Source organism: Notothenia rossii (assembly GCF_949606895.1).
Source record: "Notothenia rossii genome assembly, chromosome: 2".
NCBI classification, from domain to species: domain Eukaryota; kingdom Metazoa; phylum Chordata; class Actinopteri; order Perciformes; family Nototheniidae; genus Notothenia; species Notothenia rossii.
In genome coordinates this window covers 46,677,397-46,749,485 of record NC_136904.1, presented here as the reverse complement: position 1 = coordinate 46,749,485, position 72,089 = coordinate 46,677,397, and the positions used below count along the sequence as shown (strand labels likewise).

The 72,089-nt window shown below is 42.9% G+C and overlaps 2 protein-coding genes across 6 annotated transcripts; one reads left to right on the top strand and one right to left on the bottom strand.

The window, feature by feature from the left end:
• The first annotated feature begins 3,453 nt into the window (after window positions 1-3,453).
• Window positions 3,454-13,506, top strand: uqcrfs1 (ubiquinol-cytochrome c reductase, Rieske iron-sulfur polypeptide 1). The gene is made up of 2 exons (XM_079663517.1): window positions 3,454-3,723; window positions 12,461-13,506. Exons 1-2 carry the CDS (start codon window positions 3,513-3,515, stop codon window positions 13,069-13,071), a joined length of 822 nt encoding a protein of 273 aa, XP_079519643.1. The 5' UTR covers window positions 3,454-3,512; the 3' UTR covers window positions 13,072-13,506.
• Window positions 13,507-17,840: 4,334 nt separating this feature from the next.
• LOC307029305 (uncharacterized protein) lies at window positions 17,841-51,293 on the bottom strand. 5 transcript variants are annotated; one of them, XM_079665148.1, is made up of 3 exons: window positions 49,531-51,293; window positions 48,591-48,632; window positions 17,841-27,131 (listed from the first exon to the last, which is right to left on the bottom strand). In XM_079665148.1, the coding sequence occupies exon 3, from the start codon at window positions 26,770-26,772 to the stop codon at window positions 24,943-24,945; it is 1,830 nt and encodes a 609-aa protein (XP_079521274.1). In that variant the 5' UTR covers window positions 26,773-27,131; window positions 48,591-48,632; window positions 49,531-51,293; the 3' UTR covers window positions 17,841-24,942. The 5 variants fall into 5 exon arrangements, with proteins under 5 accessions (XP_079521274.1, XP_079521276.1, XP_079521273.1 ...); XM_079665150.1 differs by lacking the exon at window positions 48,591-48,632; XM_079665147.1 differs by lacking the exons at window positions 48,591-48,632; window positions 49,531-51,293 and adding an exon at window positions 27,753-41,965.
• Window positions 51,294-72,089: the final 20,796 nt, after the last annotated feature.

Below are 72,089 nucleotides of genomic sequence, written 5' to 3'. Positions count from 1 at the left end.
AAAAAAATGGCATTTAAAATCAGTCATTAAAAAGAAAAGCTAATAAAATAAACATTAAAAGAAAAAATACATGGATAAAAGTTACAGTGCAGTCTAAGATATGAATAGTTCAATTAAAAGCAGCGACAAAAAGAAAAGTCTTCAGCCTGGATTTAAAAGTAGTAAGAGTTGCAGCGGACCTGCAGGTTTCTGTGAGTTTGTTCCAGATATTTGGAGCATAATAACTGAACGCTGCTTTACCATGTTTAGTTCTGACTCTGGGGACAGAAAGCTGACCAGTCCCTGAAGACCTGAGAGATCTGGATGGTTCATAATTTAGCAGGAGGTCGGAAATGCATTTTGGTCCTAAACCATTCAGTGCTTTATAAACAGCAGCAGTATTTTTGAAATCTATTCTTTGACACACAGGAAGCCAGTGTAAAGACTTCAGAACTGGAGCGATGTGATCCACTTTCTTAGTGTTGGTAAGGACTCGAGCAGCGGTGTTCTGAATCAGCTGAAGCTTTCTGATAGATTTTTTAGTGAGACCTGTGAAGACACCATTGCAGTAGTCCAGTCTACTGAAGATAAAAGCATGGACATGTTTTTCCAAATCCTGCTGTGACATTAGTCTTTTAATCCTAGATATGTTCTTTAGGTGATAGCAAGCTGATTTAGTAACTGTTTTAATGTGACTGTTGAAATCAATAACTAATTTAACCCGCTGACAAGAGAGCCCACCTCCGAAGATCGTGACTGGCTGAGGGACAGACTCGGGGGCAGGTTTTCAGGAATTTCTTGGCTTCTCTCCCCCGAGCCAGAAGAGGAACACTACAGCTTGGAAACACTTACTGTTCCTGAAATTATCCAATCTGTTGGGCATCAGGGACCTGAGGCAATTGTGGCAAGCATGGCATTGTCTGAAGAGCAACAGAGGGCAATTCAGGTGGCTACCACTGGTCAGCGAACCAACCCAAACTGGCATTTGTTCAGGAAAGGAAGGTTGACTGCCAGCAACTTTGGAGCTGTCCTGAGGTCAAAGCGTGTGACTGCTTCCTTTATTGCCAGGGTGCTCGGGCCGCAACAGGCCCTTGATGGTGTTTTGTCTGTACAGTGGGGGACTATGAATGAATGTGAGGGTGTCAGGGCATTCACCACTACAAACCAGATGCAGGTCCATGAGTCAGATCAGGATTGTTGGGGGATTGTTGGGGGATCAGGATCGTTGGTGGCATCTCCAGATGGTCCGGTAGGGTCTTCCGCTGTGCTGGAGGTAAAGTGTCCCTACGGAGCCAGGGAAATGACAATTAGTGAAGCATTGCAAATCAAGGGCTTCTGTGTCAGTAAGGAAGGAGAAACATTCAGCCTGCGTGAGGAACATCCTTACTGGCACCAAGTGCAAGGTCAGCTTCACCTCACTGCAAGGAAGAAGAAATAAAACAATTGTGAATTGTTTTTAATTTACATTTACTCGCCTTTGCAATGTTGTGGTTGTTAGAGTGTTAGGTTTCCTGTCAGCTCGTCTGTTGGGAAGATATAAAATATTATATTCATGGAAGTCACACCGTCACATATACTGTAAGAACATTAAGACATACAGTACATAGGCTAAAAGAAAGCATCTAAAGATATAACCTTGCACTTTGATAAGTCTCGTGAACATTTTCACTATTTTCACATTTTTATAGATCAAAATTGAACTAAAGAAATAAATGGTAGATTAATCCATATTGAAAATAGGTGTCAGCTGCTACACTAATTATAATAGTTATATTTCTTAATCAATTAAGATAAGATATTACTGTATTGATCCCAATTTGGGAAATGTTTGTGTTGCAGCAGCATAACAAGAAAAACAAAATATAAGTTATTATATATACAAAAGTATGTGAGGGATGGAATATTAAATTGAATATAAATGTAAAATGTACATGTGAATTTACGTCCAAGAGAAGCTATGGAGCAGAGAGTTCAATGCCAGCCAGAGGTGATTTGTTATTAGTTCAATATGTCAAACTGATTTCCCTGACTACAATCTTTAGTTACATGGTGAAACGTTATGCTGCTTGCACTAATTAGACTTATCATATAAGCCACACAGGTTTTAATAGGATGTATTCATTATCTTTACTTATGTTGCGGTCTTTTCAGCAGTGCCATCTCTAAAACGGCGATACAGTCACTACCCATCATTTACATTTCACCGTGACATGGACAAAAATGTAACGTCAGCTTACCTCATGGCACGTCTCCTTTGGAAAACATTGGCCGGGAAACGATAGAACAAGCACGTTTCATGCGAAGACCTGTGGCTGCAACCCGGAGCAAAGGAACAAACCATTGCGTAGCTAACTAGTAGCGCTAGCTTTAGCTAACGTTAGCTAACGAAACGAACTGCCGAGTAAAATTGGAAAACACTGGTAATTAATTATTCTATCATTTGTAAAACTACGGTGTTAAAAACGACAATTTCAAAAATACAGATTATAATGGTCAGATATAAATATACAGATACTAAAGATAGGCAGGTACTTGCTTTCAAGCAGAACACAGGGGAAAACAAACTTAGCGGGAGTGTTTACGTGTTCGGCGTAATGACGTACAATGGCCTCGACAATTTCTGTAGTCCTATTCAGCCACTCGGTAACAACCATCGTTTTTCAGACACGTAAACTCTTCAAAAATCACCAGTGGGGTCACTGCTGATGTATTTGATGTCGTAGAACAAAACGTGATTTATCTCTTACATTTGTGTCAACCACAGACCTTATTTCGAGCTATTTTCCAAAACCCTATGGAAAAAATGCATTGCTTTTTGACGAAGGAACCGGAAGTGCTAAAAATGCTAACTTACTTCCGGGTTTTATGACGCGTCACTGCGGTTCTCTATTGGGACGTCCTTCAAAATGGCGTGTCTTGATCGATTTCCGGGTCAAGTCCCGGAGGAGGGGAAGAGAGGAGTCGAGGAGGGGTATTGGGATGAGGCTGTTGTCTGTGGATGATCTTCCCTTAATGAATCCTACCTGGTCTGAGTGTATTAAGTGTGGCAGAATGCTTTCCAGCGTCATAGCAAGAACCTTCGTCAGAATTTTGCAATCCAAATTAATCAAACTAATAGGCCCATAGCTTCCTGGTTCAGTGGGGTCTTTATCCTTTTTAATAATTATAAAAATCAGAGATTCATTTAATGTTTCTGGAATTTTCCCCAGGGATAAAGATTCTTCATTTACAGTCGTTAATATTGGAGCCAGTTTGTCCACATACTTCTTATAATAGAGATAACTTTATTGAAAAATTAAATGGATTGAAAACAATTAGATCTATGAATAATAATAACAAAATATTTTTTCCATTTCACCTATACACTTTGTATTAATTTAATTAATTAGTATTTTGTTAGAAAAAGGGCATTTAGAAAAACAATTATGGTCCCGATTACGTATCATTACGTACGACGTCACTGCTCTTGGTCAGGTGACGTCTTTGGATTCACAGTCAACCCGTCACAAGGTCAGCAGCAGTTTGGCGCAGACATGATGTCTCTTGCTGCCCGGTCAGGGGCATTTTCTCCTTACATGCAGGCAACAGCTGTTGCTGTTGCTGGTCCTCTAAAAGCTCTGGTACCCGGGGTCGTGGTAAAGGGAGAAAATATTTTGTTAGACCCGAAAAAACAGTTCCTGTGCCGCGAATCGCTCAGCGGCCAAAGCCCTAAGACGGGCCCTGCTGTGACTGTTAGCATCAATGGTAAGTCATTGACTGCTAGCGTTGGCTGACTATGTCAACCTTCCGTTGTTTTACCGTGTGAATGGGAAGCTAATGACAAGAGCCATGTGCTGCAAAGGGAGGTTATGTCCTATTTAACACCGTTAACAGGGCCAGCCAGTTAGCCGGCCATAACTACTGGCTAAGCTACTATTCGCCGCAGGCTAGCATCCTGTTAGCCTAGGTGGCTAACGAGCAGCGTAGGTCAACTTTGAGTGGCTTTTCCTTTACTCCTGTTTAAGACTGACCGCCGATTTGTGGACCAAAACATAAAGTGTGTGGTTTGGACAATCTGCCCGTATCAACCTGATATAGTAACGGTAACGTTAGTCGCTTCAAAGACGTTAGCTGTTGTTCCGTTAACTACTTCCGGTGTCCCCGGATCACCACAGTGACTTGTTTTGTAAAATATAACAATAATGTTGTAGTCCGAGTAAGATGGTCAAAGCTGAATAATGATTTTAACATTGATATATTTCTTTGTTACTTTCACTATTGTCATGTCTATATCCAGAGAATATTTTACTGTGGTCTGTGCCCTTTCTTATGTCCTTCGTGTAGTTATATGTTCCTCTGTTGACTCTTCAAGATATGCTCTATTCTTAGTCTGTGTTATGTGGCTCACACGCTGTTCAGCTGCTTAGACCAAGGCTTCCTAAACCTTTTCAGCATGAGACCCAAAACAGAAATGTTGTGGTCCTAAGGGACCCAAGCTCAAAAAATGTCATGATTTTCCATAATATCTACTGTTATAAACAAAGAATGTAACACACCATGAATTTAAAATGTAAATGAAAATATGTATTTAATTATAAAAGTGCATCGCAGCAATTAGGTTTCTCACCATAACAACCTTCCCTTTGAGCTTGCTCAGAAAAAATAAGGATCAAAGCAGAAAGACGAAACATGGGACGTGCAGTCAAGTATACTGTCAAAATCAAATTTAAATTATACAATTATCAAAAGTGCAATATTAAGTTTGTAGCTAGTTCAAAAAATATGTACACACCATTTTAAACTATTTTAAATGAACAAAGAACAAACATGTTGTAAACAGAAAGGGACAAAACGCTAACTGAAGTGCAGTCAAGTGTATACAGTACATCACAGGTGAAACCAAATTTAAATTATCAGAAGTGCAACATTAACTTTGTCACTAGATCAAAAACTATGTACACACATTTTTTAAACACTTTTAAATGAACAGAGCTGTTTTAAAACACTCTGAGAGACAAAGAAACTCCAACACTTGGCAAATGATTAACTTTTTTTTTGTGGAGGCTGACTTGATAGGATGCCCTCAGTGCCCCTCTGTTCCCTTTGAATGCCTGAAAATAACAGAAGATATTATCATTAACATTTCTGGGTTATTGGGTGATTTTTAACACCAGCCGGCGTACGCTATATACCCAATGTGGACCTGGCAACCGCATTTATAGCGCATTACATTACATGTTACTTGTTAGACGCTTTTATCCAAAGCGACTTACATACTCAATACTGTGGGGAATCCCCACGGAGGGGTTTTGACAGGGTTGTCGCACAAAAGATCCAAGCGCGCACAGAAGAAATCTCAAGAGCAGACATTTCACGAGCGCACAGAAACAGCCTGAGTGCGAGGAGAAGGTTTTAAGCTGGAACACAGGAAATCTGTGAGCAGAAATATATCTGAGTGCAAGCGTACAGTTTGAGCAGAAGCAGAGCAAATCTAAGCGCAAGCAGGCACTATTTGAGTGTGAGGACAGGGTTTGAGGGAAAGAAATACATATTCTGAACGTGAAATCAATAAAGTATGCTCTCAGATTTAAAGACCACGCTCTTGAATAAAGATAGGGAATAACCCCCATATGTATTCCTAATTGCATCACACTGCAGCAGTCACGTCCGTGCGGCTGATACTTTCTCTCGCTTTCCTTCTCATACTGCCTGTCACTTTCCCTCTAATCTTCCTGTGGTTATTGTTTCTCTGTTTTTCTCCCGGTCCGTTATAAAAACATTTCAGGCTAGTAAAAGTTGAAACACCGCTCTGTGCCGGTGCAGAATGTAGTGGACTCGCGGGAGCGCGCAGCTGGCGGTCCGCTCCGGGGCTCAGTCTGCATTTCATCCAACTTTGCATTAACGAAACAATTTCACAACAGACCCTGACAAACTCACAAACACACAAATCGAATGATTAAAATGAGTGACTTACTTTTCCGCCGTCAAAACACTGCTTCTTGAAAGACTCTTCTTTGCAGATGAAAAAATCCTTCGATTTGTCCCGATGCAGAGGATGTTTTGTTTAGGGATGCACCGAATATTCGTCCGCTGAAAATTATCGGTCGAAAATGGTTAAAAAGGCCCTTTCGGCCACCGAAATGTCAGGGAACAGGGTTACGTTGGTAAGGTAACGTGTTGTTGTGATGACGTAATCAAAACGCGGCGACAAGCACGGCACGCGACCATGCTCGCGGCTGGCTTACAGCCAACATGTCTGGCGCTTGGAGATATTTAAAAATATCAGAGACAGAGGCGCGGATTGCGATTTGTAAAACGTGTTCAGCTGACATTTCTCGAGGGGGTGTAACTGCAAAGACTTTCACCACTTCGGGATTACTCCACCACTTGAAATCAAAACACCCGGACAAATATGCGGAGTAAGATCAAATCACAAGCACTGACAGCGAGAGACTGTTCAGCGCTGCCTCTCATGTGCTTGATGAGAAGAGGAACAGACTTATGGCTGATAAATCAGAGAAGCTACTGTTCTTATCATAAGCTTATCTAGTTCTACATGTCTACTCTATACCCACTTTCCTGAACAATTTTCATTGTGAGTTATAATTCACCATCTCAGGTTATCATTAGGGGGAAATGACAGCAGCACAGTGTTCAATATATTGTACTTTCGGTATCGAAATGATACAATGTTGTTTACATTGCTCATGAGGACAGACCACCTTATTTGCAGATTCTTGAAATTGTAATTTAATTTGTAATTGATTGTGGATTTTGTATCCAGTTTTCACTTTATGTATCTTTATACAATGTTTACTACTTTGCTTATGAGGACAGACAGCCTTATTTACAGATTCTTGAAATTCAATTGTAATTTCATTTGTAAATAGTTACATTCATGTGGATTTATCCAGTCTGCACATTTGTATGCATGCACTTATAGGTGCATTTGTTGTTGTTGAAGGCCTGGCTGTTACAGTCTTTATTTACACTATTTTCTTGTAGGCCTACTGGCCTAGATGTTTATGCAGTTTTAAAGCAACTTGGCTTTGTTCTGAATGCACTTTGTTGTAGTTATCCTACAGAGAAAAGAAAATGCACTTGACTTGGAATTAATGTACTGTATGCATTCAAAAGTGCTGAATAAATGTTTTATGGACCGATAATAGTGATTACTATTTAAGTTAAGTTTTGCCATAATCATGTATTTTTCCATAATCAGGTAGCTGAACAACATTGGTAAAAAATGTATACATTTTATATATATATATATATATATATATATTTATATTAATCATTTTCGGCCAAGAATTTCCCATTCGGTGCACCCCTAGTTTTGTTTGGAGATGCCGGTCCAATTTATTCATTTTCAAGCTTTCGTTACTGAGCACCTCTCCACATAAAACACACTGAGGCCGCTCCTCTCCATTTCTAACAGCTTTTGTGAAGCCAACGTTTAAAAACTCCTCTTTGTATCGTCTTTTTGCCATCATGTACGATCGGGATTAATCAACAGACAATAAACAGATGCGTCAGAGCTGATACAAATACAATATTTTATTTTTAGTTTATTTGTATTTAGAAAATTAAATCATTCAATATACAATGCTATATTGCATAATTTCCTTTTCAAAATACAAAATAAAATACAACAATTATAAAAAAATTGTATTTGCAACGCAGCCATCAGCTCTGACGCTGTGTATGTAGCAATGCATTTAACTGGCGACCCAATCAAAACGGGTCCGGTCGCGACCCTGAGTTTTGGAAAGGCTGGCTTAGACAATTCAAGCTTTCCACAAGGCATTTACCCCCAGGCTTCTATTGTAAAGCAGCCAGATTTAAATGCGTATTTATAAATAATAATTTCTTAATGTTGCAGTGCCACATGTCTGTGTGCTGATAAGATAACATTTGCGGTTTATACTAACATCAAAGTGTGTGTGTGTGTGTGTGTGTGTGTGTGTGTGTGTGTGTGTGTGTGTGTGTGTGTGTGTGTGTGTGTGTGTGTGTGTGTGTGTGTGTGTGTGTGTGTGTGTGTGTGTGTGTGTGTGTGTGTGTGTGTGTGTGTGTGTGTGTGTGTGTGTGTGTGTGTGTGTGTGTGTGTGTGTGTGTGTGTGTGTGTGTGTGTGTGTGTGTGTGTGTGTGTGTGTGTGTGTGTGTGTGTGTGTGTGTGTGTGTGTGTGTGTGTGTGTTTTAATCTGACAATTTTCTTGATTCGTTTGGTCTAAAATATAGTTTGGATGAATATTTGATGTGAATGGTAAATTCGATTAAATACTTTTTTTTATAATCGGAATAAACTTTTATTTATTACAGAGTTTTCACATCATGTGGCTTAGTCACATCTTAAGTGAACACTAGAAATATTTAAGATGCTGACTATACATTGATTGTATAGTCAATATTTATTCAAGGTTTTCCATTTTAGATGCTTACAAATGTTTTAGGCTGTCAAATCTTGTGTTGCCTTTCACTTTCTGTCATCACTATCTTGCACCATTAATGTTTTCTGACCTAAGCATTCTAATGGCGCATTTCCACTGCATGTCCTCGTACGTTATAGTTAGGCCTTGGTAGGCCAGGCTCACTTTATGCTGCGTTTCCATTACAGTTTAGGAACTGGGGTAGTAACTATAGTAACGCAGTGTAGGCGGAGCCGTGACGTCATCTTCAATGCGAAACACAAGAACAACATCAGCCAATGTCTGTTGGCTGAGCTGTTAGCCCTCAGAGCTCACAGCTCCTCATATCTGTTCAGAAACTAGACAAAAATTAAAGAGCAACTTGCAGTTTTTTTTTCTTCTAGATTTATGCTTAATAGGGAAGTAACGATATACCGAATATCGCGGTATCGCGTTAAATAAACTTCCCAATACCGTCGTGAGACTGACAAAATCTACCGTGATTTAAAAAAAAAAAGATTTTACATTTTTTAAACACTTTTTTTTTTTTTAAACCTTTATTTAACCAGGTGGTCCCATTGAGATCATCGATCTCTTTTTCAAGAGAGACCTGTCCAATATGGCAACAAGTAGGTTACAACATGAAAATAAAACAACAGATAACACAAAAGGACATCGTATTTACAGGGCTACATTTACACACCTAGAGACATTGACAAGTACCAACCATATATTTATATCTCGCCCTGTCAATAAGCCTGGCGTTAGACTTTTTCGCTGTCCGTCATTTTGACAGACAGGATCGTAAAATATCCGTCATAATCCCTTATTACCCGTCGGGTCTGAACAGTTCACGATAGAGCATGCTCGTGAACTGTCAACGGGGCGGGGGGGCGGTGTTATGCCGTGTGTGCATGCACCTCGCGGGACGCGCACAGCGTAAAGCAAAACCTCCCAGACATGTATTGATCTGTATGGCAAAGTACGGTTTGGAAACTATATCATTTCTTTTTGGAAGGCATGCATAACACGGCATAACACCAGAGCCTGGCTGCGGGGAAACGTTGGCGCTGTTCCGAGTTTGTTCTAATCTGCTTTCAGATTTTTCCGTCATTGTTAAATAAAATATTCGGTTAACGCGACCACTGGTGTCCCAGCAACATCAGTACCAAGCGAGAGAGTTTTTTCCAGAGCAGGGGATTTTGTAAATGCCCTAACATCCCAGCTTATAAATACCTGGAAATGTGGACATTCTCATATTCCTAAAAACCTGTCTGATGATGCTGAGTGAGCGACTAGTGAGTTTGAGTTGAGTTACTTGAAAAACTAAAGTGAAACTTGATTTATTTTATTGCAGGGTCTGATTATTAAATGTCCTTGTAAAAAAATGTTTTATTGAAAAAAAAAATTATGAATTTTTTTCTCTCCCCTTTATTATTCAATATCACGATAAATACCGTACCGTGGACTTGTTATCGCGATATTATCGTACCGTGAGTTTTTGGTATCGTTACATCCCTAATGCTTAACCTTGCCTGAAAAAAAAAAAAAAAGTTAATGCAGGATTTGATATGTTTTACAAGACATAAGGGCAGGAATTCAGAGGGAAAGGAGCCATTTTGAGCTCTGCTACTAAAAACTGCTTTTTTTTTTTACGTCAAACGCGTCATATTACGTCACATGGGGGAACAACTTTCTCGGACTCGTTCTCTGCCCAATCCGCGGTAGTAGTTTGTAGTTGGTTTGAGCGGTTGTGATTTAGTGAGCTGGTATTGTTTTGGTAATTTTGCATTGCATTTCAACATTTTTAATCATGGTGAGCTTGTGTTTGTGCAGGTTTCACAAACTCCAGCCTGTCAGGACATCGAGTCCACAGTTTCCCTAACAGGAAAAGGACCGGAGCTAGCGTTCGTTCCTGGGTGCGTTGTGCAAGGTGCATCCACCTCCCTGCAGCACATACTCTCCACAGCTGAAGCCTATCAAACAAAACGTTTATCAGCCCCCCCTTCGCTCTTCTCTCTCTCTCCCCTCCGGTACACAGCACCGTAAGAAATAGTGTGGAGTTGCATTAGGTAACGCAAGATACGGCTGATACTTGCGCATTAGTTTCTGTTATGGATCAGTATCAACAGTCCTGCCAGTAACATTACTGTATGATCAATACTACTTTAGTTATAGCCTGATATATGATTGCTAACTTTACAATGTTGTGATGTGACTGACGTTAGCTAACATTAACTGTAGCTAACGCTGGTCACTCACCAAGACAGCTGCCCTGTTCTACACTTGTTCTTCTCACACCACAGCTCCATTTCTCGCCAATGGCCGTTATTTCTTCTAATCATTGGCTGCTCCTGGTCTCTTGGATGCCTAGCAGGCTCATAATTATAATCATATGCATTCGAATATATATTTTCAACCTCTTCTGTGTCAAAACTAGCATTGTGATCCATGTTTATTCACACGTTAGACCGGCCGCTCTCCCCCATGTGACGTCACACGCGGGAGGTCACGTGGGGAGGCTTTTTTTTATGCGGAAGTAAAAATGTCTTACAAAAACGATGCCAGATGTCACTGTAGTGTGTATTTTTTTGAAAATCTAGTGTATACATCATTTTCCTACACATGTATTCACTGGTGTGTCTAACCTGCAAGTTGCTCTTTAAACAAGTACAAGCCACAGACTGTCTGTGTCATGGTGAATACAGTCGCTGGTTTATTTATGTCTGTAGGCTGTTGTTGTGAGTGTGGACGGTCGGAGTATATACGTTAGCTTAACCAATCTCCATTCAGAAAAAACGCATTTTAAAAGGTTGTTCACCTGCTGTCTTGTCTGCAGACTTGTCAAAGCATTAATTCATGGTTTTTACTAACCGGTATCAGTATGTTGTTACTTCGGCATCATTTTGAAACGTGTATTACAATTAAATCACGGTAAAATATGTTCATGTTGTAGTTGTAGCCCCCTTGCCAGCGATTCTCTTACTAACTAGACCCTCCAGAAAAACGCGATTCTGCGATCGCAGAATTTCCCGCATAATCAGCAAAATGCCGCAGATTTTTTAAATTCCGCATATTTATCAAAAGGCCGCATAATCCCCGCATTTTTCCACACAAAGTTGAGAAAAAAAATAAAAAAGTTAACTCGTCTTGACGAGTAGTGATGATGACGCAACTTCATCAGCCCGCGCATCACAGAAGGCAAACACCTTCGTGTGAAGGTGTGGAATTCACACACCAAGATGAACAAATCAAATCCATCACATTTACCCACGAACATTTCAGCTAAAGACCGGGCAAAGCAGTACCCCAATGTCTTGCACGAAAGTGGGGGGAAACTGTTCTGTACCCCGTGCAACTGTGTGTTGGAGCATAAAAGGAAATCGACTGTGAATACCCACTTCGATTCGCTCAAACATTCAAAAATGGTTTCTGCTGCGGACAAAAAAGCCAAGCAACTCACGCTCACAGAGGCTTCAACCTCCAAAACCCGAGGGTTGCAAGAAACGAGGTGAGTAGCCTACAATATTGAAGCTGGTCAGATAACGAACGAGTAAATGGTGTGTGTGTGTGTGTGTGTGTGTGTGTGTGTGTGTGTGTGTGTGTGTGTGTGTGTGTGTGTGTGTGTGTGTGTGTGTGTGTGTGTGTGTGTGTGTGTGTGTGTGTGTGTGTGTGTGTGTGTGTGTGTGTCTTTTTTCCGTTTCCCACATATTTCACAACTGTTCGCATATTTCGCAACTTTCCGCATATTACGCAATTTTCCCGCATAAAATCACATAAAAAACCCCGCATTTTTATCGCATAATCAAGGATTTTAGCCCGCATAATCAAGGATTTTAGCCCGCATAATTAAGGATTTTGGCCCGCGTTTTTCTGGAGGGTCTAACTAGCTAGCATATTCAGCCCGGTTGTTGGCCCGGAAAGAACCTGGATTTTGGAGAGCCAGAAAAACTGTGAAAAAGTACCCGTTAGCCAGAACTACCCCTAGTGGAAACGCAACAAAAAACGGGCTGGGTTTGGCACGGCACGCTTAAACCGTGCTACGCGCTGCAGTGGAAATGCGCCATAACTGATGAGCTGTTTGTTTTTGTCTACAGGCTGTGCAGGAGTCCGATTTGCCCACACAGATGTCAGGGTACCGGACTTCACTGACTATAGGCGTCCAGAGGTGCAGGACCCAGGCAAGTCCTCCCAGGAGAGCGGTGAGTCCAGGAGAACCTTCTCGTACCTTGTCACCGGCGCCTCAACCGTAGTGGGGGTCTACGCTGCCAAGACAGTGGTCAGTCAGTTTGTGTCTTCAATGAGCGCCTCTGCTGACGTCCTGGCCCTGTCCAAGATTGAAGTGAAGCTGAGCGACATCCCCGAGGGCAAGAACATGACCTTCAAGTGGAGAGGCAAGCCACTCTTCGTCCGTCACCGCACAGAAAAGGAGATCGCCGCCGAAGCCGAGGTGAACGTGGCAGACCTGCGAGACCCTCAGCACGACAAGGACAGGGTACTCAACCCCAAATGGGTCATCGTCCTCGGGGTGTGCACACATCTGGGCTGTGTGCCCATCGCAAATGCTGGCGACTACGGAGGTTACTACTGCCCGTGCCACGGCTCTCACTACGATGCCTCAGGTCGCATCAGGAAAGGCCCCGCCCCCCTGAACCTGGAGGTTCCATACTATGAGTTTGCAGACGACGACAATGTGGTCGTTGGATAAATAACATTCCTCCCTTAAATATGGTGTTTGAGTCACAGGTGAACACTGAGAAGATGCTATCCTTCCTGCTGTGCTCGCCAGTGAATGTCATGAGGACATGAAATAAGAAACGCCTGCCTCTTAAGTTATAGTCCATCTAATTAGAAAAGAACAGATGTTGTGTTCAGGTCTGTTTAATAAAGATTTCTATTTTATTTGACACCATGTGTTCAGTGTTTAACATTGTCTTGCTTGAAATGATAACCTTGCTTAAAATAGTCACAAGTTATATCTACTGATTGCCATCGCATACTAGCGCAGGAGTCTGGTGGTTCATGGTGTAGAGACAGGAACTGTTTCATTTAAAGTCCTGTTATGTAGAAATTGTGTGAGTCTTGTTATTGCATCAACCAACTTGGGTTAAAATAAAGGGTACTTGTACTGTACAGAGATTGATTCATTGTTGGTGCTCAATTATTGGTTCTTTTGTGGCAATATATTCAAATATTCAATTGGGGGTATGGCTGCTTTGAGTTACAGGTGGGTGGTGTCTCAGGATGTTTTAAGACTGTCACTGACTATCATCAGCATATCCGCCTAAAGACACTGGGACAGGCCTAACTCACATCCAGGACATGGTTATATCCTATGTACATTTCTTATAAATTGAAAGTCCCAATTGTTTTTATACATAATTGCAAACACTACTTGAAAGCATTTGGTTATCATTTCCACATTGGGCCCACATGCTGACACTGTAAGGCCCGCTGACATTATACAATATTATTAATTTGTCTCCACCTCCCAAACAAGAACATCTATATTACACTGTGTGACATTTATTTTTCAGCAGTTTTGTCGACGTCACTTAAGATCGCTTTCATGCAGTAAGTCTAAATGAGTACTAATGTGAGGCTTTTCGCAGACTATTTATAGTATTGAAATACTTTGTGTCAGAACTTCCTGTGTTTCACCCTTCCAAAAGATTTTAATGTGAATCCTACACAAAGTTTTATAAATGAGTACCCTGGTACCCCTCCATTTAGACCGAACTGTTTGCTATCCTGGCTCCAAAATGGTGGACGTGCACCTGCACCGTGGTCATTTAATGAAAAGTAACACTTTAGAAAGGTTTATTTGCATGATTATTTCTGTTCTGAGTTCGTATCGTCATGGTTGATTGCACTTATTGTGAGTTGCTTTGGATAAAAGCGCCATGTAAAAGCAGCTGTACGGAAAACGAACATAAGGGGATTCCAGAGAGAGAAGTGTTTGAGTTCCACTGCCGCATCATGTCAACATCTGTGTGTGTGCGTGAGCTGTACATGTTTGTAATGTGAAAGCGCTCGATTAGATGCAGCTAATGGAGGGCGTCCCTTTCAGGTAACAGCTGCAGTTCTGAGCCCGGGCCTCCCACAGCGCTGCACATTGAGATGAAAAGGAGAGCTCAGTTGGAGGAGCCTGCATGGCTTTGAGGTGGGAATAGATATTTCACAACAGCACAATGAAGCCTAATAGAAGTTTATCTTCTCTCTGCCTTTCTCTGCAGTGGGACCCTTTTCATGCTCAACACAAGCAGCTGCTGATTGGTGAAGTAGTCCTACTAATGCTGCCAGTCAGGATCAGCACCATCCCCAGAGTGAAGCACACATGATAGAGGCATCGTGGCTCTGCAAACGCAATCATGTCCTTCATCATTTATATCTACAGGTGTACCTTTGCTGATTCACTACACATGACACACACACACACACACACACACAAACACACAAGAGGGTTCCCTTAGCAGGCTCTGAACACAGTGTTGGACTGTGACACAATAACACTAATTTCTAGCAACTTTTTCACCTTCAGTTCACAGCTGCCCCCCAAAGTAAGTTATCTCCAACACAGGGTTGGGAGTGTTACTTTAAAAATGTAATCCATTACAATAACTAGTTACATGTCAAAAAAATGTAATCAGAAACCTAATCTGAATATCACATGTAACCTGATTAGTTTGTTACTTTTGGATTACCTCAATATCAAATCCAATGAAAATAAAAACAAGTAGAAAATAAATAAATAAATAAAATGCTTTTACTTAAAGGTCACATGTCATGGCCATTTCTACTAATCATATTTCCATTGTTGAGGTCTACTAGAATAGATTGTGCAATTTTCCAAAATCACATTGGTTTCTCATACAGCATCTCTGTATAGTATGTGTATTCACCAGGTATTCACTCTCTGTCCTAAACGGCTTGTGAGCCCAGTGTGCTCTGATTGGTCGGGACGTTGCGAGGCTCGCTGCTGCGAGGAGCGGACAGGTTTCCGGGTCGGCGATACAGTGAGACACAGCGAAACTCACACCTGAGCACACACAAACACTCACAGCCGAAGTAAAAACAATAAGTGTGGCTTGACATTGAGTAAGTAAAAGGTTTATAACGCTGTGAGAATGGGTCTGCGGAGAGCATTTCTCCGCGATACCAACTCGTCTATTACCATCGTTCAGGGAGGAGCTCTATGTCAATGGGGACTCCCTGTTTGCCAAGGGATCCTGGTGTGTGAGGTGCTCCGCGGATTGGTCCATTTGGGCCAATCCGGTCATTTGTTGTTGATTTGGGTGTTCACACGTCACAGAACCCAGGAAGTAAACAATGGAAAATGAGAAATCTCCAACGAGGCGTTCTGGGGCAGCATAGACAGGTCTTTGCAGGGCCGTTTCTAGCTTTTTGGGGGCCCTATGCAAGATGCTGTTTAGGGGCCCAAGTTTTTACAGTTTTTTAACTACAATGGGGGGGATTCCGAAGCCTTCAAGATGATCTGTGGAGATGCATCAATGTGTTACACTTTAATGGGAAAACAGGCTAATTTCACGAAAACCAAGCAATTGAAACTTACAAAAAGTATATTAAAAAGGTAAACAGTAAGGCTCCTCTATGTCAATAAATGCAAGAGATGCAGCATTTTATCAACAATGTTTAATTGACATTTTTATCTTCCTCAGACGTCACTCATTGGCTGACAGCCCAACGATGATTTGGACTTTATTACCCCAAAAACACAAGCCACAGCTTTGCTATCATTGCAGTTTAGTCGTGTTTATATCCTACATTGGATTTTTAAGCATATAATGCTTCACCGAACACAGGAGGGGGGCTTGGCTGTCTACAAATAAAGACGGCTCATTTTAATTCTCCCCAAATATAGTGAGGCTGAAACTGAGCTTTGAATTCTCTGCTCCCATCATAATCTTGTAAAATTGTGAATGCAGAATAAGTAATACTATGTAACTGGTTTGCAGTTAATACATTATCCCCTTAATGTGGCCAAAACAAATTGCAAGTTATTCAATACAAAGTCAGACAGTAGAAATTACTGCATTATATGGATTTGCAATACAGAGGTAGAAGATTTTTAGGACTGCTTGTTGGTGAAAAACTAAATTGGAAGCACCATATAAATTATTTACAAACTAAACTGTCAAAAACAACAGGTATTTTGTTTCATACTAAGAACATTCTTGAAGAAAAAATACTCTTTATAACAGTCTATTTCTCCTTTACCTTTACTACTGCTCCGAAATATGGGGAAACACGTACTCAATAAATCTACAAAAAATAATAACATCCCAAAATTACGAATAGTCTGTGGTGTTGGTAAATATGAACACACAACTCCTATATTTAAAAAAACTCAATCTATTCAAATGTGTTGACATAGTACAGCTTAAAACAGTACTGATTATGCACAACATTTTCAAAACAAAATGTCTAATAACATTCAAAAGCAGTTCCAAACCACAGCGTGAACATATTAATGTAAAAAAAAGTCACTTGGCAATAAGTGTTCACAATGTTTATAAGCAATTATGCATATATTATTATGATTAATTTGCCAAGTACATGTGTACATGTGTGTGTGTGTGTGTGTGTGTGTGTGCGTGCGTGCGTGCGTGCGTGCGTGCGTGCGTGCGTGCGTGCGTGCGTGCGTGCGTGCGTGCGTGCGTGCGTGCGTGCGTGCGTGTGTGTGTGAATGGGAGCTGCCTGGACGCTGCAATTGCAATCATGTTGCGCGCACTATCCGTGCTGAGTGTGCTGACTTTACTTTACGTACAATGTCCCCCTTTCTGGCTACCTGCATAAAGTCAAGTGCTTGGCGCAGTTGTCGGCGAAATGTCGCTCCTCTGTTTTCATTGAAACAGCTCCTTATATCCGTTAGCGCAGCTAGCTAGCACCAGATGCTAACAACAACAATACACGTAAGGTCTCTCTCTCGCTCGCGCCACACATACACACACCCTCCCGGTCCTCCCGATGCCCAGTCGGTGCCTGCCGGTGAGCGTGGAAGTGTGGTCTGCCACAAGCGGGCGGCAGGAGCGGGGCTGTCAGCATCAGCTTGTAGATGGTATTTTAAACTCGATGCGCTCTGAAACTACGGGGCGGCCGAGGACCAAAAATACACATGCGTTAATCGCGTTAAAATAATTAGTGGCGTTACTTTTTTTTGCGTTAACGCCTTATTAACTTGACAGCCCTAATATATATAGATATATATATATATATATATCTATATATATATTGTTTTCCTGCCCTAACTTTTATTAAATTTTTTCTCCTGTTTTCTTTATTTCTTTGTACTCCTTCATTTCTATACGTTTTTGACGCAATAATGCCGATGTTGTGTTAGGATGATGCACGGGATGGCTACTTTACATAAGCTATGCTTCAGCCCCCCCACTTCTACTAATTTTGTTCATCTTTGTGTGTATGAATTCGACTTTTTTTGTTTTTTGGATGAAAAGAAAAAAAAAAATTACTTTCCGCTTGGGGGCCCCCTAGTGGCCGCGGGGGCCCTATGCATCTGCATAGTCCGCCTATAGGAAGAAACGGCCCTGGGTCCTTGTGTTAGAGTTTTACTCGCTACAGGGTGTACTTTGAGGGGTTTTGACTCTGCAGACCGTTTACATGCAGAAAAACCTTCATAACACACAAGGGGACGGGTAATAACTGGAAAAGCATGACATGGGCCCTTTAACCTATTAAGCCTTGAGCCTGTTTTTCAGGTTTCAGGCTCGAAAATGACATGCCCAGAACAAATGAATATTTTCACTTCTAAAAGGGGTAAATTAATAATCTTTTTTCTCAAAGCAATGCCTGTGAGTTGGATGTAGAGAAGTCAGAATTAATATAGATGTTTTTATTTTAAAGTAAATTCAGATTGAACATATAGTAACAAAATGTAAAGTATAGTTTCTGTCCAAAAATACCCCCATTACTTATAGTCAAAAACCACCCTTGAATGATGAGATAGTAGACAAAAAGCTTATTTCTGGAACCCATCGTCGATTTTGATGATTGACACCTCTTTTTAACTGATAGAGCCAATAGAATCGAGGGGAAGTTCCAGATACACACACACACTACCAAATAAGGAGTAAGAGTGACGCGTAGCCAAAACAGGAAGCTGTCATACACAAGCTATCATTAGCAGCTAATATGAAAACTCCGTTTTTGACATAACAATTGAATGATGGATTATCAAGAATATTTTCAAAGGCAAGGCAAGTTTATTTATATAGTACCTTTCAACACAAGGCAATTCAAGGTGCTTTACAAAAATGAAAGACATTCAGACAAAGGCATTTAAAAACAGTAAAAGATAATAAAAGAAACATTAAAATAAAAAATACATGAATAAAAAGTACATGAATAAAAAAGTACATGAATAAAAAGTTACAGTGCAGTTTAAGATATGAATAGTTCACACAGAAGTTCCACTTTACTGATGAACAGAACGGTTCAGTTTCAATTAAAAGCAGCGACAAAAGGATAAGTCTTTAGCCTGGATTTAAAAGTAGTAAGAGTTGCAGCGGACCTGCAGGTTTCTGGGAGTTTGTTCCAGATATTTGGAGCATAATAACTAAACGCTGCTTTACCTTGTTTAGTTCTGACTCTGGGGACAGAAAGCTGACCAGTCCCTGAAGACCTGAGATTGTTCGTAATTTAGCAGGAGGTCAGAAATGTATTTTGGGACTGGAGAATAGTCTCCTGGTGAAATGGTTATGTAAATGTGTGTGTCATCCGCATAGCTATGCTAACTTATTTTGTTGTTCTTCATTATCTGAGCCAGTGGTAGCATGTAGATATTAAAGAGAAGAGGCCCCAGGATGGAGCCTTGAGGAACCCCACATCTCATATTTGTCAACTCAGATTTGTATTTACCCATAGAAACAAAGTTGTTTCTGTCCTTCAAGTAGGATTCAAACCAATTTAGAACTGTTTCCGAAAGTCCCACCCAGTTTTCTAGTCGGTCTAGTAATATGTTGTGGTCAACAGTGTCAAACGCAGCACTGAGATCTAAAAATAGTAACACTGAAGTTCTGCCACTGTCTGTGTTTAAGTGGATGTCATTGAAGACCTTTACAAGAGCAGTCTCAGTGCTGTGGTTTGGACGAAATCCTGACTGGAACACATCCAACCAGTTATTTAAATGCAAGAAGTTACTCAACTGTTGAAAGACTACTTTTTCAATGATTTTACCTAGAAATGGGAGGTTTGATATGGGCCTGTAATTGTTCATTACTGAAGCGTCTAGATTATGCTTTTTTAAGAGCGGTTTAATGACTGCAGTTTTCGGGGCCTGTGGAAAAACACCTGAGTGAAGAGACTTGTTTACTATATGAAGTAGATCTGAGGTCATGCAAGGAAAAACATCTTTGAAAAATCCTGTTGGAATAATATCAAGGCAGCAGGAGGAGGATTTAAGAAGTTGTATAACGTCCTCTAGGTTTTTCATTAATCTGTGTCATGGTGTTTGAATTGATTTTAAGTGGACACAGAGACAAAACATTTGCTGTACCTGATGCAGAGGCACTGACTGTTTGTCTGATTTTCTGAATTTTGTCAGTGAAGAAGGAGGCAAATTCATTGCACGCCCTGGTGGATAGAAATTCAGAGGCTACTGACACTGGGGGGTTAGTTAGTCTGTCGACGGTAGCGAACAAGGCAAGTGCGTTGTTTTTGTTTTTGGCAATGATATCAGAAAAGAAAGACTGTCGGGCAAATTTCAATTCCAAATTATAAAGGCCAAGTCTCTCTTTATAGATTTCAAAGTGAACCTGGAGATTTGATTTTCGCCACCTGCGTTCAGTTTTTCGACACTCTTTTTTCTCTTTTCTAACGGTCATGGCCTTTCTCCATGGAGATATTTTCTTGCCAGTCACTTCCTTTATCTTAGTTGGAGCAATGGCATCTATAACATTTTACATTTTTGAATTAAAATGATCTACTAGCTCATTTACTGAGATGTTAGCAGGGGCAAGTGTGGAAGAAACATTCTGAGTAAACATTTCCCTAGTGTTTTCAGTTAAATATCACTTTGTGGTTACCTCTTTTTGAACATTTTTGTGAACAGAAATAGAGCTCTCAAAGAAAACACAGGAATGATCAGAGAGTGCAACTTCAGTCACCACAACCTCAGAGATATTCAGACCCTTTGAGATAATTAAGTCCAGAGTGTGCCCCTTATTGTGGGCTCCGTCACATGCTGAGTCAGTCCATAGCTATCAAGAACACAAAACAGTTCTTTAGCCCCTCTGTCCTGGGGGTTGTCAACATGGATGTTAAAATCACCAACAATGACTAGACGGTCAAAGTCAATACACACTATAGACAGCAGTTCAGTAAAGTCATCAAAAAAGATTGCACAGTATTTGGGTGGTCTATAGATATTTAGGAACAGAGCTCGAGAGGAGCATTTCAGCTGAAGGGCCACATATTCAAAAGAAGCAAAGTTCCCATAAGATGTCTTCCTGCATTGAAGGGAATCATTGAACAGAATAGCAACTCCACCCCCTTTCTTATGCATTCTTTCCTGACTCATAAAACTGAAGTTGGGAGGGGTTGATTCGATAAGAACAGCTGCACTGTTATTTATTTCAATCCATGTTTCCGTTAAAAACATAAAATCGAGATTATGCTCAGTGATAAAATCATTGATTAAAAATGTTTTTCCTGCCAAAGACCTGACATTTAATAAAGCTAGTTTAAGTTTGTTAAACACACTATCAGTCAGCTTTTTTGTAACAAGACATGGAATCACTTCTAAATGTGATAAACTCACACAAACGGTTGAGCAAATCCTGTTTCTAAGCTGATTCACCGCTCTTAATCTATTACCTATCAACACAGATATTGGCAAAGCTACTGGCAGGCAGGGCCCCGGCATGTCCTGGAAAGAGCTGAGAGTGCCATACACCCTTGAGCCTGGACCCAGCATATATCAGTCAGTGTTTACGTTTTTTACACACACATTCTTATCAGGCTTCGGAGACAGAAGTCTTGAAGGGGGGGAGGATGTATCGGTCCGGATGATTGTGGTAGGCATGGTGACGGGGGTTTTGGTGTGCGTCCAGGGGGAGGAGGTGGTTTACGTAGACACGGTGACGGAGACAGGGGAGGTGGTGCGCGTCTCTGCTTCGGTGATTTTGATGAGCGTCGTTGAGGAGTGGGGGTAAAGGACATGCTGCCAGCCCTGCGTATCGCCTTAGTTTGGTTATTGAACTCCAGGAAGGAATCGGTGCCAACCCTCTGTATCTCCTTCATGTGTTCAGCGATCTCCAGGAGGGTGGGCGAGGCTGAAAGGGTGAACGGAGAGTAGAGAGAGCTGTGGGGTGAGGGAAGAGTATGTTCAGAGGTGATAGGGGGGGTGAAGGGCGGTGGAGACTCCATTTGTCTCCCATAATCAAGACATTCCTCAGGCGGGTGCAGTGATAGATTTTCAAGGTTTTCTGAGCGATGTGTTGTGTCTTTCTCTTGTTTTGATTCCTTTTGTTGCTTGTCCTTGGCAGAGGGAACAGATTGATGACGTAGGCAGTTGAATACGTTAGAGATAAACAATTTCACTACTGACCTTTTCAGGCAAACTCCATTTGCCTTAAAAAGATGTCTGCGGTCCCAGAAAAAGTTCAAGTTATCAATAAAATTGACAGAATGGTCAATACAGACAGTTGAAAGCCAGTTGTTCAGTGCAAACAGTCTGCTGAATCTCTCCACTCTGACTGGCGGTAGAGGGCTGACAGTTTCCAACAGACATTTCAATTCTTTTTTCAGCATTTCTGACTGTTGTTTCACAACATAATTTTTTCCAATATGCAGTACCACATTTTTCACAGTCGGATGTTCAGCCCCAATATGCAGGATCTTCTCAGTCAACTCAGAGACCATATCCTTGGGAAAAAAGAGTACTTTGGTGTTGTTCTTACTACACAGACTTTTTACATCTCTTACAGCAGAGTCACCCACAATCAGAGTTTCAGGCCCAGTCGTTAGCTTTCCCTCTAGCCTTTTACTTTTGGAGTAGCTATTGGTCCTTACCCTGCTGTGTGAAGAGGGCAGGTTATCCAGGTCATCAGAAAGAGATCTCCGGTTCTGTGTCAGTGGAGCGTATCTGTTCTGGATTGGCACACTCGGTGGTTTAGGAGGATTGTTTGTAGTTCTCCCTTTAGCAGCTGTCCACGGCTGTTTCCTAGTATGAATAGGGGTTGAAGAGGTGCTCTTCCTGGGTGATAACAATGCAGGCCAGCCGGTCGCATCACAGATTTCAGAGCGCTGGGCTCTGCCTGTTGCTCGTCCTCCCACATCCCATGGAAATGATTTACTCTTCGGCCTTGCACCCAGAGAGTTTGAGGGAGGACTACCACTTGTAGATTTATCACCCGGTACACAGCCCTCTTGTTCCTTGGACTCCTTGTAGCTGCTAACTAGCTTTGAGTTAGCATGCCTTTGTCCATTCTTTTGCAACACTGGTAAAGTGGTGTCATTCCAGCCTAGTCTATTCACTTCCACGTTAACTTCCAACCGTTGCATTTTCATTTCCAACACGGCCATCTTCTGTAGAAGTTTGTGGAAGTCATCTGTAGAGAACGGAGGCATTTTGCTGCTAACTAGCTTAAGCTAAATAGCATGCTGTACCAGGCTTTAGCTGTTGCTAGGCCACGCCACTGTAAGACTGAGGTCGTCGTAAAAATATTGAAATATGGCTGAAACCCTCCGTCTATTTACGAGGAATAACTGTCCCAGTGATAATTTAATGTCCAGGAGCCGCTGCTCAAAGTTTTCAGAAAAAGAAAAATAGAAAAACAGCATAAAAACGTAAGCAGAGGCAAGAGCAAGCAGAAACGCGTCTGCACTGTAAGAATTGCATTCACAGGATTCAAAGTGACAGACACATTGGATTAACCTATGGACCTTCAGCCGCATTTTTCTCGTTTTAATGCCATTGAACACAACTTTTGATCAGAATAACAGCAAAAGGTGAGCATATCTCCATGTTTTGCTACCTAAAGCTACGTCGTGTTTTGTCTGTATTTGCTTCCCCTGTCGCGAGTTCTGATCGCTCAGTGATGATGATACTTATATTTCTAGAATCTGTGGAGTCACAGCTTGTTTGTGCAGATCCGATAAGTATTTTGTCCGATTTATACCTAGAGTTCTGTGCTAAGTGCGTTAGCGTGTTTTCGCTCAGGGCTCATTTAGACCTTTCTTCTGAAACTTGTGTTTTCTTTCGGTAAAAATAGTTTGTATCATCAGTTAACTGAGTTTCTTCCCGTTAGGATGGTATGACACATTCATAGTTTTTTTAATATTAAGAAGCGTAGATGTGGAAATAGCTGCATTCGATCAACTGACTGTGTTTTCACAATAAAAGTACTTTGTTAGTGAATGTCCTGTACTGGTTTTAAAATCTCATAACATCAGCTTTTAATGTTCCTCTTGGATGCTCTTCTTCACCCTCAGAGAAGGAGAAAATGTTGAGTCATGTCTTTCAGGCATGTCCTTTCCTAACAAAAATGACAGGAAACATAAAACATATTATTGCAGAACAAGTGTGTTATTTATGAAAGCGATGTGTTTAGGGGCAGTAGATATAATTAATTTGTAATTGTAATGTTTTTATTTTTTTTATTTCAACAGTGAGCTACAAGAGACAATCAGATTATGAATGAACAGTATGAAGTTCATCAACATTGAAATATATATTATTATCAAAATAATATTTAACTGTGATCAAAACGTAGTGCAACTGTAGAAGCTTGCTCTGTTGTCTCACTGAAAGAATAATAGTCCAGCGGCATAGTAAAAAATACAAAACCAATTGTTCAAATTGTTCTAAAAGCACCAAAATTGGCACACATGTAGATTAATATATTCTGAACATTTTTGGATATGGAGGCATTCCAGATTAGCCCTGTGGAAGATATGGCGGCCATTTTGAAAAATGGCCGCCATTTACCATTAGCGTCATTACATAGACTTCATTATGTGTCGTTAGTATGGTGCTAGATGGGCCAAAATTCATTTTTTTTACATCAGAATTAACATCAATAAGTGTTTAACAGATATTTAGATGAATCTTCTCAAAAATGGCCCCCAAACTGGCCGCCATTTTGTGGAAAAAGTGGAAATTTGATGAAGATTTCAATATTCGATGACATAATACCTCTAATAACCAGTACCTGATTTCAGGAACACACTTTAATTGCTCAAGTTGCTTTTTTAGTTCAAATTGCTGGCAAAATTGCAATGGAATGGTAGTCAAAATAATACACAGAGTACGGGGAGTTTACAGTATGGTCAGATTGTAGTTATATAGTCGACCAAAAGCCCAGTCTCTAGGCACAGTACTTACAGTTATACATTTATGGATAGATCTAATATAAATGAACAAATCTAAGTGGATTCAAGAAGAGGACACAATAAACAGTTGCCAATACAATAACTTTCAGTATTGTGTAATCCTGCAGTACATACATGTAATACAATAACGTAGCTTTTGCCACACTATAACTAGTAGCGTCCATCCTGTTAATTATGAATCTGAGCTTTTCAAATCTGGTCACCAGGATTATGAATTTCTACAGATCATAATGTTAGCTAGCAAGTTATCTGTCCTAATCTTTTTTTTTTTTGCTAGAGTGAATAGTGGCTGGTCGCAAGTCAGAACTGGAGTTTGGCCTGGGTTGAGATGTTGAACTGCATTCCTGACAACATCAATAGAGTGTCTGATCATTGCCACAGTGTGAGCACTCTCCTGGAACAAGGGAAGCAGGGACGTTGGCGTGATGACTGGTTGCTTTGGATCTTGGTGCGTTGCATGGTATGCAGCCCATGATGTGTTTTCACAGGCCTCAACATCATCTTTGAGAACACTTCTCGTGTTCTCCAGCCACATATACTCATCTTCTATGTGCTGCTCAAAGTTGTGGCGTCTAAGAGAGGTCACAGAAGTAGCTGGGACCGTTGACCCTTTGACAGAGGAAGCAACAGGTCGTACATCCGTGTAGTATTCTGGTAGAGGCTCAACCGTCTTTGATCCAGTATCACGCCCAGTGAGAGCAATGCTACGATCCACTCCCTCATCTGCACACGTTGGGTGTTGCAAAAGCGAGATTCCTGTTCCATGGAATGAATTCTTGGCTGTGGTGGCACTTGGGTTGTGGTCAATGTTGTCCACAGCCGCAGTTGTGAACACATTGCTACGCAGGGTAGGCGGGCAGACCACTTGCTCTATGTGGTACAGCTGACACACGCTGTTTCCCATCTGGGCAGAAAGACGCAGGACTCTGTCATATGAGATGCTTAGGCCCAGAGAGAAGAGCTTGTCCACAAGTCCTCTCTTGCGTGTTTCAGCATGCAGCATCAGCCCAACATAGGTTGGAAGAGGAGTTTCTTGAGACGTACTGTGTCTGACAGCTGGAGGCTCCTGTGTCTTGGTTGCTCCCTGCTTCCGCCTTTGCTTGACACTGTTGAACTTGAGAAGCTGCGCAATGGAAAGAGCTGCTTGTGTCGAAGAAGAATGGCTTTGGTTCTTGATGCTGGGGCCATCCAGCACCATATTTATCATTGCAACTAGTACGTTTGGCACAGAGTCCTCCTGACAACCGCCTTGGAATGATCCACTGAATCGGTCAGTGTCTTCAAACATATATTGACGAACTATCTGTGCAGCACGCGCAAGGTGAACTGCCTCAGTGTCACAGTCTTGCTCGCAGGTTTTGCCTAGCGCTTCACCAATGTCTTCATCAAACGCTAGTAGAACATCTCGGCCTTTACTCTGGGCTCTCAGGCCTGGTAACTGGGCTAGCGGGCGCTCTTTCACCCTTGTGCTATTAACTTTCTTGCACAAAGCAACCCCGAGCTGTTCCATTCTTGTCGTGTATAGCTTTGCAAGATCTGCGAGTCTGAAGACTGGGGCGATGCCCTCTTCAAGGTGGGTTTCCTCGATATAAAGGACCAGTTCAGCCAGTACGATTCTTGACATCACACCTTCATGGTCAGTTTTCTGGTCGGCTTCTACAGTGGTCTTTGCACGATAGTAAAGAGCCAACAAACACTTGGAATGGTACTTGGCCTCCAGAGCCACCATATCACCCATGCTGAGCCTGGCCAGGAGTTCATTGTCCCCAACTTGCGCTGCACACTTCCGTACGCGTGTGTCCACCTGGAAGGTTGCTACTTCATGTAGGGTCTCTGTGCCAGACTCTCCACAGAAAAAGCAGGAGGCGTCGCTGGTAGTGGCTTCTGAAGAAAGTGATCTGGTGCGCTTGCCTGGGACATCGTCACTCCTACCAACTGCTGAGCTGCTTGCGATGGGTCTCTTCTCTGCTCTTCGTAGCATTGTGTTATTGTATTGGAGCATACATGTTTTATGCCACTTGGCCTGGTGGGCAACCATTGTCGCCTCAACACCTTGTCCTTCATCTAGTCTCTGTAACTGAACAGTTCTTGGCAGTTTTCCTAGTTAATCAAACTTGACCAAGTTTGCAGCCATTGTCGTGTATCCACTCCCAGGGTCTCTGCGTTTAGACAGTACTGGGTAGACAAGTGACTCTGTTGTCTCCTCTTGACATACAAGACACAGCTTCCAGTTTGTCTCAGGAGGTGTTGTGGGAGTACGTTGCTCAAAAGTATCGACCAGTTGGAACTTCTTTGCCATGGCTGCAGTTCTGACAACGCGTCTCTGATGTCAGGTGGTGCTGCTGCTGTTGCTGCTGCTGTAATCCACCGCCAGTTGAATGGCCATCAAAGCCTCACCTGCAAAGACACAAAACACCACTGTAACCACTACCACAACCTACTACTACAAGTACCATGACTACCAACACTATACTATTACTGCAGCCGCCGTCACTGCCACCACCGCTGCCGCTGCAAAATTCATTTTTCTTGTAAAATGGTAGCCATTTTGTCAAAATGGCTATCATCAATATTTGGTAAGCACACAAGTATGTGTAATTGTACAATACTTATCACCTCTAGCACACTTATCACCTCTTATCTAGCATCCACAAAAAGACAAATTATGGTACATATTCAATGACGCTAATGGTAAATAGCGGCCATTTAAAAAAATGGCCGCCAAATCTGCTACGGGGAGAATCTTAAATGCCTCCATATCCAAAATTGTTCAGAATGTATTAATCTACATGTGTGCCAATTTTGGTGCTTTTAGAACAATTTGAACAATTGGTCTGCTATGCCGCTGGGATATAACTTTTACCACGTTTGTTACAGACAATATTCAGAGATAAATAGTAGCAGTTTGGGCTTTGTCCATTCATGGCTTTGTAAGTGAGGAGCAGAACCTTAAACTGGATCCTGTAGTGGACTGGGAGCCAGTGTAGTTGTGCAAGTATGGGGGTTATGTGTGCGTACCTTTTTGTACCGGTGAGAACTCTGGCTGTACTGTTCTGGACAAGTTGCAGGCGGTTGATGGATTTGATTGGGAGACCGGATAGGAGTGCATTGCAACAATCTAGTCTTGAGAAGACGAGTGCATGAACCAGTTTTTTGGTGTCATCAGTTGAGAGTGAGGGCTTCAGTCGGGACATTTTTTCAGGTGAAAGAAGGAGGTCTTGGTGATGTGTTTGATATGGGCTTGGAAAGACAGAGTGGGGACAAACCTTACACCGAGGTTGGTGACAACGGAGGAGAGAGAAATGAGCTGACCATCAAGGGAGGGGCTGATGTTGGCGGCCTTGGCAAGCTGGTCGGTGGTGCCTCCGTCTTGCTGCTGTTGAGCTGGAGGTGGTCATCCAGTAGCGGATGTCTTCCAGGCAGGTGTTTAGTGTTTGGATAGTATTGGTGGTATTGGGTTGTGTTTTGATATAGACCTGGGTGTCTTCAGCATAGCAGTGGAAGTTGATGTTATGTTGTCTGATGATATGACCCTAAAAACAGGATCGGCCCCAGCACTGAGCCCTGTGGGACACGGCATGTCACTGCGGTGTCGTCAGACCTGGAACCCCCCAGAGACACTTGGTACTTCCGGTTGGTGAGGTAGCAGGAGAACCACTTCAGAGCCGTGTAGGTCTCGAGGCGGTGGAAGAGGAGGATGGTATGGTCCACTGTGTCGAAAGCTGCACTCAGGTCAAGTAGGACCAGGATGCTGGGTGACCCAGAGTCGGCTGCCATCAGCAGGTCGTTGGCTACTTTTATTAGGGCTGTTTCTATGCTGTGTGCAGGGCGGAAACCTGATTGGAAGATCTCATGCATTTTATTGTCAGACAGATGAGACTGGAGCTGTGCGGCCACGACCTTCTCAAGTACTTTGGCAAGGAACGGGAGGTTGGAGATAGGTCTGTAGTTGGAGAGGAGTTCTCGGTCGATATTTGTTTTTTTCAAAAGTGGGGTGACAACTGCTGTTTTGAAATGGACAGGCACTTCACCAGTCTGTAGTGACTTGTTGATGAGTGTTGTCAGGAAATTAACCAAGGTTGGCGAACAGGTTTTTAGCAGCGGGGTGGGTATGGGGTCGTGGGAGCAGCTGGTAGCCTATGCAAGCTAGCAGTGCAGATGACGTCACCTCGTTGAAGCTGCAGAGGGTAATGCCGTTGATGAAGGGAGAGCAGGTGGGTGGGGTCCGAGCTACTGTTGAGGCTGTAATGGTTGCTCTGATATCTGCGATCTTGGTCTGAAAGAAAGCAGAGAAGTTATTGCAGAGTTCTGGAGAGGCAGCTGGGGGGCCTGTGTTGGTGGAGTTGAGAAGGCCGTTGATAGTGGAGAATAAGGTTCTAGGATTGCTTTTGCCGTTGTCTATTATTGACGAGTAGTATGAAGAGCGGCGTTTTTTAGAGCAGTAGCATAGGCGCTTTGGTTTTCTCTGAAGGCCAGTAGGTGGACGGCGAGAGCCTGCTTCCTCCATAGTCTCTCCATCTGTCGACCGCAGGTTTTCATGCAGCGGAGGTCGTCCGTGAACCAGGGGGAGGACCGTTGGAAAGTGGCTTTCCTCCTTTTTTCCGGAGCCAGGATGTTGAGCGTGGTGGTCATGGTGTCGTTGTAGAGCTCAATCATGTCGTCGGGGGAAAACGAAAGGAGATCAGTTGAAAGGTTTGGTGTTATAGATTTGAGAAAAAGTGGAGTATCCAGATTATGGATGTTTCGGTACTTCATGACTCACAGTGAGGTTGGAGGATGGGATTGTCAACGTTAGGGAGATAGCCTGATGGTCATACACTCCAAGATCAGAGATGTTTAGGTCTGATGCAGGTATGTTTCCGGTGATGATGAGGTCAAGTGTGTGACCATGATTGTGGGTGGACCCATGTACATGTTGTGTCAGATTTAGTGAGTTGAGTTAGGACAGGAATTCGGCAACCATGGAGCATTTGGGGGAGTCCACGTGTATATTAAAATCGCCTAGTATCACAATGTTGGAGAGAGTGGGACATACTGAGGTGATGAAGTTGAACAATTCTGGGATGAAGGATGAGTTGGATTTTGGAGGACGGTAGACTAGTACAACTGTCAGTGATTTGGGTGGAAAACATTTCAAAGCAAGGCACTCAAAGGACTGAGTATGGGGAATAGTCAGTGGTTGGAGAATAGTAGTTTTTTTGTGCAGAACAGCAATGCCGCCACCGTTGGTTGCCATGAGCACGGGCTTTTTCGATGTAGTTGTATCCAGGAGGGGATTCTTAACTTAGGTGGAAGAAAACACCCTCTTTATGCCAGGTTTCAGTTAAAAATATCAAGACTGAGCCATTGTCGTCGATAAAATCATGCATCAGAGCAGATTTCTTAGAGAGAGACTGTGTATTAAAAAGTACAATGCTTACAGGGGTTGTAGAGGCAGAGGCTACCACACGTTTTTGCTGAGGACGGAGTAAACGATCGTTTATGGAAGATTGTCCACAGCGCGAAGCAGATGGTGACATTGCGGCAGCGTTCCGATGATACACCCGAGATGCGCCAGTGCATCCCTCAGTCACGAGCGACGGGATGCTGCCGGTGCTCCCGTAGTAAACAAACTTTCGCCGTGCGCTTTTGTGGATGTAACGCGGGCGAGATATAAAATCATCTCCTTTTTTGGCAACAGAATGTCCAGGAAATTCATGACAGTTGTAGGTGAGGAGTTTCGAGGATAATTGTGTTTTATTTCTGGACTGTCTGAGAAGTCCCCAAGAGATGCTTGGTGGAGGCAGGGAAATCCAACAGTGTCTCAGAGGTTGAAGAACTGGGCAGAAAATCCACAGAGGCGATGACCTAGCTGGCTAGCTACAGCGTAGCAGGTATGGAGACTTCAGCCGTATCACAGGTGGTAGGCTGTGAAAATTGTCAGGCTTGCAAGGCTAAAAACAACGAAGCTAAACGAGACAGTGTTAAAACACCGTTTTGAGAGAGTACAGAAAAGAGAATAAAACTCGGTTAAGGCTAAAAATAAGTTAAAACGCAGATGGAGAAGCGGCAAACAAGCAACGCCAGCGTCCTCTCCCGTCTTGACCCGGAAGTCCCTCAGTGGCAGCCAGAATTCTCTCCATGATAGGAAAGGAGATTTCAAACTTCCTTTATAACCTCCTTTAGCTTAGGAACCACTGGACCTCCCTTACCGAAAGGAGAGGAGAAAATGCTGCCCCACAATGCCTTGCAGCCGCAGCATTTGCAGTCACACAACAGTCGGCCGTTCACGGAAACAAACGATTATGACGGAGAAATTATATCATGAAAGTTACGGTGCTTATTAAGCATTTTAAAACGTATGTGGTAAGTTGCCAAAGTGCTTTGTTTTGAACGTTCATCAGTACTATAATCAAAAAGAGAAATATGAACGTTAGTTTTTACTGAAATGATCAAATAAAGTCAACATTTCACTGAGCTGTGTGGGGTTTGTTCAACTTTTAAAAGATGTTTGAATGGTGATATACACAGTGATAGATGTTAAAGACTAATGTTTATAATAAATACATTTGTATTGATTTTAAGATCTTTTCATAGTTCATACAATCATACGTATTGGGATCATTTGTATTAATGTGGACCGGGGGGAGAGGGTGACGAGCATAAGTTTAACTTTCATTTTTTATTTCAATACCAACTTTGGTCATGAAGAATATGTTTCTCTGTTGTCCACGTTCATAAAGCATAAAGCAACAGCATCAGAGCACGGTGCAGAGTCTCTAGATGAGTCCGTCGTTCTTATTAAACATCCATGTTGTAGTCCGTTGTATAGAAAACTGTAGTTTCCATAGTTTCCCCACAGCAGCAGACGCACAAAATGACGTCCGCTGGCACATCATAAACACGTTGAATAGTGAAAGTGGATTCTCTAAAGCAGTGGTTCTCAATTGGTGGGTAGCGACCCAAAAGTGGGTCGCGGACCCGTTTCAAGTGGGTCGCAGATGTGTGAGTGAAGAAAAAAAATTAATTCCTTCTTTTTTTTGGGGGGGGGGAATTAAAAAGTCCAACTTTTAATTTGAAGGCCCGATTTTCTAACGCTGTGCATGCAGTAGGCGTTGGACTGGAAGTACCGGAGACCATGAACGGTTTTGAAAACTTCTGTCACGTAGTGATCATCTTCTCAATAAAATATATTTGCTGATGTTTTTCCGAGTCTTCTGGCCTTTGATCAGAATCAAGATTGTTGCCGGAAGTCCCCACGGAGAATAACTTTGCAGTAGAACTCTTCTTTATACATCCATGGGTACAACTTCAGATACAAATGAACACATAATGAAATATGACCCCCGGTTTGATGATTGACAGGTCACAGAACAATGGGGGGCTATCTACCCTTACCCACAATTTAAAGTATTTCACCCAGACTATCTCCTCTTTACTCTTCTCTCTGAGTGGAGCAGCAAGCTGTCAGAACAAAGTGAAAAACAAACAATGGCATAAAATATTATTAATATGACGGGTAGCAATAGATTTATTTATTTTCTTCTCAGTGTACCAGAATGGGTAGTTTATATGTTAGTATTTCAAAAAATCTCCTGGGGGAGAATCCCCCAGACCCCGCTGCTGGGGTTGGGTTTTCAGCATGTGTGCCTTTTTATATAGTTCAGCTTTGATTCCATCATCTCATTAAACCTTTTTTAAAAGCATACTTTAGTTCTGTGAAGGGATATAAGGGATATATGCACTGTACTTCACTTTAATTAATAATGTATGCTGAAAAGAGTACATTTTACTGCACGATTTTTTGTTGAATAGATTTGAGTGGTTCAAAATTTCGGGTCGCGATTTATTGACTAAGGAAAAAGTGGGTCCCGAGGCCTGACCAGTTGAGAACCACTGCTCTAAAGTACCACAGTCTCTTCTCCTAAATCCTTTTGAATTCTCCTATCCACTATCCCTTAACCCTGTGACGTTTCACTCAGAGGTCAAGGAATAGACGATAGGGTTAGAATTTAGGAGCTGATTTTTGGATTATCTGACCGCAGCCAAAGTGTTTCATAGCTAGCTTAGCACTGAAATATATGGATGTTATGTGACAGTATTTCTGAGAAAAAGTCAGCTGAAATGGTGGCATAGTTGCCACTCCTTTACGTGTCGACAGCATGTTTGAACGTATTTGCAGCAGTAAATGTGGCTGTTTGGCCACTGACGTTCCCATAACAACACCTGAATTTAAATGTGCAACCTCTTTTTGACAGATTTTTGCAAGAAATTATAATTCTTCTGAATGATATTCCTATTGACAGCTAGTTTCTATGTGAACATTATGAGATGGACAGCCAGAGAGAATAAATGAAAAACAGTTATGAAATACTATATGACAAAACAAGAATACAGTTTAAGTGATTTGTAAAATATCCATAAAGAAAAATCTACTTACAGTTCTGTTTCATATGGGTGTTGAGAAATGTATCCATAGATCTCTTAATTTTGCTCTCAAAGTGCACCAGATTGATGCTTTTAACTTCAATATTTAAAAAAAAAATCTTCCTGGGGGAGCATGCCCCTTGAGGAGGTGAGGACCCCCTTAGAAGAGGTGAGGACCCCCGTAGAGAAGGTTAGGTCCACGGTGTTTACATGCTTATTTATACAATATGTGTGCTTATGCTAACATCATAAGACACAAGTTGGTTCCGTGTTGTGTGTAGTGAGAACGCGCTAGAGTGAGGGGGGCCCCTGTGACGAAGGTAACTTCGTCACTGTGGACTGACGGCTTCGGGTCTTGTAGCTCAGCACTTTAGTTAACAGTTTTGCATTTTATTAGCGTGATTGCACAGTACCGTTTGGCATGGCATATTTGCACATTTTATATAATTTATACTAATTATTGAGATAGTATTTATTAAAGGATTAAACTGTATTAATTGAAATGCTGGTCGGGTCCTCGGCTCCGCCTGACAAGATAGGGGAGTTAGCAAGAGCGCCGAAAGTGCTTATGCTGGTGTAGAATGACAGCGGTTAAGAATAATCCGGGTGCAAATAATATGTGAGGGTGTAGAAATCATAGCGTTAAGTGGCATTAATTGTACAAGTGCTGACTGCGTTTAGTTGGGTTTGTATGTGTGTAATTCTGTTCAGTTATATGTTTGTGTTTGAAAAGTGTTCCCCCTCCTGTTATGTTTGTTGCTGGATTGTGTGCACCTGGTGCCCTATGTTGGCTCCTCCCCCCTCACCTGTGTCCTGTTGGGTTGTGCATTTAGGCTCTGGGGTTTTTCTGTTTGGGGGAGTGTGTGTGGGATCCTTGTGGCTGCAGGATGTGTTCAGGGAGAACAGTAGGATTGAGGCTGTGAACTATGTGCACATGATTTTAATAAATGCCCACACCAGGTTATAATTTTGGACGTTCTGCCTCTGTCTCATTACTTGGTCGGACCGCTCAATTGTCAGCTTCACAGCCCCCAAGCCAAAGCTCGCTTAGGGCCCCCAAAAGTCTAGGGCTGGCCCTGGTCTTTGCCCTCCTTGGGAATCATAGATATTATTGCTTCAGACCATGTTTTGGGAGGTTGGTTCTCCTTAAGAGCATAATTAAATACTCTTTGCAAAAGTGGTGTGATCTCCTTTTGAAAACATTTGTAAAACTCCCCCGGGTACCCGTCTATCCCTGGTGATTTATTGTTTTTAAACTTCTTTATAACTTCTTTAATTTCCTCCTTTGTGATTGGTTCCACCATCATTTTTTACTCTTGTTCACTTAATTTAGTTAAATTCAATCCACCAAGGAAGGTTCTAATTTTTCCTGCTTTATCCTCTACCACTGGCGAGTCATAGAGTGCCTTATAATAAATAGAAAAGGCTTCCGCTACTTCTTTAGGGTGAGTCACCATTTTTTTCTTGGAGGGACTCATAATCTTCGGAACTATCCTGGTTGCTTGTGTTTTACGTAACTGAAATGCTAATAGCCGACTCGCTCTGTTTCCTGATTCACAATATCTCTGATTAGCAAATCGTAAAGCACCTTCGGCTTTATATGTCAATAAGTCACTCAAATCTCGTCTGCATCGGTCAAGAGCTTTCAGGGTGGATTCTTTTTTTTTCCTTATGTGTTCTTGCTCCAAACTCTCGTATGCAAGTTTCTAAATCTAATTGTTTCTTTTCACGTTATTTTTTCAATCTCGAGGAGAGGGCTATTATTTTTTCCCTTTAGAAGTGCTTTAGCTGCCTCCCATACTGTTGATACCGAAACTTCTCCATTATCATTATGTTCCAAATAATTATAATATATTATAATAATTATTATGTTATTTAATAATGAAACATTCAACCTCCAGTATCTATAATACTTCTCCTCTTCCAACCTGATTGACATTACCACTGGTCCATGATCTGAGATGGTAGTGGGTTCAATGTGACAATCTGTGACTTTATGGGCATCCTGTTTGGAGACACAGAAGAGGTCAATTCGGGAGTAAATCTTGTGCACTTTTGAAAAAAATGTAAAGTCCCTGTCTCTAGGATGTTGTAAGCGCCATATATCTGTGAGCCCAAGTTCCTCTATCATGTTACATAATGCTTTAGCTTTTCGTGTTTGTGGTCCTAGTACAGGTGGTTGTTTGTCAATTATTTGGTTCATAACACAATTAAAATCCCCACAGACTATGATTATTCACTTTGCGTTTTCTGCTAGAAGTGTTGCAATTTCTTTAAAGAAGCCGGGATCTTCTTCATTTGGAGCATATACATTCAAAATAGTTATATTTACATTCCCAATTGTCCCCACCACCAAAACATGGCGTCCCTCTTTGTCTTCAAAGTATTGCTACTGAGCAATTCAATCTCTTCAATTGACTGATCATTTTCTTCCTCTTTATGGGGTGGTTGATTCCTTTTACATTATAACTAATACAATTCAATGTATTCATATTATGACCAGTAATTTAAATGAACTATTAAACCTGCATTGTGTCTTGTTCTTTGTTTCAAACCCCACTTCAGTGTTTTGCCAACTGTAAATCGAAATCCAGGTGGTTATACATATGTTTGCCGAACAACATTGAACAATAATAACCAATAAATGATAGAACAGTATTACACTTTGCAATAAACAATGATGAACTTCCAAGTGCCTGGTAGAATGCCTCCAGTAGAAAACAAAAAATGCATCGCACCCCCCATATGAATTGGGCAGAGAGCTCCAGCTCTCTGGGAAAAACGCACAAAGTGCGCATGCAACGGTCCACCAGGTTGCCCTGGTTTGTAGTCCTTGTCGCCTTGACTGCAATACTCTAGCCAGAGTTTGCGGTGTTCGCTCCCCCCCTCCTCGTTCAGACCCTATTCATATACACAGCTAAATATTATCTTTGCCATCTTCACTTCTTTTATATCAAATTATCCATATCCGACAAATTATTATCATGAGTCAATCAACCCCACAGTCCATGTTATATCCCCTGTACTCGCGAATTATCACTTTACTCACGACCCTTCAGTCATTAATTCCATTGTCTCCGTGAATGATAGCTCTCACGTCTGTGGGGTTCAATTGCATCTGGTTCCTCCTCCAATTCTCCTGGGTCGACCACTTGTCCTGCGTCAACTCCCTCTCCAGTATGTCTCGTTCCTCAATTCTTGCGTCGACTCCAAACTCTTTCAGAGTCGATTGTGCCTCTACCAGTTTGGGGAACACCCTCACTCCCGTGGCCAGGAAAAGCTTCAACTGTGCAGGGTATGGTGACTGAGCCTTGATATTCTTCTCCTTCAGTTGCTTAAACACCTCTCGTACTCTCTTCCTTTTTCCTTGCAAGTCCGGGGAGTAATCCTGATCAAAGTACACCCTCTGGCCCTCAAATTCAATGTCTCGTTGTTTCCATGCCTGTTGCAGTATTATATGTTTGACACTGAAATCCAAGAATCGTACAATGATGGATCTCGGCGGGCATAGGAGCTAGGGCTCTGTGCGCTCTTTCAAGTTTAATTTCCGTGTCTCCCGGTACCTTTAGCTTTGTGTGTAAGAGTTGTTAGAAATTAAAATCAATGTTTTAATGGGGAAATGTAGTTTAAACATGCCGTCAGTTTTAATGCTCTTTTATACTGAAAAACCAGAAATTCTTGTGCACAAGCAGTTAAGCTTTTATTCTGAAAATCCTTCATCTACGGTTAGCATTTAGCATGTGGCTAATATACGATTTCCTGAAGAGGTGAATTTAGTAGCGAAATGATATGGAGTGGTGCAAACCGAAGCCTACTGATTTAACACTACAACTATAGATGTCGAGATACTACCATGCTGAATATTAAATGAAGGTACAGTTTATTTGAATACATTATTGTTTACAGACGAGAGTAGCATGTGACAACATCCGGAATGACCGGAAACCAAACGAGCCGAGAAGTATTGTTTAGAGTATTGATTACAGCGTTTAGAATGTGTTAAATGAAAAGTGATGAAAAAGAATATGAGGAGAAACGGCGTGTTAAGCATATATTGAATGTGAAAAGAACCTATCCTCTGTTTAAATGCAATAACGGACATTGGAGACGAGGCGAGCCGGCTGGCGGGGAGGAGCCAGCAGAGGATATATAACAGCACCGGAGGAGAGATCCATTCTCTTCTCTTCCCTATCGAGGAGCGGATCACAGCTGTTTGTCTGACTGAACAATATCATGCTTGTGACCAACCCGCGCCTTTTTTAATTAAAGTACCCAATTGAACTTTCACAGAGACTCCATTTAGTCTCCTTTTAAAGCTTCTCTCCTGGACGGGAGAATAACGAACATAGTTAACAGAGTGCGGTTATGAACGACATCATGTCGTCCTTCTGAGCTCCCTCTCTTATTCCGTACAGCCTGATATTATTGCGCCAAAGTCGTTTTTCCATGTCATGGCATTTTGCTGCTAAACTAGCCTCTCTCCTGAGTAAGCAGCCCACAGCCCTTTCTTGACGTATGCTTCTGTCTTCCGTGGCGCTCACTCTATTCTCTGCCGTTGTTATTCTTTCATCCAGTTGCACTATTTTGTGTTTTATCTCAGTCATGGACGATTCCAGTCTGTTAAAGACCCAGTGAAGTGCATGTTTTTGCACCAAAATGAAATGGCAGTTTCATTCCTTACATATCATTGTGCCTGTTCATGGCTAAAATAATTGTTAATAATTCATAATTAATGAATTAATGAATTATTAATTTTGCCGTCTGAGCCAAACGGAAGTTGCAGACGATAGTGGCTGTGACGTCACAAGATGTACCCAGTTGCGATTGTAAACATGGCGGAGACTTTGGAAAGTGATACTAGTGTGAGAGAAATGATTGATTTGGACAGCTTTTCGGACAGGATAGATGAGGAAAGTGATCAATTTGGTGCACTTTGAGGGCAACATTAAGAGATTTATGGATACAGCTCTCAACACTCATATGAAACATATATTTCAATAATCAAAAAACATTGGAAGGATTTCTTAACCTATTTTATACAACTAATATTACATAGATGGAAATATTTGTTTACATAGGTGACCAAACCCACTGAGATAACTTAGGCTACAGTTTACCTCCCTGAGCTGACGTTATCTCTCTCAGTCCCACAGGAGAGCACTCTCCCTCTCCTTATTGTTGAAACAGCTAATCTCCGTTAGCTCCGAGCTAGCACCAGATGCTAACGACAACCCTGTAACTCTCTCAGTCTCTCTTTCTCTCTCTCTCGAATCGACCAGTGGCCTTTATTTATCATGATCAATCAAAGAATCTACGAAACAATGACACCAGCCAGGCTCACCTTCATCTTTTGGGAACAGAAACATCGCCACTTCGGCAGACTTGACATTACTACAGCCAGCGGCAATGCATCGTTTCCCCTGTGTTTTTCATCCCTCTTTCTTCACAGGTTTTCTCGATTGGCAATCACTTCCAGTCGACTCCGACACACTTTCGATGAAAATACTAGCTCAAAAACGTTGAGAAATTCGACTTTGAAAAAGAGAAAAAATGAACGGTGGTGAATGTGAACGGTGGTGAATGTAAACAGTGCGGCGGCGTCCATCTCGTGAAGTCACGCAGTAGATCGCAAGCCACGCCCACGAAGGCGAAGGTCGACTGCAGATTTCCCCGGCAAATTCAAAACTCTTCAAATTCGTTGCTATTCCAACATCTTTTGATATGGGTTCCAATGGACAATTTTGGTCATTACTATACGTATTAGCATAACAGATCATGCACAGGTGCACGCTTCACAGGGTCTTTAAGTGATAGCTTAGTGTCCTTAAAGGACTCACTGTTTTCTTGTCTGAGTTTTCTCAACTCCGCTAGCATCTCTGATTCACCACCTGTTGGTTCGCTGCTCATGCTACGCATGCTATGCATGCTGTCCGTTAGCATTAGCTGCTTCTGGCTAGCTTTCATTTCCTCCTGTTTTCCTGTTTTAGCGTTCTTCTTGGTTTCTCTCTTGCCCTGGCTCATTGAGTTGGGGATTCTATCCTTCAGTCTAGTGTTCATTCGTCGGATATCTCTTGGGTTTTGACTATTTTAATCACGGGTCTGACGGAGCTGGGAAATCAAGCGTCTGCTATCGCCATCTTTATTTTTCTCCCTGCTTATGTAGGTGCATCTCAATAATATTGAATATCGTGGAAAGGTTCATTAATTTCAGTAATCCTACTTAAAAGGTGAAACTCATATATTATATAGATTAATTACACACAAAGGGAATTATTTCAAGTGTTTATTTGTTTATTTAGCTGATTACGGCTTACAGCAAATGAAAACCGCAAAATTCAATATCTCCGAAAATTTGAATATTACACAAAACCAATACAAAAAACTGATTTCTTTATACCAAAATGTCGGCCTTCAGCTCGTCTGCCTTGTTGGCTCTGGTGTCTCTCATCTTCTCTCTTGACAATACCCTCTAGTTTATTTACAGGGTTCAGGTCAGGCCAGTTTGCTGGCCAATAAAGCACACTTACTGTGTTACTGTATTTAAAATCCTTTTTTTGTATTGGTCTTATGTAATATTCACATTTTCTGAGAACCTGAATTTTGGGTTTTCATTAGCTGTATTTCGTAATCATCAAAATTAAAACAAATAAACGCTGGAAATAATTCACTTTGTGTAAAATGAATCTATATAATATATCAGTTTCACCATTTAAATTGAATTACTGGAATTAACTAACTTTTCCTCGATATTCAAATGTATTGAGATGCACCTGTATACAGTATACACATTTAGTTCACATATCATAATATGTTAAGGTGTTATAATGTAGGCCTTTCATTGTAAGGTAGGTCACTGTGATGTGTGTATTATTTTCTGTGGCATGAAACCATTTCTCCCGGTCCTGATGAAGTCATCCCGACTCTCATCCTGCCCCATTGACTGATGGGTAAACAGATGACTGTGTAAAGTATGTTGCCCTAAATGAACCTCAGCAACCCTTCAACTCCATCTTGATCACAGTGACAGTTTCAATCCCAAGGTAGAAAAACAATTTATTTTGAGTGCTGAGCAAACCCACACGCCATTTGACGAGGGGAAGATTTCAGGGAGCGTATGACAGTTATTTGCCTCTTGAATAACACTTTTCTGAAATGTACAATCCTACCGGCTTTTTTTTCTGCCTCTATGATTTCTATCTCTCTTCCCCCACTCCACATCTGTTACATAAGATGTCAAATAAATTCATCCAGCTGCAGGAACGTGTTATAGAAACAATTATATATTAGTAATACAGTATATAGTCGACATTCTCTGATTAAGGTTGTACCTTGTCTTTTCAACATAAAGACATATTTCGTTAGTGTAAGGCAGCAGAGGATGCGTCATAACCTTCAGCCTCCACTGGAAGAATCGGCTGTGTGTTGTGATATATTTATTTTAATGTCACCTTATATATTCGTGTGTGTTAAATTTGAAGGGACAAAGTACATTTTTCCTCTTTAAATATAGAGAGGTTTTTCATATATTCCTGAAACGATGTCCCATTTTAGTAAAAGTAGATTAGCGCAATAGTCTTTTTCTTCCACTTTTATGTGTAATCAAAAGGGTGTTTTTTTTTGGCTATTTGGGGGTAGGGAGAATACAAGTGACCTGTGACCTCTGCCTTGCAGTTCCCAGACATCTGGAGAACAGGGATCTTTTATTCCCATTTATAAAATGTATTTCATCCCAGTAAAAGCGGACGTCGAGGTGAACGAAAGTTCCCAGAAGCCTTTAAGCGGCAAGAATAATTAACTGTTGTTAAAGATATGCAGGATAAGAAAGTGTGTGTCTTTTGGAGCAGCTACATGTGATTACTTCTCAAACTAGGTGTGTGGGTGTTTTATTTGATTTCTCTGTTTTGTTCTTTCATGTGTGAGTACTAAAATGCTACAAACATTGTTGAGAAATTAGCTTAAACATGTTTAATTACTCTATATGAAATGGAAGCAGCTTTTCAGGACAGAGAAGAGAAGGCGGGGGAAGGAGACATTCTCCATTATATACAGCAGGTGAAAATATCAGGGAAATCTACATATCTTAAAAATATATGTATGTGTTTAATTACTTTGTATAAATAATAAGCAGTCTGTGGAAAAGAAGCTGGAAATATACAATGTGAAACCTTTTATTTGAAGTAAAGATGTGAACAATAGCTCAAGTGGCTGGAAAGGCTGCAGGACAAATGAGTGTGTGTTCTCTATACTGGGCCTGTGTGAAGTTTGACTATTTGAAAAGCATCTCTAGGACTGCTTGAGAGCAAAGGTAATGTTTTCCTTTTTATTATTTGATATGAGGGTAATTTACATGTATTACGTATATTTAGCCAACTATAACAACTATATCTTAAAACATATTGTTAACTTGTGTGTAGTAACCTGAGGGGGGAAGGTGGCCACAGACAGAGAACCATATAGGTGAATGTGTGTGTGCTGGCTGCAAGATGTGAGATAAGATAAACAAACTTGTTATTTGGAGTCGGTCCGTGCCGGAAACCGAAAGTGTCTGTTTTTCATCAAACTGAAGAGACTTTTCGTTTCCCGGGTCTCCTGGCTGGCTCGCGCTGATTGGCTACACACGCCCTCGTGTTTGCCTCTAGCAATGGATGAACCCACAGGGGAGCATCCACACTATGCCTCTTGTGGCTTTTTGTATGAAAGGCTGTGTTTTCCTTTGGTTCGCTCTCTTTTTTCTTCAGGCTGACCAGAGAGTAGGACAGGAGAAAGAGCAGGAAGTACTTCCTTTGTAATTGTATTGTTACCTGTTATCATTAAAGCAGATTATTGTTTAACTTGTATCCTGGTGTTTCTTAATCCCTTCTTTTATGATTTTACCCAGCTCACTAAAACGACACGCGGAGCCGAGGTTGGTTTTAAGCATCCCCTAGCTCCATCAGTGTACAGAGGGAAACATGCCTTTTGTTAGCCGGGCTTCACTGAGGGTCCATCAGCAAACAACACACTGCTTTCTTCCTTTATCGGCCTGCTGAGAGCAGCTCAGACTTCAGATAGAGACTGGAGAAAGGCAGAAATATAGAGAACATGAAATAATTTGCGAGCAATGGCAGACAATATGTGAAGGCATAAAGAAAGCTTCTTAAATTATTTAGCTATTCTCCAGTCTTCTGAAGATCATTTGAGTCCATGTTGGTAGTGTTCAGCCCTCTGACACCTATTTATGATTGCAAAAACGTTGCTGTCTTTAAACTCTAATAACTCCACAATGGTGCTGAAAGAAGAACCTTTACTCCTCCTCCTGATTCTCTGTATGTATATCATCACTTTTCATACACCATCTTTGTTGGTGATGTTTCAGAATCAAACAGCCCTATTGGCTCCAGTGGCCATGGACACACAGATTTGAGTCGTGGATATACACAGGCATCAGAGAGAACAGAAGACAAACACAAGCTGAAAGAAATGAAGATAAGAAGATCACATTAAGTGTAGTGACAGAAAGAGGGTGAAATATGTCCCAGAAATCCTTTTCCACAGCTGAGGCCGGAGAAAATAAACTTCAAATCATGTTGAGGAAAATGCTGCTGATGCTTCATGCTTTTTGAGGATGAGCATGTACACGGCCCAAACAAATGGGCATAACTTAATATCAGGGTCAAAACAAATGTGTGCAACTCTCTATGTTTCCCTTTTTTCTTGATAATGGTTTACTGTGTTGGTTTTTATAAAATAATCAAAAATTTGATTTTAGTTTTGATGGACTATTATCCCCTACAAAAGTGTTCAAACGTATTTATTGAGTGATAAACACAATATTGAGTGTGATGAATCTGTGGATGTAAAGAACTTGATAATATTGCCAAAATAATAATTAGATAATGACAAAGGTATGCTAAATCCAAAAGGTGTTAAAGTGGGTCTCAGAGGGTTAAAGACGAACAGCCTTCAGCCTGTCTGAGCTTCAAATATGTGTAGTTTGGCTGGCTGGTCATTTCATTCCTGTGATACGCAACAAGCAGTAAGATGAACAGGAGCTTCTCTGTGGGACAAGACGTCTCATAGCCCGTAACTTGAATCTGGTGTGGACCTGCCTGAACTGTTCTTGAAAGGAATCAAACTTGGCACAAAGATAAAACACTTTTTTGCCAAACATGAGAAGGAGAATCTGATGTGGAGTTTGTGGTGGAGTCTGATCCTTCTTCGTCCGACCCTTCCCCTGAAAGTGGAGAGGACACAGAGGATCCCATCCCGTAGCTGCGCTACATCCCTCTGCACTATCCTATCCGGAGGATCGTGTCCATCATGGCAGTGGGTGGACATCAAAACATTTTCAAATCTGGTTTCCCTCTCACGAGGAAACGCTGCGCTACATTCCTGCTGCCCGAGGTTTGGTTTCAGGGCCCAGGCATTATGCCATCACGAGTGGCATAAATAAGAATTCATGACGTGGAATCCTTCTTTGATTTATTCTTTACCCCTGAGATCATCAGCAGTATTGTCGACATGACACACTTGCATGGGGGACGTTCGGTGGCAAACTGGAGGGATGTTGATGCCACAGATGTTTGAGCAAACATTGGATAGGATAGTGCCGACGAATGTAGCGCAGCTACGGGACGGGATCCTCTGTATCCTCTCCACTTTCAGGGGAAGGGTCAGACGAAGAACGATCAGACTCCACTACAAACATCTCATTATTTCTCTAAGCATGGCTTCACGTGGCGGCGCAACGAATATTCTTGTTACTCCTGGGGCAACCTCTGGTGCTATCATCCCCTTTGTGGTGTGATGGAGGAGGAGATCACTAAGCACTTTTGTGAACATCAGGCTTTTTCCATCTAAAAGGTTTTGTAGTCCTTCATACGTAGTCCTTTCAGCCACAGACTGAGATCACCCATAACCACCACACAGCACCACAGGAGGTCTTTCCTCCCAGTGGCAATCAAACTCTTTAACTCTTCACCCCTAAGTAAAGGGCACTGAGAACTTCCACACCAACACTATGTGCAATATACTGTAAGTTCCATCACTGCAATACACTCGCTGCTATATATATAACTATGTGCAATATTATATTATTATTATTAGTATTATTAATAATGCTATGATAAAGTGCAATTACGTAACTGCCACTACGTTTTAATTTTTGCACTATAACTACTAAATACTGCTAATAATAATTGCATTGATTGTGTGACTTTCTATGTTTCTACGTTTTATGTTGTCTGTGGATGTTTAATTGCTCTTTTTGCTGCTGTGTTTATTGTGTTTATTGTATTTTGTTACTCTGGCACAACAATTTCCTTCGGGATAAATAAAGTCTTATCTTATCTTATCTTATCTTATACATCTCAACCTCATCACCATCGTGTTGTTCCTCAGCAGCTCCTCTGCAGTTCCTCAGCAGCTCCTCAACCTCGTCAGCAAAGGACCTCATCGATTCCTCTGTATCAACGTGGGATTCGGGGCAGAATTGTTCCTTCTTCTCTGCCCCCATCCGATAAATGAACTGTTTGGCAAAAAAGTGTTTTATCTTTGTGCTGACTCCTTTCAAGCACAGTTCAGGCAGATCCACACCAGATTCTCCTTCTCAGGGTGTTTCTGTTTCAGAGGATGAGTCCTGCAGCTGATGTTACGGGCTGCATGAGACCTCTTGTCCCACAGAGAAGCTCCTCTTCATCTTACTGCTTGTTGCGTATCACAGGAATGAAATGACCATCCAGCCAAACTACACATATTTGAAGCTTTGGCTTTGCAGCCAGGTATTTTTATTTACTTAAAGGACTGTAGGTATGGCTGTGTATGTCTGTTTGCTAAATAGACATTATCAAAGGACTTTGAAGTTACAAACCATTCAAAACATCGAGGTCAAGCTGGGTCAAGACCATACATCTGTTTACCTCTAAGACACATGAAACAGCACAAATGAAAAACAAAACGCCATGAGAGCACACTTAGTCCTGTCTCATTCTCACACACAATCACTCACACACATACAGTACAAGGTATAAGGAGGTTTAATATGTAAGAGTGTGTATGAGTTTGGGAATGAGGAAGTGAGAGAAAAAGAGAGAGAAAGAAAGGTATGAGGCGAAAACTGCGACTTGCTGTAAACCAAATCTACTGTAAATTGTTGTCTCTGTACACACACACTGTACATCCAGACCAGGGGCGCAGCTGCCCTGTGTCAGGGGGGTATGCAGCAACAATTTTGGCGCCCCCCCCAAAAAAAATGTTTTTTATATATATATATATATATATAGTAATAATAAATAAATAAGTCTGCTGGACATGGCCTTTAAATAATAAGGGTTTATTTTAAAGCATATCAGCCACTGTAGGTCTACCATCATTAAATAATAAACAAATTTACACATTTACAATCATTATAATCAATGCAACATAAAACATTAAAACATTAAAATGCAAAAGTAAGCTTACAAAGATCCATTAGAACACACTCTGTTAACAACAACCACAGATGTAAATCACTTTATAGCTAACTCTGGTACCTGAACTGTCTTGTACACGGCCCCTGACAAATAAGCTAATAAATAAAAAAAATTAAAAAATGATGTAGCTTATGTAAAAATGTTGCTACCTGAGATTGTAGTAGAGCACTCTTTAGTTGCTACTAAATCGTAACATGGCGTGCCTTTGCACTTGCCCATTTATCTAGTATTGCATCGAATGAAACAGTTCGTGCCACACTGTTTTCAATTGAAATGACTGCTAATTGGGTTAAGCGATCATTGCTCATGTTGGAACGAAGGTATGTTTTAATCAGCTTTAGCTTGCTGAATGATCTCTCGGCAGAGGCAACTGTTATAGGCATTGTCAGGAAAACTCTCAGGGCTACTGTCAGATTTGGGAAAACCAAATCAAGGTTCTCCTGTAGGAGGACATTTAGTTTATCCAGAGCCTTTTCATGCCCCCTAAGTAGACGGCTTGCTGGGTAAATTTCCTGAATGATATCCCTTGAAACATCATCGGTAGCCAGTGCATATCTTGTCACTGATTCCTCCAACTCAGCTTTTGTCATGTGTTCCATTTTGTAAATGAACTTAAACTTTTCGGACACAAGCTGAAGATTGCAAAATCTGTCAGACAACTCCTGAATTACAGTGTCAACAATAACATTAAAAACCATGCACCTAAAATGGGTCTCAGGTTCCTGTTCAAAATGGCCAGTGCTTGAATCATCTCCATGAAATCTCTTTTGCTTTCTGCAACGTCTTTCCTTAAAGTCAGGGGAAGCATCCATCTCAATGGCTAGTCTGCGTGCAATGTCAAGGGATTTCTGAAACCCCTCCTCTCTATACTTACAGAAGAATTCTTTCAGAGAATCGATCATCCTTATGGCAGTGTCCATCGAAATGTTCACTGCTTGCATTGCCTTGCTAACAAACGTGATCTCTGACAATAGATCATACCAAATCAAGAGGCACATCAGAAACTCCATGGTAACAATCTCGCCAGAGAGCGACTTTGCCTCTGAGACTGTTTTGCCGTCTTTTTCCACTTCCTCAAGCTTTTCCAAAGCGTCAAGAATCCCCCCTAACTGGAAACGCACAGCTTTGACAGAGTCTATTTTCGCCTCCCACCTGGTTTCACTGAGAGGCTTTAGAGTAATGTCCACAAACTCTTTGAGGATATCCCACCTCTTCACCGAAGCTGAAAAAATGGTGTACAGTCTCTGGATAGTGCCAAAAAAGGTAAGACACACTCTGTTTGATGATGCAGCATCACATAGGAGAAGGTTGAGACTGTGGCTACAGCAGGGGATAAATAGTGCCTCTGGACACTTCTGCTGCACCAAGGCTTGAACACCTTTGTGTATACCTCTCATATTCGAGCCATTGTCATAACTCTGTCCCCTACAATTCTTCAACTCCAACCCCAGGCTATCCAGCACCCCAGTCAGTGTTTCTGTGAGACCTTTACCAGTTGTGTCCTTCACAACTATGAAGCCAACAAAAGACTCATTGATGGTGGCTTTCTTTTTGTCGTCCGTATGAACATACCGGATTATGACTGAGGCCTGCTCCTGCTTTGAAATGTCAGGAGTGCAATCCAACTCCACAGCAAAGTACTTGGAGGCTTTGACCTGGGCACAAATTTTACCAAGTACACAGTCTGCAATTGAATCTAAAAATTCATTCTGAGTGCACCAGGAAAGATATCCTGTGGTTTTTTTAGCCGCTACCTTTCTAAGATGCTCTGCTAGTGTGACATCATATCGTGCTATGACCTCAAGGACACCCAGAAAATTTCCATTTTTAGGATCTCCTAATGTAGCATTCTTCCCCCTCAGTGGCAAGTTCCTTTCTGCGAGAAAGAGTATGCAATCGATGACTCTCGTTAACACGCTTCTCCAGTGTGCCTTTTCAGCTTCTATGGCTTTTTGCAAGGTACTGTCAATTGTCTTACCAAGGCGTAAGCGAGATGTTAATTATTTCCACAAAAGATACGCGTTGATGTGTAAACCACTGGTTTCATGGTGCTGCAGCGTTTTTGAAAGACTCTGCCAGTTATTATATCCCACCACAAAGCGTGTGTCAACAACGCTAGCTCCACCGAAAAGTTTACACGCAAAACAATACACCTTATTCGTACTTTTAGAATACAGTAACCAATCTCGTGCAACTTTCTCTCCATTTGACATTGTGCGAAAACAATACGCTTTCGAAAAACACCTTCTAGACTTCTCTGATCTTGGATATGGCCCATCAGGACATTTGTGTGGGCCATTTTCAACAACACACTGCCTAAATGAGTCCCCAATCTGATGTGGTGGTGGCCAGTCTGATGGATCTTCTGAGTAAGGCCTTGACTCAGCCCTCTCCTCTTCACCTCTCTGTTCCACAACCTCATCTTCACCTCTCTGTTCGACATTCTCTTCCACCTCATCTTCACCTCTCTGTTCCACATTCTCTTCCACCTCATCTTCACCTCTCGGTTCGACATTCTCTTCCACCTCATCTTCACCTCTCTGTTCCACATTCTCTTCCACCTCATCTTCACCTCTCGGTTCGACATTCTCTTCCACCTCATCGTCACCTCTCGGTTCGACAATCTCCTCAAATTCCACCTCTGTGGTGAGTGGCTCTCCATCTCTGTCTGCACTATTATCCCCAAAAAGGACACAGTGAATAGGTTGGTCAACAGAACTTCAAACCATACTGGACATTGAGTTTTGTGTGGTCAAACTAATAGAACTCCTACTACCTGACATCATCACTGGTCTCATCTCTACTTGATGCCATCGCCGACCTCATGTCTGTCTCATTCACTCCTTGCCTGTGTTCTTTTCCACTAAGATATATTGTCAAACAAACATTATGAAATAGATTTTCCATATTAGTTTTTCCTTATTAATAATATTAAAATAATATTAAGAAATGAATCTGTTGGTATCAAGACCCCTACACTTACACCTAATGTTAGACCTACCTGTTGCCTTCCCCTGTCTTTCCTGAGCCACCATCCTCACACCTGAATAAAATGAATTCACTGTTAAAGCAGCTGTCTAAATTAAATTATTATATCAGCCCAGTGATAAGGCAACTTAATAATAAAAAAAACAACACTATTATGCCGTGTAAGGTTGTGCTGCTGTTGAAAGTACATTCACATTTTGGATTTTAAAAGAACAAATAAAAAACACTATTATGCCGTGTAAGGTTGTGCTGCTGTTGAAAGTACATTCACATTTTGAATTTTAAAAGAACAAATACGGAGAGCTACTTAGCACAGACCTGTAAAGAGATGTGACCCTGTAATAACAGCTTCTGTGTCACCAAACAGATGTATAGCCTGTATGTCTGACAGCACAGCTAACATAGACAGCTAATGGCAGCACAACATATTTAAATGATTCCATGGTTAGCTATGTTTTCCAGCTTCTTGACATTTATTGTGCATGCTACCTTATATTTACCAGTTGTTATTTTACCTTAATACAATTTGGACGTGACATGCATGGGGTTTAACCAAAATCTAAATGTAGCTATCAGAAACATCGGTTTGCATTAAAGCTAGCCGTAAACCACACTTCAGCTGCTAGTGTTAGCAAACACTAGCCAATCTGAGAACAGTCTGTTAACATGAACTGACATTTGCAAGCCTCTTATTTGGTAGCAAATGTGTGCATGATTCCATGATAAACCAGAGTTATTGCATTAGTTATGTTTTCCAGATTCTTGTCATTTATTGTACATGCTACCTCATACTTTCCATGTCAGCGCTGGCGCAGCAACATTGGTTTGCATATTCTAAGCTAGCCATAAACCCACCCACCTTTGGCTGCTACATGCCCAGTGTTAGCATACGCTAGCCAGTCAATATTTCCAAGCACAGACAGACGTCACACTTTAAATCATCCTATTCCTACCTGTTGCCTTTCAACATCCACTTATTTAGCTGTTGTCGCATCCCTTGACACGCCGTCTCCTTTTCCCTCTTTCTTTTTCTATTTTCTGCCCCCGACCGCTTTTTTGGTTTATCCATGATTTCTTTTTGACGTTAACTCACAACGAGCGCCTGCTCCTCAGTGTTCACGGCGTCCCTGCTCGTGCTCCCTCCTCTATGTCAAAATTCTATGATGGAATCTTATGAGATAGGGCGCCCTTCTCTAGCATATTACTCCTCTAAAATGTTTTAAAACCTTAAGGAAATGCAGAAACTATTTAGAAACATAAAGAAAATACCATTTTATTTTTATTTAATTTAATTTTTTTTTTTTACCATCGCTTGTTGGGCGCCCCCACTGGTGTGGCGCCCCTATGCGTCGCATATAGTGCATACCCACTTTTTGCGCCACTGATCCAGACACACACACACAAAGTGGTGTAGTGGGGATTTTTTTACTGGGTGGACGGGCCGGGTGGACGGGGGGTAGGGGGAGGGGAGACACTATTTTATAGATCTTATGGCTCCGTTCCTTTCAAAGAGCCGTTCAAAAGAGCAGTTTTTTAAAAGGGGGCGGAGTTACTAGGTTTATCTGTGAAATAATCACCAGGATAATGATTGACTGTATTGCCAGACCTAATGTCAATAATCTGCATTGTAAACATGACACAAGGTGGCGCCATATCCATGTCATTCATGTCAGTGAATGTACTACTTTGAATTTACCCTCTGTATGTGTAAATTAAGTTGGCTTGCCTTGAATGAAATTCATGCAACTCTTAATATTAGATACTGTGTTTTTAAGTGGCGATGGAGATTATTAGTTGACCCTGCTTTAAAGGATATATTGCCTTTACAAATGGTGCGCTTTATCACTGTCTAGGTTTTGGTTGAAGTGCATCCAAATGCTGCTGCGTTTTCGCGTTTGGCTCATTTTCCATCTGAAAAACACGCTGTCTACCTGTCCTGTACCACTTGTTATGACTTCTCTCTCGCGTATTCCGTTAAGACCCACCTCATCTCACTCCTCGTGCTGAAACCTACCAACCAGAGTAGGGGCGGGTCTTCACAGAATACGTTTGGGGAACAAAATCAAGCTTTTTAAAAGGCGAGGGGATTTTGGCAGTGAGTGCGGACCAACGATTGAACGATAAAAAGAACGGCGCTCACCAAGTACGACTCGGTTCCCCTCGTTCGTACCAAAGAGCCGTTCAAAATAATCGGCTCGTCCGCGACCGACACAACACACACACACACACACACACACACACACACACACACACACACACACACACACACACACACACACACACACACACACAAACACAAACACAAACACACTTCAAATCAAGTTGCATAAATGCTTGAGCTACGTTTTTATTATAATTACTGTGAAATCTGCCTATTATGTTTTCGTCATTATTACAACAAATACAAACTTGCAACTGATAACACTGGCAATGATTTTATATGTATTAGGCTATTAAAAACAAATAAGTGGGGGTACGGCGTACCCCCGCGTCCAACGCCCACTACACCATTGCACACACACACACACACACACACATTTCTCAGCTGATACCACTCTTCCACATCCATACCAACACACCTACATCATATGAGTTGCATACATGTATTCCAATGGCTGTCAGGGCCCCATTATACAACAGGCAAATAAACCAATAAATGACAAGCAAGTAATTCAATGGTAAAATGTCACATCTGGTGATATACAATAAAAAGGACAAATTTAACTATTTTCCTCCAATATAAAACCCTGACAATACAAAATGCATGATTATATACCGGTATGGCGGAGAGATCAAAAGATGTGGTTATAATGGGAGTGGATGGGACACGAGTGGCTAATGTGTGAGTTTTTTGTTTAATCTGATTCTGTGCAAAAACTAATAATGTACCAAAATAAATGTTGTTGCTAATCTTTGACATATCCAAGACTGTGATAAAAAAAAGCCGACCCCCCCAAACATTTATTATATGGAAAATAATTGTTATTCAAATTTGTTATATAATGTTTTTCATAGAAAACTCAAATTCATGCTTCAAACTGGCAGTTAAAGGGTTACAATCCTGAAAATAATTTGATATTTGATATTTTTTTGATCAGGACTGAGGTTGATTGAAAGATTTAACCTCAAAAAGTAAAAAAATATATTAATCTGTTGTCATTTTGGAGCAGTTTTTGGAAGTGGACATTTTTGTCCCGAATGACTAATGTGTGAGTTTTTTGTTTAATCTAATTTTTTGCAAAAACTAATAATGCAAAAAAATTAATTGTGTTGCTAATCTTTGACATATCCAAGACTATTAAAAAAAAATAATAGCCAGTCCCCAGATATATATTATATGGAAATAACGTCGGGTTACGTATTGTAACCCTTGTTATATTAGCACAGGCTCCACCCTCTACTGGACTCTATGGGTACTACCTTATCATGCAAGCATTCACCTACTGAGATTTCTATAGACGTAGGCCGGCTCTGGGGGCGGGCCTATGCGCGCACATCTCACCGTATAAAAAGGCCTCACCTCCTGACCATCATCCTACACCACTCTTCAGCGAGCGGTATAGGACAGACAGTGCCCCTGAGTAGAGGGGTAGAGTTAATATAACGCCGGGTCACAATACGCGACCCGGCGTTATATCTCTCACAGGCTCCGCCCTCTACTGGACTCTATGGGTGCAGTGGGCGGAGCCCCGATGTATACACACACTGTCGTCCAGCACACCGTTCCGCCTCACTGTTCCACCTCACTCTCCCTCCTTTCTGCTTTCTCTCATACGTGAGATAGTTCTCAGTGTCACTTCCGCTCGCTGAAGAGTAAAGGATGATGGTCAGGAGGCGAGGCCTCCTTTTATACGGAAGTGAGATGCGCGTGCATTCAGGTAGGCCCGCCCCGGGGCCGGCTACGTCTATGGAAATCGCAGTAGGTGAATGCTTGCATGATAAGGTAGTACCCATAGAGTCCAGTCGAGGGCGGAGCCTGTGAGAGATATAACTAATTGTCTCTGTTTTTATCATGAAAAACAACAGCGGTTTCATGTATTGAAAATAGTATTTAAAGGGTTAAAATCCTGAAAATGATTACATTTTTGGTATTTTTGATTAGGGCTGAAATTGCTTTAACAATTGAACCCAAAACAGTGGTGAAAAAAACCTTTAATATAATGTTTTTATCAAAGTATTTTGCAGTGGAAATTTTTGTCCCGAATGACTAATTTGCATAGTCCAATTGAATGATACCGGAGGGTTAACTGAGGTTCACATGCTGCTGGCCGTGAAGCCTTTTTTAGGACTAGTGAGAGCAAAAAGTCAATACAGTGTGATGTCTGTCACAAAGCACCTTCTGTGTGTCACATCAGATTTGCTCTGGGTTCCATCGACTCACAAATACGCAATGCCATGAGACACTGAATAAATGCACATGAAGCATGGGATTAAAATGTCAGTGGAGAGCTGAATACATGATCTGTTTGGAGTGATGAAGAGACTGTGACCTTCCACAACAAATACATGAAACATCATGTTTCCACATGGTTCTCAGCTTTGAATGGAGCTGTTTTAGTGACTACTTCTGCAAAGCCTTAAAGGCGCCAGCTGAAGATTAGCTCTACCAGTGTTTCCATCAATGGACCCATAATGACAGAACAGGAGGGGATGGAAATAATTATTGAATGACCTCATTTTTTGGAATGTTTTCTTTTTACATTTAGGTGGAAATCTGGAGTGGGGTTTATTTAGGTTTACTGGGTATACATTAAGAATCATACCACATTCTTTGTGTTGATGTGACAGTGTCCTGAAAGAAGGCAGCATGGTGAGAAGGTAAATCTCAGACGGCCAGGTCTGAAACAGTTTGATCATGTTTTCTAAAAAACAAGCATATTCATGTTAGCCAAAACCAAAAGCACTGCTCCAGAGACCATAAGAACTACAGGAAATCTTCAGTCTTTCATCTTTATTGGAATACAACAGTTCATTGCAACATGAATATTTAACTACAGGACTGCAAACCTTTACTTCAGTATTATTAAAAAACTTGGTTTATCGTTCAAGGAAATATGGTGGTTATGGGTAATAGACACACAAACTATGGTGTCCTGCATGTCCCTGAACTTTGCTTCTGGCTACATGCAGGGCTCAGGGCTTCCTGAATTGGCAATGGGAGTCAGTATTGGATGTCAAATGCATGGTGCAGAAATGTGCAATAAAGACACGGTACTGCAAACATGACAAATTAAACTATAAAACATGTTTTTTACAAGCCAGCAGTCAAATTATCTATACGACTTTGCTTAAAGAGGTAAAACCAAGAGTGAGCGCGCCCATTATATGGCTGCAAATCAGTAACTGACAGGAAATTAATGCCAGCGAAGAGCTGGTGAGCAAGGTCAAAGTTTAAGCAGAAAGTCAGGTTGTAAACTGTATTTGTTTTGTTATTTGGCTTTTTTACCTCTTTTTTATTTTAGCATCATCGCAAGGTTCAGACAGTATAATGTTATCAGAATAGTTCAAAATGAGCTAAGAAACCAAATCATGAAAGTAAATGAGAAAACAAGTAGGTTGTTCTACCTATGCAGCTGTCCTTAATGGATTCATCAGACCCTGCTGAGACTGGCCAAGTGAGAGTTGTATTGTAGGTGCTATTGTAACACCAATTTTTAAATGTGGTGACAAGAAAGAAGTAGGCAACTATAGACCCATCAGCATTCTACCTGTTGTGTCCAAAGTAGTTGAACAAGTAGTCGCAGAACAGCTGGTGTCACACCTAAGCTACAACAACCTACTCCATCCTATGCAGTTTGGTTTTAGGACCTATTATTCTACTGAGACTGCATGCTGCTATTTAGTGGAAGGAATCAAGGCTAAGTTAGACAAAGGAGGGATAGTTGGAGCAGTGTTCCTTGACCTGCGAAAAACATTTGACACAGCAAACCATACCAAACTTTTATCAAAACTCAACGATTTCAACCTGTCAGTTAGCACAATACAATGGGTCAGGTCTTATTTAGCTGGTGGTTCTCAATGTGTCCGTATGAATGATAAACTGTCAGAAACTAAGCCATGCTCAATCGGAGTGCCACAAGGCTTAATTCTTGGACCGCTGTTGTTCAGCATATACTGTATATTAATGATCTCCCATCTGTTTGTGAGGACGTCCAGATGTATGCTGACGACACGGTGGTTTACACTCATGGGAAAGATGCTGAACAGGTTGCCTCTAAGCTCTCGTCGACGCTGCACAAAGTTGCTCAATGGTTAAATGACTCGTGTCTTACTTTAAACACTAAAAAAACAGTGACAATGTATTTCACAAATAAGAAAAAAACAACCACGCATCCACAGCTTCGTGTGAATGGTAAAATAATTGAAAACGTCAATGAGGTCAAATACTTGGGAGTGATCTTGGATGCCAATTTGACTTTTGAAAGCCATATTAGAAGCATGACTAGAAAGCTGAAATATAACATTTTAAAATGTAAACATATTACAGTAGGAACTCATTAACCATAGAAGCATCGAAAACCTTTTTGCATGCCATGATACTATCACACTTTCACTACTGTATAACCTGCTGGTCCCAAGCAACTTAGACTGCTATGAGAACACTTGAGGTTCTTTATAAACAAGCCTTAAAAGTTATGGATAGAAAGTCATTCAAACACCATCATTGCAATATAATGTCCAAATACAAACTTTTCAGTGTTGATAGTCTTGTTCTACTTTCCCGAGTTCGATTGGTATTCAGAATCATTCACAATTCTACAACACCACCGTTGAAGAGCTTTTTTCAGTTTCGCCGTGAGCAGAGTTGCAGAAACTCCAGATCTGCATCAAATGCAGATCTAACCATCCCACTGAGGCGCATTGCCTTTGGACGATCAGCATTTTAGTTTACGGCCATCAAGCACTGGAATACTCTTCCAGTTGAACTTAAAACCTGTAATGATTTTAACTCGTTTTCCTATGGTGCAAAAAAAAAAATGATATTAAGCAACCAGTCATGCCAACATTAATTACACTGTAATCTGAGGTTTTTAAATTTGAACTGTATTATTTGTTTATTGATTGTTATGAACCTGTCTGAGGACCACAGATGGAAATTAGCTATTAGCTATAATCTGGCATATTGCATCTCTTCTTTTTGCTGAGATTAAGGTTTTTGTATTCATGGTCCTTATATAAATAAATACAAATACAAAAAAAAGTATTAGTTTTTAACAATACGATTATTGATTTTTCTTAAAGTGGACCTATCATGCTATATTTAAATGATATATTGTAGGGCCATACCTATATAAGGTATATTTATACGTTTCTGTTTTCAAAATACCAAACAGATCATGCATTTAGCCATGCCTCATTTCGCTCTATGTGCTGTTTGTTGTCTACGGGCTGATTCTGTGAGCTGCAGCTGACCATGCCCCCCTGCAGGAGAGAGGGGCGTGACACGGCCCCGGCACGAGAGTCATGTTACCATGCTTGCTGTGATTACGAGTGGAGAATAAACATGTTATCTCAGAGCAATGCATGTGTTCAAGCATATTATGAATTTGATCCAGAATCTGACCCTGAAGAAGCGGAGGTTTCGGTGGAGGTGCAAACATCTCGGTTGTAGCAGGACGTTTCTGAATGGTTAGTTGACAAGCTGTTGTCCCTATTTATTTTATGTGAACTCTGTTTGTTACGATGCTTGCTACTTATTCCGTTTCCGTTCCTATTTTGGCTAATTAGCAAGAATGCAATGTGTACAGTTTGTAAAGGAGTTTGTAACGCAAAAACAGCGGTACATATATTTTTACATAGGGAGACATTCATCTTTTCAGCATATATATACAATGGCCTCATTGCGTTTATTAATAATATACAGTCCTTTTCTTCCAACATCGTGCAACAACTGTTACCGTTGGAAAGCTCAATAACTTAGGGTCATAAAAAGTATAACTCCAGATGCTTAAACACCTCAGTTGTCAGCAATGTGTGTATTTTCATATGTGTTTTTAAAAGCTCAGTTATTAGAGGTTTCTCAATACTCAAATTTCCCCTCCTCGACTCCTATCCTCGAGACTTGGTGCCACCCACAGGAGATGCGAGCGGAGGACTGAGGAGGGGAACCAAGGAGAGAGGAATGGAAGCAGCAGGTGGTTAGAGAAATGAGAACTCCTCTCCTCTGAGCGGTCATTTTAAAGAGACGTCCATTAATGATGACAGGAGGCACAGCAGCCCTCTGTCTGATGGACAGATGTGTTCATGACGACTTATTTATATTTACTTTTAATTCATTGACAGTGCGGAATAATGAGACAATAACAGGCTACAGATTCTGACATATACACAAACACATATATTTATATAAATATATAAAATTTCAGAATCAAACAAGTATGAGAGCACTCTCATAATAACGTAACACAGTGAGGGAGGAGCCGTGGAGGATGCATCAGTGTCTCCTCGGTTAGAGCTCCTCCAGAGAGCCTCCTCGATGCTGGGTCCTCGAAGTGCAGAGAAAGAGAAATTAGAAAATCAAAATGGCGAGCTGAAATTCATTTCCGGGTCACTACCGGAGGACCGAGGAGTCGGGGAGTCGAGGAGGGGAAATTTGAGTATTGAGAAGCCTCTACTGACTTCTTTCTACAGGTGTACATGTGCAAATTGCGCTGCAATGCCGTCTGAACCAGAGAATGTGTGCTGCATGGAGATACCACAGGTAACATTTTTGATAGCTTCACTAAGTTCTTCGTTTAGAGAATAAATTTTTTCACATGTCATTCAATATGTTTAATTGTTTATCACACTAGGGCCCTTTCTCATTTCATCAAATCCCCCTCCTCGGTCCTCCGGTAGTGACCCGGAAATGAATTTCAACGCGCCATGTTGAAGGACATCTCATTTCTCTAAATGCACTTCGAGGACCGAGGATCGAGCGTCGAGGAGGCTCTCTGGAGGAGCTATAACCGAGGATACACTGATGGTTCCTCCACGGTCCTCCACGGCTCCTTCGTGGATGCATTTCCGGGAGCAGAGATGTTTCAAAGAGTCGTGACGCACGGCCGGACTTATCTCAGCCAATGACAGCTCTGCATGCATCACCTGGATATTATTTTATTAACTGCTCTCATCGCGACGCGATGTTTACAGTGAGAACAGCTGTGAGGTCCGTGCAGAAAGCAGAGCAGTGTGTAAAATATATATCACTCAATATATAACAGGCGTACTCTCTTTATTTGCTTTAGTTTAGTAGATATCTACAAACAAAGAGTCGATATTTTTAAAAAACATTTAGTGCTTCACATAATAAAATACAGAACGGCTGTAGCCTGATGATATGCTTTAGGACCTGTAGGTGCGTGTGTGTGGTACAGTATGTAGGTGTGTGTGTGTGTGTGTGTGTGTGTGTGTGTGTGTGTGTGTGTGTGTGTGTGTGTGTGTGTGTGTGTGTGTGTGTTGTACAGTGCGTAGATGCGACGGACGGACAGGTCTCAGTTGGTTTGGTGTCCTCTGCTTACTTTTAATAGGCCTACTTGTAAATACAACTTGACCAGAGAGGGGGGGGGGATATATCCAGTCTCTGATAGTGTTACGTTATTATGAGAGTGCTCTGTTTGATTTCTGAAATTGTATATATTTACAGGCCTATAGCTCAAGCATTTATGCAACTTGATTTGAAGTGTGTGTGTGTGTGTGTGTGTGTGTGTGTGTGTGTGTGTGTGTGTGTGTGTGTGTGTGTGTGTGTGTGTGTGTGTGTGTGTGTGTGTGTGTGTGTGTGTGTGTGTGTGTGTGTGTCCATGTCCGCATCTGTAGCCTGTTATTGTCTCATTATACCGCACTCTGAATGAATCAAAGTAAATATATAAGTCGTCATGAACACATCTGTCCATCAGACAGAGGGCTGCTGTGCCTCCTGTCATCATTAATGGACGTCTCTTTAAGATGACCGCTCAGAGGAGAGGAGTTCTCATTTCTCTAACCGCTAGCTGCTTCCACTCCTCTCTCCTCCGCTCGCATTTCCTGTGGGCGGGACTAAGTCTTGAGGATAGGAGTCGAGGAGGAGAGTTAGAGAAATGAGAAAGGGCCTAGGTGTCAAGACGGATGCAGGAACTTGAGCACTCTGTGCCTTTTATGGTGGACCATCCTGGTTTGGAGCCTGTGTGCCGAAATGTGTTCTCCCTGCAGAATGCTTTCAATATATACAGAGCTGAACATGGGAGACTACAGATGAGGCAAATACAGCAGTGAGTGGTTTGTTTGTTTGTTTTGACTGAAATTGTAAAACGTCTCCTAATATTGTTCATGAAAATAAATACTGATGTATATGGTTTTATGCAATCTTTAATTTCATTCTGTCATTGTACATGTACTATTGTATGATATACTACACAGCAAAGGCATAACACACCCATTTGTACGACAAAAAATGACCACACACAACCTTATGCTTTTGAAAGCAGCATATACTTTACCCATCCAAACATGAATCATCATGACACATTTGATATAAACTTTCGGAACTTTATTCAAAATCAACGGTATTTTACATAATGACATAGGCTTTTCACTAAATATTCTTTGCAATTATTTCAGGCGTCACAGCTATCTAGCCTACAGAAGCTTTGTGAGCTGGTGCTGGCGCTTCCTTGGACGCAAGATCAGAGTAGTCATTCCGGCCTGCGTTGTCCTCAGGATTCACAGGGAGTTTCTTGATCCCCAAAAAAACTATGTTGGGTTCAGACAGTCAAATTGAACCGTGTAGCATAACCGGCGATGACCTCCTCCCTGTCAGGTCGCTCATACTGGGAACACAGGTCCTCTGGGATGGGTATCTTCAGAAGCTCCTGTGTGAATGGTGCAGGGTCTGAGTGCTAGCGGTGCTTTAGCTCGGTTTTACTCATGGTGTGTCTCTCCCTCCCCCATAGATACTAACAGTCGTGCACACACACACACCCATTTAAATTCATGTGCGCTAACAAGTAATCACATAAAAGCTTTTACATATAGCGTTGCAAAAAACGACGTGTCTCATTAGCGTAGCGTAGCTTACAGATCGATGATATCTGATAATTCTTACAGACTATAATTGAAGAGTTTATCGCCGGCCACTAGAGGGCAGTGTCACTGCTGTCGCTGCCTGGTTATGCCGTGCTCTGACCCGGAAGTGCCGAGCGGCCATTTTAGTTCAAACATTGTTCATGCACTCCGCCTCGAGTTGAGACGTTCGTCCACTCATTCATGTAAGACTGTTTCCACTATTATATTATACCATATATTATACTATATATATATTATACTATTATACTACTATACTCTGTTTCGTGGTATATATTTGTGTTGATTGAATTGCATGGATGTAATACTTTGTCAGCTTATCTTGCTGCATTATTCTGTTTTAGGGTGTCGTCATCCTTGTCAATAAATCACCGAAACTGACATTGAGGAGTGTGTTTCTTCATGACGACACCATGGTCGTTGTTGGATGCCCTGTCCCCGGCTGCGAGTTCAAATCCGATGACTTGTCTGAAGCACTCGTCATTGCTATATTGACGATTCATGGATGTAGCCACCAGCACGCAGCGCCTGTCATGGCCGCGCCAGCCCAGGCCCCAGCCCCTCACGGCCCGAGACTCGATCGGCCCAAAGTTGATGTGGGCGTGTCAATAGAGGAATGGAACGTGTTCATCCGCCGTTGGAATGTATTCCGCGCCGGCTCAGGCATAGGGGACGCACAGGCCCCCTTCCAGCTGTTTCAGTGCGCTGGGCCTGTACTTGGAGACAGCCTGTTGAAAGCCGTCCCCGACGCCGTTTCCGGACCCTTGCCAGACCTGATCACCGTCATGCGTTCCCTAGCTGTCATCCCAGTTGCTACATGCGTCCTGCGCACCGAACTACTTCAGTTACGCCAGGAACGCGACGAGACATTCCGCGCATTCGCTGCCAGAGTGCGGGGTAAAGCAGAGACATGCGCATATAATGCGGTATGCGAGTGTGGTAAGGACGTGGACTATACCGACCACATTATCCGCGATGTGCTGCTCAATGGCATCTATGACTCGGACATACGCCGCGAGACGCTAGGGACAACTGACGTCCTGGTCAAGCCAGTTAATGACGTGATTGCACTCGTCGAGAACAAAGAGATGGCCCGTAACGCTCTCCCGTCGTCCTCCCTATCAGCCATGTCGTCATTCCGGCGCTTGAAGACGACTCCACAGGCGAGCCCCGCCCCGAGCCCCGCGGACGGGGCTAAACGTGCCTCGTGTCCGGAATGTAAGAACGTCTTTAACGTCTTCACGGAGGGGCCTCGCGGGTGGAACCCTAAGCCTCACCAGGTGTGCATCGGCTGCTACAGGGCCCGCCGACAACAGAGGCGTCAACAGCCGTCATCCGACAGTCAACAGGCCGCCATGGGGTCGGAGCTGGTATCCCAGGTCTCGTCGGTGCAAGCTGGAGCCCGCCCTGGCCGACGTCGCGGGAGCCTTCGCCGACGCCGCGCCCCTACGTCGCACGGCTGTGTCGACAGGCCTTCACCTATCATACTCGAGCACCACATCTTCTCCAAGGGCGAATGGAGGCGAGCCAGGCTGAGAGACCACCCCCGGGCGTTAATCACCATCTCGATGGACATGCCAGTCGGGCCGAGGGATGGCACCAGCAACCGGGGCTCGGCCGACGGAGCTCGAATATCCGCCGTCGCAGACACTGGCGCGCAGTCGGACCTTTGGTCTCTGGAGGAGTTCCTGGCCTGCGGTTTCGCGCGGGACGACCTGCGACCCGTCAGCCTCAGCCTGTTGGCCGCCAACCGCTCCCCTATAGCCATCGAGGGAGCGTTCTTCGCTAGGCTCTCGACGACCTGCAGCGGGGGCCGTACTACATCCTGCCGTTCCATGGTATATGTGAGCAGCTCAGTCCGGGCCATGTACCTCTCCTACGAGTCGTTGCTCAACCTCGGCCTCTTGCCCAGTAACTTCCCGTCGGACGACGTTGCAAGGGGGCCCAAGGACAGGCGTAGCCCTGACACGGCTGACACGCCAGTCCAGCCCCTGTCCATCAATGCGACGAGGTCAACCAACGGCGGCTGCGTGGGGCCAAGTGACCCCGGGGACGCCCAATGCTCATGTCCTCAGCGCACGGTCCCCCCGGCGCGCCCCGCAGCACTGCCGTTCCCTTGTACGCCAGAGAACAATAACCGGATGAAAGGTTGGCTACTCGGGAGATATGCCTCGTCGACATTCAATACTTGCCCCCATCGGGCACTACCATGCATGGAGGGGCCGCCTATCGAGATGCACGTGGACCCCGCAGCTACGCCTAAGGCATGCCACACCGCGGCTACGGTGCCTCTACACTGGCAGCGGAGGGTTCACGATGACCTCCTGCGGGACGAAGCCCTTGGGGTCATTGAACGCGTGCCGTACGGCGAGCCGGTGACGTGGTGCCATCGTATGGTAGTCACTCGGAAGCACGACGGTTCCCCCCGCAGGACCGTGGACCTCTCCCCCCTCAACAAGTTCTGCCAACGTGAGACCTTCGCCACTGAGTCCCCGTTCCACCTCGCACGCCGCGTCCCGAAGGGCACCTGGAAGACCGTCACGGACGCCTGGAACGGCTACCACAGTGTTCCCCTGCGTGAGTCGGATCGCCACCTCACTACCTTCATCACGCCCTTCGGCCGTTGGCGCTACACCAGGGCACCACAGGGTTTCCTGTCGTCAGGGGATGGCTACAACCGTCGGTTTGACGCCGTCCTCTCGGACTATGAACGCAAGGAACGTTGTGTGGATGACACCATCCACTATGACACCGACCTGGAGCAACACTGGTGGAGGACCATCGACTTCCTGACGCGTGTCGGCCGATCGGGGATCGTGCTGAATCCGGACAAGCTTCAGTTCGCGGAGAGGTGCGTCGACTTCGCTGGCTTCAGGGTGTCGGAATCTACCATCGAACCGCTCCCAAAATACTTGGACGCCATCCGGGACTTCCCCACCCCAGGCTCCACGACGGACATCAGGAGTTGGTTCGGCCTTGTCAACCAGGTGGCTAACTACGCCCAGTTGCGTGACACGATGGCTCCATTTAAGCCGTTCCTCAGCCCACGCTGTGCGTTCCTATGGTCCCCCGTTCTGGAGGAGGCCTTCCAGACGTCCAAGCAAGCCATAATGGAGGCCATCCGCGAGGGCGTGGAGATCTACGACATGCAGAAGCGGACCTGCCTCCGCCCTGACTGGTCCATGCGTGGCATTGGCTACTTCCTGCTCCAGCAACATTGTCACTGTGCCTCGGGCATACCGGACTGCTGTCCAGGAGGGTGGAGGGTCACCCTCGCGGGCTCGCGTTTCCTGTCCCCTGCGGAGCAGCGCTATGCAGCCGTCGAGGGAGAGGCCCTAGCTGTGGCATGGGGCCTGGAACAGACGCGGTACTTCACGCAGGGGTCCGACAACCTCGTCGTGGTCACCGACCATAAGCCGTTGGTGAAAATCTTTGGCGACCGTACGCTGGATGAGATCACAAACTCGCGTCTGTTTAGACTGAAGCAGCGCACCCTCCCATGGCGCTTCGACATTGTGCATCTGCCTGGCAAGAGCAACTATGCCGCTGATGCCACGTCGAGGCATCCTTCCCCCTCGGGTTCAGCGAACGGCCTCTCATTGGGGCTGCCGAGCGGGCCTGACGCCATGGAGTCAGCACTCATGGCCTCCATCCGCGACGACGCACGGGAGCTCGGAGCCGTCTCTTGGCCCCTCCTCGCACGGGAAACAGCGGCTGATGGATGCCTCGGCCACCTCCTCCAACTCATCGAGCAAGAGGGTGGGATTGACGTTAACGACCCTGCCCTGGCGAGTCTGTCATCGGTCTGTGAGTCCGTCTACGCCCAGGACGGCGTCCTGCTCTATCGGGACCGCGTCGTGGTTCCCCCATCCCTCCGTGGGAGGGTCCTTCGGCATCTCCATGCCGCTCACCAGGGGACCTCAGCTATGGGGCAGCATGCCCGAGCCATAGTTTACTGGCCCGGGATGTCCGGGGACATTCAGGCCACCAGGGACGGGTGTGCAGACTGCAACCGCAATGCTCCGTCACAGGCGGCTACACCCCCCCGGCCGTCCCCACCCCCGTCCACGCCATTCGAGGCGGTGTTTGCTGACTTCTTCGACTATGGGGGCCGTCACTACCTAGTTGTCGGGGATCGGCTCTCGGGCTGGGTAGAGGTCCTGAGCTCTACGGCGGGTACTGCCCTGGCGGGCTCAGCTGGCCTGGTCCAACACCTCCGGTCGTTCTTCGCCACCTTCGGCGTACCGGAGGAGCTCTCGAGCGACGGTGGTCCGGAATTCAAGGCGAGCCAAACCGAGGACTTCCTCCGCTTATGGCACGTCGAACACCGTGTGTCTTCCGTTAGCTTTCCGCAGTCGAATGGGAGGGCGGAGGTTGCGGTTAAGACTGCTAAGCGCCTCTTGATGTCCAACACCGGCCCGTCGGGCAGCCTTGATCAGGACCGCTTCCTGCGCGCTATGCTGCAGTTGCGTAACACGCCTGACCCCGACTGCGACCTCTCGCCAGCACAGATCATCTTCGGCCGCCCACTTCGTGGCTCGCTCTCCTTCGTGAACCGCCTCGAGAAGTTCTCGAACCCGCATATCCGCCTGCTATGGCGCGAGGCATGGGCGGCGAAGGAGGACGCCCTTCGGACCCGTATGTCCCGTACCACCTTGTCTCTGGGGGCTCACTCGAGACCGCTCCGCCCATTGGCACTCGGCGAAAGGGTATTCCTCCAGAACCAGCAAGGCCCGAGCCCCCACAAATGGGACAGGTCGGGGATCGTGGTGGAGTCGCCGGGCCACGACCAGTATCGGGTCAGGGTTGACGGTTCGGGACGTCTGACACTGCGCAACCGGCGGTTCCTCCGTGCCTACACGCCGGCCACACCCTGCGCCCGCGAGCAGTCGGCTGCGCCGTCGCCGCCGCCCGCTGCCCTGGGTCATCAGCCCCCACCTATCCACCCGGGCTGGGCGACGCCCCAGGGGATTGCTCAGCGGCCGGCTGTCGGGCCCCGCGACTCGGCTATTGGCGCTTCCCCACCGACGCCTGCTGATGGGGCGTCCTCTGACCTCGCTGTTCCTACGGGTGCCTTCCTGGGTGCACCGCTCCCGGTGCCGCAGTCGCCGCCGACGCTGCCCCAGCCGACTCGGCCGGGCCGCTTGAGGAGGCCGCCTGCACGTTACGAGCCCGAGTCTGGCAGCTGGATACGGGATGTAGACCGTTAACCTATTCCGGCCCATAGCTTTCCGGTCTGGGGGGGATGAAGAGTTTATCGCCGGCCACTAGAGGGCAGTGTCACTGCTGTCGCTGCCTGGTTATGCCGTGCTCTGACCCGGAAGTGCCGAGCGGCCATTTTAGTTCAAACATTGTTCATGCACTCCGCCTCGAGTTGAGACGTTCGTCCACTCATTCATGTAAGACTGTTTCCACTATTATATTATACCATATATTATACTATATATATATTATACTATTATACTACTATACTCTGTTTCGTGGTATATATTTGTGTTGATTGAATTGCATGGATGTAATACTTTGTCAGCTTATCTTGCTGCATTATTCTGTTTTAGGGTGTCGTCATCCTTGTCAATAAATCACCGAAACTGACATTGAGGAGTGTGTTTCTTCAATAATCATAAAAGCTTGTACATATAACGCTGCAAAAAACGGCACTTAGCTACAGAAGATTACGCTTGTTAGTATAACTTACTTTATATGAGTAAGTTATACTAACGCGTATACGGCCCGCGAGACCATTTGGTACGGCCCTCGGGGTAATTTATAAACACACGCAAAAAAGAAAAATATTCAAGAAATCTAGACCGCAAAATAATTAAATAAGCTTGCTTTTCCTGGCCAAAGTCAGGGTCCTTGAACACAACATGAGCCTAACGTGTCATCACGAGGTATATGTCTCGTCTGACTGGAGTGTAGTTCTAACGGAGAGCACCAGAACGCGGCTCCGGGCCGGGACTTCACAAATTGCAATACCCATAAGGAGCTGTACACATGCCGCAGTTTTTGCGTGGCTGTGTCTTTAGTTGAAAGCCCAGTGGCGATCTGTCATACTGATCATACAGTCAATAACGTTGTTGTTATTAGCATCTGGTTAGCTATAGCTATGCTAACGGATATAAGAAGCTTTTTCTCCAACCAGTGAGGTAAAGGCACATCTTTATATGATCATTATAGTTATAGAAAAATAAGAGAATAAAGTAAACAGTTATAAAATACTAATATGACAGTAAAAAAAAGTTGTTATTAATAAACAAGAATACAGTTTAAAAGGGAATTGATTTGTAAAATAACCATAAAGAAACAAATCTGCTCACGGTTCTGTTTCATATGGGTGTTGAGAGATGTATCCATAGATCTCTTCATGTTGCTCTCAAAAAAAAAAAAAAAATGCACCTAAAATGGGTCATGGCCCTCATGCCACGGTGCATGAATGCGCGGCTCCGGGCCGGGACTTCACAAATTGCAATACCCATAAGGAGCTGTACACATGCCGCAGTTTTTGCGTGGCTGTGTCTTTAGTTGAAAGCCCAGTGGCGATCTGTCATACTGATCATACAGTCAATAACGTTGTTGTTATTAGCATCTGGTTAGCTATAGCTATGCTAACGGATATAAGAAGCTTTTTCTCCAACCAGTGAGGTAAAGGCACATCTTTATATGATCATTATAGTTATAGAAAAATAAGAGAATAAAGTAAACAGTTATAAAATACTAATATGACAGTAAAAAAAAGTTGTTATTAATAAACAAGAATACAGTTTAAAAGGGAATTGATTTGTAAAATAACCATAAAGAAACAAATCTGCTCACGGTTCTGTTTCATATGGGTGTTGAGAGATGTATCCATAGATCTCTTCATGTTGCTCTCAAAGTGCACCAGATTGATGCTTTTAACTTCAACATTTAAAAAAAATCTTCATGGTGGTGCATGCCCCCCAAACCCCCCTAGATGAGGTTAGATCCGCCCCCCCCACCCCACTTAAATCATGTCCACATGGATATGAAACTAAATACATTTGCACACATCTTGTGTCCATATCTTTCTGTTTTGGTGGTCATGCCACGGTGCATGAATGCGCGGGTCATGGTCAAATATCTGGATTAAGAGGTTGCTTTTTCTTTGCACAGCATGAAAGAAACGCGAAATGAATGGGCTGTGATTTGAGTTTTTTAAGCAGACGTTGAGTTCAATAATTTGTACGGCCCTCGAAGGATGTTGTAAAAATTGAAATGGCCCTTGAGAGGAAAAAGGATACAAAATACTAATAAAGACGAGAATGAATACTTGTGTTATCTGCTATGGCGTGGCTTTAAAGCCTTCACACAGATCGCCATTGCGGCAGTATGTCTGAGCATGTTATCAAATGCCTGATAATTAAAATAAAAGCAAAGACAGCGGAGCGTACAAAATAAAATAAAATGTTACAAAAACATATAAACACCTAACCGATTACTGTTTGGGTTTGAGGCGAAATTGATACGGTGCAGCTACATGCTACAAGCTAGAATAGCTTTATCAGGAAAAACACCGCTAAATAAAAACTTACAGCTTCCAAATTGGATGTGGCCTCACTGGCCTGGTCCCGGATGGTGGGTATTGATCCCGGTTTTAGCCTTAGTCTGGAGCCAAATCCTTCTTTGACTTGAGTGAAGTTCAAAAACATGTCCGGGGCAAAATGTTCTGATCACACAAGCAGAAATCTGTTGTAGTCTTCTGGCACATGTCCCTGGAAAATAAACTCTAGCCACAGATTCCTGTCTTTTTCCAGAGATGGCAGTGCATGCAGTCCCTTGCCCTTGTTCAGATTATTGCAGCCAACAACAGCACAACGTCTAACTACCTTGGAGGACATCATTGTTAGAGTACGCAAAAACATAGATGTGACTGGGGGAGCTTTAGGCTGCTGACAGCCTATATGCGAATGAGAGGTCGGGCAATGGCCGTGGCAGTGGCCCAACCCCCCATCCCCCTGATAGGTGGAGAGTTGGCCCAATAGCCGTAGCGCAACTTCTGTGACGACATAAAAGAGTTCAAATCTGGATCAGTCTGTATCAGATCCGTTGCAGCCCCTTTTTTAGAGATTTGGGCAGGGGCGCAGCTGCCCTGTGTCAGGGGGGTATGCAGCAACAATTTTGGCGCCCCCCCCAAAAAAAATTTTTTTTATATATATATTATATATATATATATATATATAGTAATAATAAATAAATAAGTCTGCTGGACATGGCCTTTAAATAATAAGGGTTTATTTTAAAGCATATCAGCCACTGTAGGTCTACCATCATTAAATAATAAACAAATTTACACATTTACAATCATTATAATCAATGCAACATAAAACATTAAAACATTAAAATGCAAAAGTAAGCTTACAAAGATCCATTAGAACACACTCTGTTAACAACAACCACAGATGTAAATCACTTTATAGCTAACTCTGGTACCTGAACTGTCTTGTACACGGCCCCTGACAAATAAGCTAATAAATAAAAAAAATTAAAAAATGATGTAGCTTATGTAAAAATGTTGCTACCTGAGATTGTAGTAGAGCACTCTTTAGTTGCTACTAAATCGTAACATGGCGTGCCTTTGCACTTGCCCATTTATCTAGTATTGCATCGAATGAAACAGTTCGTGCCACACTGTTTTCAATTGAAATGACTGCTAATTGGGTTAAGCGATCATTGCTCATGTTGGAACGAAGGTATGTTTTAATCAGCTTTAGCTTGCTGAATGATCTCTCGGCAGAGGCAACTGTTATAGGCATTGTCAGGAAAACTCTCAGGGCTACTGTCAGATTTGGGAAAACCAAATCAAGGTTCTCCTGTAGGAGGACATTTAGTTTATCCAGAGCCTTTTCATGCCCCCTAAGTAGACGGCTTGCTGGGTAAATTTCCTGAATGATATCCCTTGAAACATCATCGGTAGCCAGTAGGGATGTAACGATACCAAAAACTCACGGTACGATAATATCGCGATAACAAGTCCACGGTACGGTATTTATCGCGATATTGAATAATAAAGGGAAGAAAAAAAAAATCATAATTTTTTTTTTTTCAATAAAACATTTTTTTATTCGGAAAATATTTCTTTATTACATAATAAATCTGATTTTTACAGCCTTTTTGTAGGATAGCAGTATTTTAAAGTGTCAAAAACAAAGTGACAGTAACAGACTGGAACAAGAAAACCAGTGTTTTTGTACCTACTGGTACTACCCAACGAAGTAAGCATTTTCTTTATGCCACTGCATCTCACAAATAAACAAGGACATTTAATAATCAGACCCTGCAATAAAATAAATCAAGTTTCACTTTAGTTTTTCAAGTAACTCAACTCAAACTCACTAGTCACTCACTCAGCATCATCAGACAGGTTTTTAGGAATATGAGAATGTCCACATTTCCAGGTATTTATAAGCTGGGGTGTTTGGGCATTTACAATATCCCCTGCTCTGGAAACAACTCTCTCGCTTGGTACTGATGTTGCTGGGACACCAGTGGTCGCGTTAACCGAATATTTTATTTAACAATGACGGAAAAATCTGAAAGCAGTCTGTCATTTTGACAGATTAGAACAAACTCGGAACAGCGCCAACGTTTCCCCGCAGCGAGGCTCTGGTGTTATGCCGTGTTATGCATGCCCTCCAAAAGGAAATGATATAGTTCCCAAACCGTACTTTGCCGTACAGATCAATACATGTCTGGGAGGTTTTGCTTCACGCTGTGCGCGTCCCGCGAGGTGCATGCACACACGGCATAACACCGCCCCCCCCCCACCCCCCGTTGACAGTTCACGAGCATGCTCTATCGTGAACTGTTCAGACCCGACGGGTAATACGGGATTATGACGGATATTTTACGATCCTGTCTGTCAAAATGACGGACAGCGAAAAAGTCTAACGCCAGGCTTATTGACATGGCGAGATATAACTATATGGTTGGTACTTGTCAATGTCTCTAGGTGTGTAAATGTAGCCCTGTAAATACGATGTCCTTTTGTGTTATCTGTTGTTTTATTTTCATGTTGTAACCTACTTGCTGCCATGTTGGACAGGTCTCTCTTGAAAAAGAGATCGATGATCTCAATGGGACCACCTGGTTAAATAAAGGTTTAAAAAAAAAAAAGTGTTTTAAAAAAAAATTCTTTTTTTAAAAATTATTATTTTTTAAAAATCGCGGTAGATTTTGTCAGTCTCACGACGGTATTGGGAAATTTATTTACCGCGATACCGCGATATTCGGTATATCGTTACATCCCTAGTAGCCAGTGCATATCTTGTCACTGATTCCTCCAACTCAGCTTTTGTCATGTGTTCCATTTTGTAAATGAACTTAAACTTTTCGGACACAAGCTGAAGATTGCAAAATCTGTCAGACAACTCCTGAATTACAGTGTCAACAATAACATTAAAAACCATGCACCTAAAATGGGTCTCAGGTTCCTGTTCAAAATGGCCAGTGCTTGAATCATCTCCATGAAATCTCTTTTGCTTTCTGCAACGTCTTTCCTTAAAGTCAGGGGAAGCATCCATCTCAATGGCTAGTCTGCGTGCAATGTCAAGGGATTTCTGAAACCCCTCCTCTCTATACTTACAGAAGAATTCTTTCAGAGAATCGATCATCCTTATGGCAGTGTCCATCGAAATGTTCACTGCTTGCATTGCCTTGCTAACAAACGTGATCTCTGACAATAGATCATACCAAATCAAGAGGCACATCAGAAACTCCATGGTAACAATCTCGCCAGAGAGCGACTTTGCCTCTGAGACTGTTTTGCCGTCTTTTTCCACTTCCTCAAGCTTTTCCAAAGCGTCAAGAATCCCCCCTAACTGGAAACGCACAGCTTTGACAGAGTCTATTTTCGCCCTCCCACCTGGTTTCACTGAGAGGCTTTAGAGTAATGTCCACAAACTCTTTGAGGATATCCCACCTCTTCACCGAAGCTGAAAAAATGGTGTACAGTCTCTGGATAGTGCCAAAAAAGGTAAGACACACTCTGTTTGATGATGCAGCATCACATAGGAGAAGGTTGAGACTGTGGCTACAGCAGGGGATAAATAGTGCCTCTGGACACTTCTGCTGCACCAAGGCTTGAACACCTTTGTGTATACCTCTCATATTCGAGCCATTGTCATAACTCTGTCCCCTACAATTCTTCAACTCCAACCCCAGGCTATCCAGCACCCCAGTCAGTGTTTCTGTGAGACCTTTACCAGTTGTGTCCTTCACAACTATGAAGCCAACAAAAGACTCATTGATGGTGGCTTTCTTTTTGTCGTCCGTATGAACATACCGGATTATGACTGAGGCCTGCTCCTGCTTTGAAATGTCAGGAGTGCAATCCAACTCCACAGCAAAGTACTTGGAGGCTTTGACCTGGGCACAAATTTTACCAAGTACACAGTCTGCAATTGAATCTAAAAATTCATTCTGAGTGCACCAGGAAAGATATCCTGTGGTTTTTTTAGCCGCTACCTTTCTAAGATGCTCTGCTAGTGTGACATCATATCGTGCTATGACCTCAAGGACACCCAGAAAATTTCCATTTTTAGGATCTCCTAATGTAGCATTCTTCCCCCTCAGTGGCAAGTTCCTTTCTGCGAGAAAGAGTATGCAATCGATCACTCTCGTTAACACGCTTCTCCAGTGTGCCTTTTCAGCTTCTATGGCTTTTTGCAAGGTACTGTCAATTGTCTTACCAAGGCGTAAGCGAGATGTTAATTCTTTCCACAAAAGATACGCGTTGATGTGTAAACCACTGGTTTCATGGTGCTGCAGCGTTTTTGAAAGACTCTGCCAGTTATTATATCCCACCACAAAGCGTGTGTCAACAACGCTAGCTCCACCGAAAAGTTTACACGCAAAACAATACACCTTATTCGTACTTTTAGAATACAGTAACCAATCTCGTGCAACTTTCTCTCCATTTGACATTGTGCGAAAACAATACGCTTTCGAAAAACACCTTCTAGACTTCTCTGATCTTGGATATGGCCCATCAGGACATTTGTGTGGGCCATTTTCAACAACACACTGCCTAAATGAGTCCCCAATCTGATGTGGTGGTGGCCAGTCTGATGGATCTTCTGAGTAAGGCCTTGACTCAGCCCTCTCCTCTTCACCTCTCTGTTCCACAACCTCATCTTCACCTCTCTGTTCGACATTCTCTTCCACCTCATCTTCACCTCTCTGTTCCACATTCTCTTCCACCTCATCTTCACCTCTCGGTTCGACATTCTCTTCCACCTCATCTTCACCTCTCTGTTCCACATTCTCTTCCACCTCATCTTCACCTCTCGGTTCGACATTCTCTTCCACCTCATCGTCACCTCTCGGTTCGACAATCTCCTCAAATTCCACCTCTGTGGTGAGTGGCTCTCCATCTCTGTCTGCACTATTATCCCCAAAAAGGACACAGTGAATAGGTTGGTCAACAGAACTTCAAACCATACTGGACATTGAGTTT

Excerpts from the sequence above, each read along its gene's own strand:
- uqcrfs1 (XM_079663517.1), top strand. The coding sequence starts at position 3,513 with ATGATGTCTCTTGCTGCCCGGTCAGGGGCATTTTCTCCTTACATGCAG. Across the intron at positions 3,724-12,460 it reads TGTGACTGTTAGCATCAATG|GCTGTGCAGGAGTCCGATTT; the intron begins GTAAGTCATTGA and ends TTTTGTCTACAG.
- LOC307029305 (XM_079665148.1), bottom strand. The coding sequence starts at position 26,772 with ATGGTTGCCCACCAGGCCAAGTGGCATAAAACATGTATGCTCCAATAC.